General features: G+C 54.4%; 4 protein-coding genes across 10 annotated transcripts in view; 2 read left to right on the top strand and 2 right to left on the bottom strand.

Moving 5' to 3' along the window:
- Positions 1–8428, top strand: part of PPFIA4 (PTPRF interacting protein alpha 4) — a 59817-nt gene extending 51389 nt beyond the window's left edge. Inside the window, 8 exon segments of the mRNA XM_075055002.1 lie at positions 113–175; positions 2316–2491; positions 3277–3374; positions 4050–4225; positions 4449–4517; positions 5366–5543; positions 6687–6778; positions 7266–8428. Coding sequence (XP_074911103.1) covers positions 113–175; positions 2316–2491; positions 3277–3374; positions 4050–4225; positions 4449–4517; positions 5366–5543; positions 6687–6745 — 819 coding nt within the window. The 3' untranslated portion in view covers positions 6746–6778; positions 7266–8428.
- Positions 8429–8666: 238 nt separating this feature from the next.
- On the bottom strand, positions 8667–13163 carry MYOG (myogenin). Of its 4 annotated transcripts, none has more exons than XM_075054998.1 (3): positions 12632–13163; positions 10217–10298; positions 8667–9434 (listed from the first exon to the last, which is right to left on the bottom strand). In XM_075054998.1, the coding sequence occupies exons 1-3, from the start codon at positions 13109–13111 to the stop codon at positions 9313–9315; spliced, it is 684 nt and encodes a 227-aa protein (XP_074911099.1). In that variant the 5' UTR covers positions 13112–13163; the 3' UTR covers positions 8667–9312. The 4 variants fall into 4 exon arrangements, with proteins under 4 accessions (XP_074911099.1, XP_074911101.1, XP_074911100.1 ...); XM_075054999.1 differs by lacking the exon at positions 8667–9434 and adding an exon at positions 9443–9594; XM_075055000.1 differs by lacking the exon at positions 10217–10298.
- Positions 13164–26557: 13394 nt separating this feature from the next.
- ADORA1 (adenosine A1 receptor) lies at positions 26558–52547 on the top strand. 3 transcript variants are annotated; one of them, XM_075054996.1, is made up of 3 exons: positions 26558–26745; positions 27185–27570; positions 51581–52547. In XM_075054996.1, exons 2-3 carry the CDS (start codon positions 27230–27232, stop codon positions 52212–52214), a joined length of 975 nt encoding a protein of 324 aa, XP_074911097.1. In that variant the 5' UTR covers positions 26558–26745; positions 27185–27229; the 3' UTR covers positions 52215–52547. The 3 variants fall into 3 exon arrangements, with proteins under 3 accessions (XP_074911097.1, XP_074911096.1, XP_074911095.1); XM_075054995.1 differs by lacking the exon at positions 26558–26745 and adding an exon at positions 26873–27000; XM_075054994.1 differs by lacking the exon at positions 26558–26745 and having other exon boundaries at positions 27084–27570.
- A 3348-nt stretch (positions 52548–55895) lies between these two features.
- MYBPH (myosin binding protein H) lies at positions 55896–67158 on the bottom strand. 2 transcript variants are annotated; one of them, XM_075056192.1, is made up of 11 exons: positions 66662–67158; positions 66288–66422; positions 64203–64370; positions 61528–61616; positions 60304–60499; positions 59821–59960; positions 59512–59671; positions 58512–58648; positions 57886–58072; positions 56688–56729; positions 55896–56148 (listed from the first exon to the last, which is right to left on the bottom strand). In XM_075056192.1, exons 1-10 carry the CDS (start codon positions 66942–66944, stop codon positions 56719–56721), a joined length of 1506 nt encoding a protein of 501 aa, XP_074912293.1. In that variant the 5' UTR covers positions 66945–67158; the 3' UTR covers positions 55896–56148; positions 56688–56718. The 2 variants fall into 2 exon arrangements, with proteins under 2 accessions (XP_074912293.1, XP_074912292.1); XM_075056191.1 differs by having other exon boundaries at positions 55896–56107.
- Positions 67159–68389: the final 1231 nt, after the last annotated feature.

Below are 68389 nucleotides of genomic sequence, written 5' to 3'. Positions count from 1 at the left end.
GGGTGGCCTGATCCTCCATCAGCCTGAGCCGAGCTTGTTTCCAGCACGGTTGTGAACTGAGGCAACAGCTCCATGGTGGTTTACCCTGACCACTCTGCTCTTTTCCCTGCAGTCCTCTGGAAACGTCTGGGTCACACATGAGGAGATGGAGAACATGGCGACTTCCACCAAGACGGTGAGGCTGACCAGCCCCACTGCTGCTGCACAGCATATCGGTTACCGAGCTGAGCTCCAGGCGTGCATTAATGTGCTAAACCCCAGGAGGGAAGGGGATCTTTGCTGCGTCTCATGTGTCAGCTCTTGGCCAGCACCATGCACCTGTTTAGAAACCATCTTTCAACCTTTAATATCCCAACAATTTCTAAAACTGGCTTAAAAACCATCAGATGTATTTTCCTTTGTCAAGCCCCTGTGGGTTTTGCTGGGTTTCTAGAGTAGTTTGTCAGTTGTGAGTTAGAGGAAAGAAAAGAAAGAAAAAAAACAAGAGTCATCTCAAGATAGATGCATGAGAGCACCCAGAGGAGTCACAGTGTAATCTCCTATTGACCTTAGCACACCCAAATATTGTCCCCACTGTGTCCCTACCACTGGCTGAGAGCGTGGGGTCCCTCGGAGGGATGTGGCTGTGCTCCCAAAAGCTCTGGCTCCTTTGGAGAGGTGCAGTCCTGCAACATCTGCAACTTGATGACCCTATGCCCATGTGTCAGAGCAGGGGCAGCATTTTGGATTTGTTGTGTGAATTAGCCATTTTATTGAAGTTTTTGTCTGCTGGTTGAGTAGCACAGACCTGTAACTGGCAGGTGCCTTTTGGGGAAGGAGAGCTCTGAGTTACAGCAGGGACGTGACACTTTCCCTTGGCAGGTTTTGCAAGGTTGTCAAAACCAGCATGGCTTGACAAGGGAGGAAATAGCTACAAAATTGGCAAATTGGGTTGGGCAGCCCCTCTTGGGGGTGTGACCCAGGAGCTGAAACTTAGGTTTCTCTCTGCATCTGTCTTTGGGGGACCCAAGAACTACCCATATTTCCCAGGAAAGATGTATGAGCCCCAGTGTCTGTGCCATCTCCAGCCCAAGGCCCATGAGAAAAGCCTCACCCTGTATCCTCCTTATTTGTCTGAGAGATGGGGTGAAACCCGAACCCAGCAGGGTCAGGGTGTCCCCAGCACCCTGTCAACAAGGCTGAGCTCCCCAAGCCGTGCAGCCATAAGACCGACCCCCATCCCCTCTGGGTCATGCCATGCCAAGGGAACCCATGCTCAGCACGCCTGGCACATGCTTTCATGGTGCAGGGCCGCCGGGTACTGACTTTACCTGTCCTTTCTATTGACATGCCGCATATGTCACGCTTAGGACACAGAGGAAGGCAGCTGGGCACAGGTGAGGTCCCCGTGTCACCCTTTTCTGCGGGCGGTATGTGGGGTGGTTATGGGAGGGAGAGCAGGACACCCCAGAGATGAGCTTGGGGCATCAGTATTCACCAAGTTCTTGTTGGAGTCTGAACCTGCACCCTGTGGTTGCTCCTCTGAGCCATCTTTCAAGTACAAGGCGATCCTCCTTGGACCTTGTATCAAGCAGCGTCCTCTGCTTCAGGCAGAGTGAATTTTTCTGGGACCTTCTCTGTAAGATACAGATTCTGTGTTAAAAACCCCCACCTAGGAGTGATCAGCCACCCTGCATGGGAGGCAGGTTTCTAGCTGTACAGACATTTAGTTTTCACCTTTTTTTTCCCCCCAAGTTCAGGATATAGACCATTTTCATGAACTGACAAGGTGGGAGGAAGGAGTCCTGCTTGGATCCATCTCTTCTGGTTTTATCACTCTCAAATGTTTTACTTTTCTTTTGGTGGATTTTATTTCATTTTTGGACCTTGAATCAGCTTGCAGTGAAAGTGACTGGATGTTTTTCTGCCCCAAACTGACCTTTTTTTTCCATTTTGAAGTCATGAAGTAGATCTTTTGGTGATTTCTAAGCTTCTTAAAAATCAGTTGGGAATGCACTGAAGTCTGTTTCTTAGTTAGTTGTTTCATCTTTCATGAATGTGTTTTTTCTGGAAGAAGCTTGTCATAAAGTCCAACTATCCCTTATGCTTGCTTTTTGGCTACTGCTTGTCTCCTTGGGAGACGTCAGTAGGACACAGACCATGGCCAACAGGACTGTTCCCTCCAGCGCCTTCAGTACAAACTAGGATTAAACTTCTCTGGCCCAGGTTTGGTCCTCAGGCTGTAGCACTGAACTGGGAGTCTGCAGCTCTCCTGGGAGTCTGCAGCTCCACCAAGCCCTGGTTTCTCCCTAGCTTCTCCATTTGCTTCTCCACAGACACTGGCCTATGGGGACATGAACCATGAGTGGATTGGGAATGAGTGGCTGCCCAGCTTGGGTCTCCCGCAGTATCGCAGCTACTTCATGGAGTGTCTTGTTGATGCACGGATGCTGGACCACCTCACCAAGAAAGATCTCAGAGTGCACTTGAAGATGGTGGACAGCTTCCACCGGTGAGTCCTCTCCTTTGGGAGGTGCCTGGCGTGCAGTGTCTGCACGTGGAGCAAAGGATGGGGCAATTTGAGGGATTCTCCCTGTCTTGGCCAGTCCTGGTACTGAAGGATGGCTCTTTTAGGCTAAACTCAACTATGTGGTCTGGGGCAGCTCATATGGGCAAATGTTCTTCATCACACTCCTTGCAGCAAAACTGCAGAGGACCAAGCCTTCTTCTGGCTGTGGAGCAAACCATGGGAAAAATAAAGACTTGTCCCACCTGGTACCCCACTGGCAGGCAGAACAGTCATCTGCCAGCAGCCCAACTTCGAGAAGGCTTATGCTATCTCAACCACCTTGCTCAAGCACCAGTATCCAGCCCTGTCATGGGGTACCACCATCTACCCTGACCCATGGGGCTGTGTCTCCTTGGGCCTGCCAGGGCCCTCCCTGCTCTGGGGATGAACCCTTCAGCCTGGAGTAGCCCCCATGGGCAGGTTGCCCCTTCCCTCTCCAGCCACCAAGCACAGAGTACTGTTACTTGGATCCATGTGCTCTCAGGCAGGTAGAACAGGGTAAAACTGATGGAGTGGGGAATTACCATGGAAGGGAGGGACATTCCCCATTTTCCAGCTAAGATCTTCTCTTTGGGTCGTGTCTGTCCTGACCCAACCTTGAACTGAAGCGTCCTTTGGGCACATGGAGAGCGAGCAGGGAAGTGGGTCTTTCCGCGGGTCCCTCTAAGCCACATGTCCCACAATGCTGAGCCCTCCTGAGGGGTGGGTGACATCTTGTGTCCTTGCAGCACCAGCCTGCAGTATGGCATCATGTGCCTGAAGAGGCTCAACTACGACCGCAAAGAGCTCGAGAGGAGGCGAGAAGAGACACAACACGAAATCAAAGGTAGCAGCTGCATACACGATCCAGCTCTGGAGAAGGAGATGAGAAACATCCCAAGAGATGCCCAGTGATGGTCTCTCTCCTATCCCTTATTTTTAACACAGCATTTGCTTAGGGAAAAACGTTATTTCTGAGGAACCATGCCCACAGGGCTGTTCTTCCGGGGGGGACCTCTCTGCAGTATTTCCCCAACAGATTGCTCCAAGTGCATTTATGCAGCTTACCCCAGTCAGGCATGAGGAGGGAGGAAGGGTGTCAAGACAGAAAAGATCCAGTCCGAGCATCAGATCATCTTCTCCTGCCCATTTCAGATGCTCAGGACAGCCCCCAGCTTGCTCAGCCTCCCCTTCCTCGTTGGCTGTCCTGAGATTCCCTGCACATCTGGCTGCTGCTTAGATTACATCTCATTATTGATAATGCCCCTAATTACACCAGCAGCCGTGGGTTCTTAGGATTAATTTTCACAGTTGTTTTCTGCCTGTTATTTCAGCGTTTAGTTTGGTAAATTGAAGTGAGCTGTTCTGGCACTTGAGCACCCAGTATTGCTGCTGGCTCAGGAAGGAGAGTCCCAGGATCAGCCTGGGGCAGTGCGAATGGACTTCAGGACGTCATCAGGTCCCTGCAAAACCAAGAGCGTGCTTTGAGCTGGCCCTGAGACATGCCCTTGCTCTTTTGCAGATGTGTTGGTGTGGACCAACGACCAGGTCATTCACTGGATCCAGTCCATCGGGCTTCGCGAGTATGCAAACAACCTTGTTGAGAGCGGGGTGCACGGGGCGCTCCTGGCCCTCGATGAAAACTTTGACCACAACAGTCTGGCGCTCGTGTTGCAAATTCCCACGCAAAACACGCAGGTAAGAGCAGCATCCTTGGGGGATTTTGGAGGAGGGTGGCCAGCATGAGACACAGCCGTGGTGTGACTCCACCAGTCCCACCAACTCAACTCTACCTTTCAAAGCAGAGGACTCAGATGGCACGTGGGCTTTTTCTCTGTTGTTCTCAGTCTTTCCTTGGATGGGAGTTTGTGCTGGAAACTGTTTCCATCAACAAGGAATGCTCATTTTTTGTTAATTTCAGGCTCGACAAGTGCTGGAGAGGGAGTTCAACAACCTGCTCGCCTTGGGCACAGATCGGAGGCTGGACGATGTGAGTACCAAATCTCTCCTGTGTCCAGATCATGCTAAGCGCCTGTTCTTGTGCAAGACACAGGAGAGGCAGGACCTCTGCTCTCTCCCTCCTTGTCCAGTGGTGTCAGATAGTGCATCACAGGCTCTCTAGAGCAGTCACATGAGCAGTATTAGTGGAATAAGCTAAAACTATTAGACAAGGCCCCAAGGAACGTGCTGCCAGGCTGTGGAGGCAGGTGAGGAAGAGTCTTCTGCATCATTTCTAGCCTCATGCTCAGTGGGCTGAATTTCAAGTAGGCTCACCTGGCTTTCTTTGCCAGCTGCTTTAATATTGCCTTTTAGAGTCACAGATGTTCTGGGCATGACACATCTGCGGCAGGTAAAGCTGGTGGGTTAGAGATGCCCCGTTAAGCAGCCAGAAAACTGTTCAGATTGAGTCACTGAAGGTGGGAATTCATCTAGATCTCTCCTATGTATAGCTTTCCTCCATGAGATATGATAGCAGAGCCAGTCAGGGCTCTCTTTAGAGCACAGAGAGAAGCAGGCTCTTCCAGATGCCATTATCTGGCCAAGGTTAGATGCATCCCTTGGGATCTTTACTGGGGCTTGTGTGTTGATGTCTCCAAGGCTTCTTTGGAGGCAGGCTGGAAAGAAGAGATAGGCAAGCTGGAAGGGATAAAGCCTATGTCATGGGATCCCGGAGAGGTCTCCTATGTCCTTGGCCCAATTTGATCACACACTTCTGCACTGAGTTGGTCTCCATGTACAGGCACACCCTTGTTAGGTGGAAGGTTAGCTGGTATCTCACAGGGGCAGAAGGTCCTGCTGCCACTGATGCTGGGCCCATAACCTGCTCTTCCCTCACAGGGTGATGACAAGACTTTCCGTCGAACCCCGTCCTGGCGAAAGCGCTTCCGCCCACGAGACGTTCACAGCATCAACATGCTCAGTGGCTCAGCCGAGACACTGCCCGCCGGCTTCCGCGTCACCAGCCTGGTGCCCCTGCCCCCTCCATCCGCCCCTGCCAAGAAAATGCCCCCAGAAGGTAGGTCACCCCCTTCTCCCAAGGGTCCTCTCCCACCTGTGCTCAGACCTCATGGTGAATATGAGGAACAATGTGCCACCAGGAGAGGAGAGGCAGAGGGGCTTGCTGATAGCCTGCAATGCTGAATCCATGTCATCCTTGAGCCGTCGTCTGCTGTAAATGTTTTTTTCAGGAGGGTTATTTCAGACTCTGGTTTGGTGTGCGATTTCTTTGTTTCAGACCTCCAGGACAAGGGATAGGGCTGGATTGGAGCATGACATAGGGATATGTGTTATTCACCCTGGGTTTGGCATCCAGGTCAGAGCCTGTTGGGGTAGCACTGGGGGCTGTCAGGAAGCAGCAGCCCAGTCTGGGCCAGTCTTGTTCATCCCCAAAGGGACTTAATTAACCAGCTCGATTCAGTCTGAGTGCTGCTGAGCAGCCACTCTCCCAGGGCTGGTAGGCACCTGCTTTGACACACTTGCTGCCCATGCTGCTGGCTGTCGTGTGTTTTAGCTGAGCACAAATATCCTGGGCTCTGCCCCACCACCACATGACATGACTCCTTTCTACAAGGTATCTTGGTCCCTTGTGTATGGAGGCAAAAGCTCCAGCCAGGTCACCCCAGTTTGTCCCCTGGACCAGGCACCCTGGTCCCACTGTCCCAAGTCACCTGCCATATCCGCAGTGGTGCAGAGCTGGCTTCAGCAGGCTTAGAAATGAATGTGTGAATGAGAATTAGAAAGTTAGGCTTTCACCTTCTGGCTTCAAGCCCCAGGCCCAGCTCTCCTTCTGTCTCCAGATTTGCTCAAATTTCAAAGCTTTCCATCCAGCAGTTTGGGCCAAACTTCTGTTTGACCTTTTCTACCCTGAGCCTTTCTGACTGAGGACAATGAAACCTGGGACAAAATCCCTAGGTCTGATAGCACCCAGATGCTGGTAGTAGGGTGCTCACTGCCCAAGAGTAGGGATGGCAAACGGCAACTTTCCAAATACCCTGGAGTCTTGGGAGCATCAGAGCTGGCCAAACATGCCTCTTTCTTTGACCCTCATCTTCATGTGGCTTCAGTGCACAGATGCTGCCTAATAAATGTTTTGGTGGGAAGCCGAGGGCTGATTGGAGCAGTCACTAATTGCATGCTCTGCTCTTTGACTGACTTCCAGTTGGTGCCTCTGGGTCGCCAAGGCTGGAGACCTCTACAGTCCGGACATACTCCTGCTGAGGGTCAGTGTGACGGGAACCAGCCCAGCCCTGGGTAAGTGCAAGGAGGACTGAGGCCTCAGAGCTGGATGGGGACTGAGAGGAGATCACGAGGCCCAGCGTCCTCTGCCCAGCATCACCCAGGCAGGGTGTGTGCCTTCACCAAGGTTTGCCTTGCCATGGAGGACCATGGAGATCTCAGTGGTGGGGGAGCAGCCCACTGCTGCCTGAGGCTTACAGGACCCTGAGATAACGCAGAAGGGATGCTCAGCATCCCAACCACATGTGGTTTGTCCAGTCCCTGGACAGACAGCTCCACTGGGGACCCCAGAATGCCATCCTAGATAGGGGGGTCCCATTGGGGTGAGGGAAGGATAGTCAAGCACTTCAGAGAGGCTCCTGGGATCCTCCTGTACCCTGGGGCATGGTTCCCCCGTGCCAGGAGTATTCATTACCAACTCTATCTGGGTTTGTTGGCCTGTGGGTGCACGGGTGGAGATGAACCGCCATCCTCACTGGGCCTTTCCCACTTCGTTTCTCAGCACATCCCCACTATCCGTACGGCCATGTGCTGGCTGCCTTTCAGGACAAGAGCCCAGCCTGCGCCTGCTCCTCGGCCCAAACCAACAGACGCTGCAGTCTTGCTGCTGTGGACCGAAAAGGATGCTCTCCCTTCTGCTTGTGCACCCCACTGCTTCCCCTGGCTCCCCGTGGCTCCCACCTGTGGCTTGTCTCCCACCTCTCCCCACGCTGGCCGGGCTACAGATGCACTCACTGGGTGCCCACTCTGTCGCTGGCAGAAGTGTGGTGCAATCCGGCAGAGCAGCAGAGGCACCCCAAAAGGGCTGCGATATTTGGAAACCTTTCTCCTGCCTGGTTCATGTTGCCAATACGCCATGGGCTGCTACACTGACTTGCCCAAGTTCTGGGCATCAGGGATGCTGCTGCCCACAGGACTCGAAGCCAAGGAAGATTCAGGCTCGTGAAAATCCTCATGCTGGGGTGGCCGGGCAAGGAGCTGCTGGCAGGGAGGGCTGGGGCCACTGCCAGGGTTGGTGCTGCATGGCATGGAGCAGGGACTGGCCATCATGGGGGCTAGGAGGGTGGCTGTCTGCCAAGGGGTGGGCAGGTGGGGTGCTGCATTTTAGGGTGCTGCCAGATGCTACGTAGGGGGGAGGCTGCGCCTGCACGGCGGGTCTATGAAGAGCTGCGTGGGGAAGGGCTGGAACCGCCCCATACGGCTTGCTGCCAGCTGGGACGGTACCCAGCACCCACAGGAGAGGGGGCCCTCCTTAGGTGCCTGGGGAGACATGACGGGGGCACCCACCACCCTGAGACGTGCCCATCCCTTCCCCTCCGGGTGCAGAGGAGATGCTCTCCCCTCCTGCCTCCAAGTTATGGGCAGGGATCAATCCAGGAGGCTCTTAACTCGTCCCATTTCTTCCCTGTAGCGTAGGATCTCTTCGTCTCCTCATGCCACGTTTGCCTTGTGTGGCCCCTATTTCTGATGTGATATTTATTGATGGCTGGAATGACCTTATACTTATCATGTGCTGTCTGGAAGTGCAATATCTGAGAGGCTATACAGTCACGATGTCTTTTCGGTGTATTATTTGCCTAATACAGTATTAAATATTTTTTTAATTTGAAGAGTCAGTGAGCCCTTTATATCGATGCCCTATTTCTTTCATCATATTATTGGTACTGCATGGACTCCAAACCCTGGATCGGGTCAGGAAAGGATGTATGTGTGTTCCAATAAACAGGATTTTAAAACAGTGCTGGCTTGAGCCTTCTTTCTACAGTCCAAATTAAAAATATAATTAATCTTTAGCTCCCCTGAAAGTTTTTGGGGTACAAGGCTGAGCCCCAGTTGCAAACCATTGACATCACTAGTCTCTGCAGGGCTGATTTAAGCATGGGACATCCAGTTCCCACTGCTAAGCGACTGCACTGAGGTCCAGCTGGATTTTCTGATACAGAGGAATCCCCAACCTGGGAATTGGAAGAGACCCGCGCAGAGGGGGACAGCAGTAAAGGAAGCCCTGAGGAGTTCAAACAAGAATGCCTTTATTTAAAAAAAAAATCCAAATAAGTTAGCAAAAATAATAATTAAAAAAAAAACAAACACAAATGGCAACTCCACACAGCGTTCAGTAGAAAAGACGGCACGGACAGCCTCTGCGGGGCTCAGCGCCCACAGGACACCAGCCAGAGAGAGACATTGGTCGAAGAGCATCTTGGAAAGAAATCAGCAAGCGAACCCAGCACACACATTGGCCCCCAAAAACCGATCGCCCCTGGATGGGGAGCGAAGCAGAGCCCGACACCAGGCAGCCGCCCTTGCGGGAACCAGGGCCGCCGCCAGCATGGGGCTGTGGCGCTGCTGACATCCCACCTCTCCCCCCCTTTTTTTTTTCAGCTGGCCAAGCGGGAGCATTTCGTGAGGAGTGGGAAAGGAGGCGAGTGATTCCAACGGTGCAGTCCACGACGCCAGAGGGGTAAATATGATTTTCAGCGGCTGGACCCTTCTGGCATCTTATTCCCACCCTGTTACCAGCTCAAAGAGCCATGGGGGTTTGCACTGGCTCAGTTTTGAACCCGCTCCTCCTGGAACGTCACAGCCATGTCCTCCACGGCGATGCTCTCCACGATGGAGGAGAGTGAGTGGAGGTTGCGGTCCTCCGTCGCGTCGTCAGCCAGGAGGTGATCTGCAGAGAGCAAGGGGATGATGACTCTGCTGGGGATGGGGTCCATGTGCTGGGGACGACTCCTGGCTCTGCATGGGGAGACCCTGTGATCCCCTGCATGGCCAGAGTGACCTGGGGACCTGCTTTCAGCTCCCACCCTGGCAGGAGATGAGACCTTCCCCTGGAAAGGACAACGGGGAGTGAAACTTTTGGACACATTTTAGGTTTTATTCCCCGTTGGAAAATGAGATTTAAGTTTCTGCCTTCTGGGGAAAAAAACAGGTGGATTTAGCGGGGGCGGGGGGGTGATAAATGCAGTAATGGAAAAAAAATCAGCAGCTGCAGAGAGGCATGGGGAGAGAAAGGGAGCCTGGGGCACCAATGTTCAGCGATGCTCAGCACCACAGCAGGCCAAGCCAAGGGATGGCGATGGACGAACCCTTGATGGGGCCCCAGCCGCCAGGACCCCAGGCTGCTGCAGTCCGGTTTCTCAGCTCCTAAGAGCAGGCATCTTGGTGAAATCAGGTGAAATCTGGGAGAAGCCTGAACTTGCAGAGCATTGAGCCAAGGAGGTGCTGGAGGATTTATGAGCCTGGGGGGAGCTCATCTCTGCAGCAGCAGTGGGGAGAGAAGGACAAGGCTCCTTTTGTCCTCTGCTCCGAGCACCTCCTGCTTGGAGGGGGGGCGGGGGGTTGGCTCAGCGATACTCTGCTCCAAGTGCTGCAGTGTCCCCCACTGCTGTCCCCCCACGCTAGAGCCCAGTGAGGCTGCGGGACACCGGGATGAGGCAGGGAGGACCTTACCCGCAGGGTTGGTGCCAAACTCCAGCTGGCTGCTCCACTCAGGGCTGCAGGAAGAGCTGCCGGACCCGCACTCGCTGGCTGCCTGCAAGGAGCCGAGATGCTGACCATGGGTCTCACCTCCTCCAGCCCAGCCAAACCCCACCAGCCACCCCAAAAACACCCCGGGGTGCCCAATCACTGCAGCACAATGCCCCCATGGAGACGGGCATGTCCCTTCCCACCTGCAAAGCAGCTGGAAGAGCTGACAGCATTCAGGGTCCCCAGGACCCATCAGGGCCAGATGCTTCGTTAACCATAAAGGCTGATAAAACTCCTTTGGGGGCTCTGGAGAAATGGGGCCATGCACTCACTGCAGGTAAAAAAAGTGTCTCTTTACCCAGTGACTGTGAGAAAGGGCTAGAGATAGACGAACATCGTTGGGCAAAACAGCTTTTTGCTGAAAATCACCTGATCAGGCTCATAAAAAATGACACAGGGGTTGGACACCCTCAGGCCATCCCAAGGGGATTCCTGGGGAAGACCTTTTGGCAGTTTGATTTGTGGATTTGGGGCTGAATGACTATTTCAGAGAAAAGAGCTGACAGCCTGAAAAATGAGAGCATTACTTAGCAAAGCTCTGAATTAACTTTTTGTGTATGTCTGTCTTTATCTGGAAGTGGATGCCAGCTCAGGTTAAACCCAAAATGTGATTTACAGGAGCAACCCCAAGGACCCAACTATTTGTAGCAGCCTAGAACTGGTGCTTTGGGTCTACAAGTTCACAGAAGGACAGGCTAATTAATTAACTTGGATTTATTTCCCACTGAAGTAGGAAATTCTTACAGATATGATTTTTTTTCCCCAAAAAATATTGGATTTTGCACTCAATATGTGAATCCCTGGCTATGCCTGGGAGAACGGATGGCTCAGAACAGCAGTGACACGGGAACAGCTCTGCGGAGTTTTGGGCACATTTGCAGGGGCAGCCAACAAATCCACCCAAATCAAACCCAAGTGGATACATTGGATTTACACTGGGAAATCCCAAGAATATATAGGATGGAGCCTAAAAGATTTTTCAGTCCTTTATTCAGCTCTAAATGTTGGGCTACCCAGGTACCTGCTGTTTTGGTCCTTAAATCCCTTAGTCTTAAAGGAGATGAATCTCTGTGAATCCCTCTTTTCTGCGCCTCTTATGAATTTCTTTATCTATATCTATATCTATCTAGGTCTCTATATCTATTTCTATCTATATAGCTATATCCATATCCATATCTATACCATCTATATCCACTTCTACATCTACATCTATCTATAGCATCTATATCTGTATCATCTCTACCTCTACCTATATCGATAGCTATAGCTATCTATACATTTCCATATACAAAGCCTCAGAGCAGCGGGGAAGTGCATGCCCAGACACGCCCCAAGAAATCAGAGGGCAGATAAAAATATCTCTCAAAAACTTGGTTGAACAACCAAAGCCTTGCGGTGTGATGGGGCCTGGCTTGCAGCATCTCTTTTTGGGGCTGTGGCAAGACACAACCGCTGCGAACATCTTCACCTGGCTCTCAAATCGGCACCTTCAGTCTGAGAAACCAGAGGTGGCCCCACGCCGACCCGCTCGTCCCCTGCCCAGGTGTGCTGTGCCACACCAATCATCAGAAAAAGTCACCATGCCCCAGCGTGTTGTTGCACCGGCAATCACATGGCGGTGGGGGAGAGGGGAGGGAGGCTGCAGGTTTGGCGCCCGGGAGCACTGATACCTGCGGGGTGTCACGGGAGGCAGCGGGTGGTGACCCCCCCGATGGTGTTTGGTCAGAGGCTTTGTGGTTTGTGCCATGCCGAGACTTTACAGGGAGAAAAAAGGAGCGTGTGCGTGTATCTGTGAGCAGGGGAATTTAACTTTATTTTGTATTTTATTTATTTTAATTTATTTAATGTAATGTAATGTAATGTAATTTTGTTATTTAATTTTATTCTATTTTTATCTTGTCTTATCTTATTTTGTCTTATTTTATTTTATTTATTTTAGTTTTATGTTATTTATTTCATTTTTGCCTTTATTATCCCTCCCAAGCCCAGGCACACATGCCACACTCAATGCAGTGTCCAGCACCAGACCACGCAGCCCCCACTACGTGCATACACAGGGGAAGGCTGCTGTCAGCCCCTTTGCCCGGGGATCTGAGCACACAGCTGGGGCTGGATCACTGCTGCCCTGGATCATTTCTGCTGGACGCATTCACCAGCCCACAACAGCAGCAGCTGCCTTGCCCCCAGGGCTGGGGGTCCCACTCCCCCCAGCAGGACCCAGTGCCCCAGAGCTGCTCGCAATGCCTCTGCTTGGGATCGCCCCCAGACAGAGCGTCACCCCCATGGTGGTCCCCAGCCCGGGTTTGGGGACCCCGGGGGATGCACAGAGACACTTACCCCAGGCTGGGGAGCGACGGGGCGGAAGCGCAGGTCCCTCTGCTCCCGCTCCTGCTGGTTGAGGGTGCTGAGCAAGCTCTGCAGGCGCTCAATGTACTGGATGGCGCTGCGCAGGATTTCCACCTTGGGCAGCCGCTGGTTGGGGTTGAGCAGGGTGCTGCGTTTCAACGCCTCGAAGGCTTCGTTCACCTTCTTCAACCTGCGTTTCTCCCGCAGGGTGGCTGCCCGACGCCGGTCGATGGAGACCGTCTTCCGCTTGCAAACCTTGCAGGCCCAGGGCAGGCATTGCCCGGGACAATGCTCAGGCAGGGCTGAGTCCTTCTCCTCCAAAGCCACCCTGCCCTCAGGACACAGGGCCACCTCGGGCCGCTCCGGGAACGCCGCTGGCTCGTAGCCCTGCAAGCGGGAGCCCAGGAAATTTTCCCCATCGTAAAACCTCTGGTCCGGGAAAAAATAAGGGTTGGTCTCAAAGAGTTCCATGAGTGCACGGGTGGCTTGGGGATGTGTGCACGGCTCAGGGTTGGCTGCTCCCTCTCCCCACGCCAACTGTTTGGTGCCATTTAAACCCTGGCGCTGGCATTAAATCACGGAGATAAATATAGAAAACCTAAAGGAAACCTGAGCCCGCCCTAAGCTGCTGCCTCACATCAAAACTTGTCCATCTGATTTCATGTGCTCTCCCCGCAGGGATTACACTGCCCGGACCGCGGCCACGCTGGGGGGGTTCTGGGGGAGCTGGCACGGCTCGGAGGGCAGCTCGGCCACCCCACGAACAAGGGCTTTGTTTGAGCCCAAGGGTGTCACCGGGGACGGCGGGTGGATGCCAGCTCCCCCCCGGCATTCCTGCATCATCTGGTCCCTTCAGTTATGGCTGGGATGGGGGGAGTTTACAGTGGCCTCGTGGCCAGCCTGCCCGGCCAGGGCACCCTCATCCCTTCATGGCTGCCCCCCTCGATCCCACGGCACCCTGGATCCACGCCTTCCCTGCGGTTGGACCCGACGGTGGCACAGCATCCTCCACCGCTTGGCCTTTCCCACCTCCCTGCCCTGCTCTGCCCCACACTGCTCCTGCTCACCCCCCATATTTCCCATGGCCCCATCCTGCCCGTCCGTGTTGCAGCGTAAAGGCCTGATCCTGCTTCTGCTGAAGCCATGTAGGAGTGGAAGAATCCAGCCCCAGGAGGGACGTCCCGAGGCAGGAAGCACGCCGGGGTCCAGCCCTTTCCCAGTGGGCACCCCTTGCCATGCAGCACCCACCCCGATGCCAGTCCCTGCGCTCTGCTGCCCATCCCTCCTGCCTGTCCCACAGGAACAGAGTAGGCAGGCAGGCAGGCAGGAGCAGGCAGGACAGCACCAGGCCCAGCCTTTCCCCCACCATGGGCTTCCTGAAGGTCCCTGGCCAAGTCCCTTATCCCAGAGCAGCATTTTTGGGATAAAAATCCATGTTCATGGCTTCTCCCATGCACCAAACCCAAAGGACACCTTCTCCCACCTGTCTCCATGTCCTGGCAGAGGAGCCCAGCTGGGCTGCATCCCCTCCCACCCTGGCACTGGCTTATCCAAGCTGGTCTCTGGCACTGGCCTCTGTACACGTGGATAACCAAAGCCCCAACGCCATCCTGCCACACCCTTCTCCCAGCAAAGACACATTGCTCCCACCTTCCCAATGGGGAAACTGAGGCACAACCATGGACACTGCATGAGCAGCAGCATGGGTGGGATTTTAACCCACCCCCGCCCTTCCCTACCGACTCCAACCATTTGACCGTGTCTCTCCAGCTTTGTCTTTAATTCAGAAGGGATTTTTTTTTCCATCGGGAACATCAGAAACCATCTCCCATCTCCTCCCATTCCTGCTCCGGGCCAGATTCCAGCCAAGGGATCGGTCAGTGGAAAGAATGTCAGCAAAGAGCAGGGCCAACCCTGCCGGGATTTTCCTTCCCCAAATCTCCCTCCCCAGAGAGGCCATGCCACGATGCATTCCCTGCACTCACTGCAGGCACCCTTGCTCACTTTGGGTTGATTTCTAGCCTTTTCGGAACCTGCCACAATGATCTTCTCTCTTTGCAGTGATTTCTTTGGGGCCAGGAGCTTTATAATTCATCCTCGCCTTGATTTCAGCAATCCTGGGGTCTCAGCCCTGGGGATTTGCTCTCCCCATGGTTTTAGCATCTATAAAAAAATCTGCAGCCTCAAGGTTTGCCCTTGGCACAGCCCCTGTTCTCCCCAGGGTCACTCAAACTCCCAAAATACTCAAGAAGGAAGGAATCAGAGTGCCAGCTTGGCCCCTGCGTTAAGGCAAAGCATGGAAACAGTCAGGAAGAGGCAGGATTCACCCCTGAGAATGTGCAGAGGAGCCAGTGGCAGGTGTGAAACCGTTAGAAGGGGATAACCCGAGCCCAAGGGCTTCACATCAACTTCACATCACCATGTCAAGCAGTTTGACTTGCTCGTGGGGACCTTTCTCGGTGGCACTTGCTGGTGGACATGACCCTGGCGAGCCCGGCAAGCTGCAGCCTGGACAAGAGATGCCTGCAGGACTACCCTGGCTGTACCATGTAAATGTTTTGTTGTTTTTTTTTTTAATTGCAAGAGTGTGTTTGGAAGGTGAGGAACCCAGCAGTGACATAACCAGCTCTGCGGGGCACGTGGCAGATCCGTACAAGAGCGCGGCAAAGCATTTAGCACTTCATAAAAGAGGGGCAGCATCGGCAGAGCAGGCGCTGGCCGCCGCAGTGGCCTTTCCCTGGCCAGGAGAGGAGTAAGGAGGGATATGGGTCGAGCCAGCCCCCATGGGCCACCAAGGCCATCATGTCACTGCGACCAAGCAGGCAATGGAGGCAGGAGGCAGCCCGTGGAGATGGGGACAAAAGGGCAGCCAGTGCTAGCGTGGGATGGGGGCTTGGGAAGAGGGACCCTGAACTGGGGTGGTGGCCCCAGCTCCTTTTGGGGGGCTTTAACCAGGCTGTCCACGCTGCCACCAATACAGGGAATCGGGATAACGCTGTGCTCCCCCCGGCCACAGCTCTGGTCCTCCATCAGACCTCTATGCCAAGGATTACCCTAATCCCAGGCGCGGTGCAGGGACACAACGGGGTCTGGGGTCCATGAGTCCAGCCGACTCATCCCAGTGGATTTTGAATCAGGGATAACGATAACTGCCACGCAAGTAGCTATCACCGAGGGACCCCGGTGTCTGGATTACTGGGGGGCTCCTGTTGTAGCCCACACCACCCTGAGCTCCCCACAAAGACAATTGCCGGGGGATGGACAAGCAGGGCAGCTTTTCCCAGGTCCCATGGGTGCCCACGGCGGCTGCAGGCTGCACCCCGGGTAATTTGGAGCTGGCGGGGGATTAGGGCTCTGCTGCCGGCTGTCAGGTTAACCTGTGATGGATGGTGGCGGCTGGGAGGCACACAAAGGCGATGCTGTGTGAGCCCCAGGCAGAACGTGCTGCAATCCGTCATGGGGTGACCTTCCCCCGGCTGGTGGAGGCCTCGCGGGGACGGCTCACCCCGTCACAGCCGGCGGGGACGGGCAGCCACGAGGCCCGAGCTAAAAATACCCAACCATTGAGAAAATCTCAGCGAGGAAGGTTTGTCCTTGCTCCTCTGGGGCAGCTTCCCAAGCTGGTGGCCAGGTCCACGGCACAGGGTCATGGAGAGACACCTGAGGGCTGCTCTGTCTGTTTTGCTTTTCCACTGTGGCCAATGGTCTTGATTTGCTGAGTTTTGGGGAAGCGCATAAGCATGTTGCAGCCTGGTGCATGTCCCTGCCTGGTGCACGGAGCTGCACACACACAGTGCATGTCCCTGCTCGGTGCACGGACCTGCAGGGTCCCTGCATTGGAGCAGCAATGGCAGAGATGGTGCCTGCTGGCTCCTTCCATTGGAATTGGCAGAAAAAGCAGCAGGATTTAGGGACTGGTGAAGTGAGCCGGGTGGTCAAGGCAGCATCTACACCCACAGGGTGCGGGCACCATCCCGCTGACGGGGAGAAAAGCTGGGGCTGGCCAGGACCCAGCAAAGAGATCATCCCACTGGGATTTCAGCACAGGAAAGGGGTCCTGCTAAAATGCTATTTCCAACGGGACCCACCTTCCCGTCCCCCCAGGCACCCCGCTGCCCCATGTCCCCTCTCGCTTTCCAGGCTTGCCGACATCCCTTCCTGCCATGGTGACAAGTCGTAACATATTTGGGAGCAGCTGCAGGCGGCGGGGAGATGCTTGGCCCTCTCCCCGCTCCCGGCTGAGGAATGCAGAGCAAACCTCTCCTCCGACACCCGGCATTTCCGACATGCCTGCTCACCAGAGATTTGGGACGGCGACAGCTGCTCGGCTGAGATGGGGCCGTGGCAGAGCGTGTTCCTTCAACCCCATCCGCGCCAGACAGTAGCTTTGCACAGCCACCTCTCAGCCTGCTGGGGATTCAGGATTGGTTTTAGGTCTAGCCTGTGGGGAGTGATGGGGGACGGTGTCCTGCTGTCTGTCCCCGGCTGGGATGGGAGCAGTGGTAGCAGGATGGGCCAACAGCATCTTCCTCACCTCTATGTGCCAGCTCGCCCACTTTGGGTTCACTGGTGGGTTGGGAGGATGGTGGGATGGGGCTGCTTATGGCCCTGCAGCACCATGTCCCCACAGGGCTCAGCGTCCTTGGCCCCCACTTCAACTCTCTACCCCCAAGCACCAGCCCCCATGCCTCAGTTTCCCCATCAGGAAATCAGGGATAATGATGGAGGTATAAAGTCTGGCTGGATAACAGTTTTATTCTGGCTATTAACTGTCTTTACAGGTTTGACCTGGGATGGGGCGGGGGGGGGCAGGGTATCAGCAGAAAGGTGCTGGTGGTTGAGTAGTCCCCATTCCACTGGATCCCAGTCCGGGGACAATACTGGGTGCTCCAACATACCAATCCACTGGATCCTGGTCTGGGGATATTAGTGGGTGCCCTGACCCACCAGTCTGCTAAGATCCAGTCCAGGGACCATACTGGGTGCCTTGAAACCCCTGCTTGCCTCCACTTATCAGCTGATGCTCTGCCCCACTGTCAGCACTAAACCTCCTGTATTTCTACCCCACCATGGCCTCCCTTGCTCCATGACCCCATGGCCTGGACATGGCCCTTCCCCTTCCCAGCCCCCAGCCCCAAATTGCAGCTGGAGGAGGGACTCATCTGGCAGGTCACCCATTAGCGAACCCCACCATGGGCTCTCCCATCCGGAGTGCCCCCATGCCAGGGGGATTCCAGGCATGTGAGATGCTGCTCCTCCATCCCCTGCATGGTGGCACTGGCCAGGCTGTCCCCACATCTGTCACAGAGGGACCAGGGCAGGGGGGGGACTCGGGTTGTCAACAAGGGGCTGTTTTCCCTGGGGTGGGAGAGTCAGGCTGGGGCGAGCTGGAGGACAGGTGGGTGTTTGGAGGAAGACCCATAAATGCGAGGGATTCAGCAGCGACATGTGGTGGCTATTCGACCCCCCGAGAGGGACAGCTGTCTGGGCCAGGGGGATGGCGCAAGGCCCAGGGATGGGACCTGGGGACAGCAGAGTTCCTCTGCAGGGGACAGCCCTGAGATGGGATGCCTGGAGCCACGCAGGGACCATGCAGGGGGCTGAGAAAGAACTGGGTGGCTGCAAGCCAGGTCTCCTGGGTGGGTGACCATCATCTTGTCCCCATGGTGGGCATGTTCCCACTAGGGCTCATCCACCCCCCACGGCCCGGCCAGGGGCTGATGCTGAAGGATCAGGGTCCAGTGAACAGGGAGAAAAAGGAGTTGGTGATGCTGATGTGGGGCTTTCAGGACATAAACCGGTGACTCGTGCATTTTTCTGCCCCCACCCCACAGGACAGCAAATGTTGGCACAAGGAGGGATGACCCCATGTAGCACACTCCGAGGTAACTCAGAGAGCTGGGGGAGGGAGGGTTGTGGGGATTTCGTGGCTTCAGGGTAGGATGCCCAAGGGGAGAAATGATGGCAGACCCTCCCCGTGACATGCCAGAGGTGATGCCACACAAGCTGGTCCCCAGGGAGGGGCACCCAGCCCTTCCGGAGGGGCCTCACCCTGCAAATTCCCATAGTGGGGAGAGGCTGCCGGCTCAGCCTGTCCCGTGAGCACCCAGACTCGGTAACCCCCCCACCCCAGGCTGGTTTATCCCCTTACCAGAGTGTTCAGCCCCATCGGGTGGCTGTGCCTCAGCAACACCCCAGCTCCCACTGGCATGCTCAGCTGTCGGCCGCTCCAGCACATGCTGTCAGGACCAGTCAAGCTGCTGGAGGGTAATCTCGACCCTGCAGCGGTGAGAGCCGTGGCCAGGCAGGCTGTGCTGCACCCCACGGGGCTCCCCAGGCCACCCCCTGTGGGGGTGTCCTGCACGCAACGAGCTGGTGGAGCTGGACTGCAGCCAGGGGAGATGAGAGCTGGGAGGATGAGGAAGGGCTGGGAGGGGTGAGGAAGGCTGGTGGGGTTTGGTGTAGGGAGCAGAAATGGGGTAGATGTTTTTGGGGTGCTCCCCACACCCCATCACAAGGGGTTGAGCTCCTTCCAGCCCGTCCCAACCACCGAGCAAACGCAACACCTGGCTGCCTGCGAGGAAAAATGCCTCGAAATGCAAATTCTCAGAGCCCTGAGGTTGTGACCGAGGATAAACCCCCGCTTCCTTAGCCGGGTCACCCAAGGGTCCCATGGGACCGGGGGGCCGGAGGTCACCCTCTCCTTGCCAGGAGGGATGGAGAAACCCTCAGCCGCCGCGGCCGTGCGGGCGGCCGACGGGAGAGGGCACCAGCAGCCCGGTGATCTGCACACCGCGTCCGGATTTAGGGCTGCACACCCCAAATCAAAGCCGAAAGCAACTCAGACCCCTTTGAACCCCTTTTTTTGGGGGGGGGGCGAGTAGGAAGAAAACCCCACCACCTCCCTGTGCAGGATCCACGGTGCCGACCCAGCCCTTTGCCCGGGGGCTGAGAGGGGGGATCAGGACCTGGAACCCTCGGGGTGACCCCTTCGTAACCGGCACTGATTCCCCATCAGGGATGAGCCCAGCTATTCCTTTCCCACCCCCTGGGGAGAAAATCTCGAGGTTTGTTTTTTCCCGCGGCGTAATGACCCCAGCAGGTGCTTTTCCTGCCCGAGGGCTGAAAATAGCTCCCAGGGTTTGGCTTCCTCCAGTTCCTGCCCCCCCTCCCCGTCCCCTCGTTCATCTTTTTGGCCAAAACATCCCAATCCGGGGAGGGGAGGCTCCGGGGAAGCGGGGGGACTTCCCGGAAACCCTTTCCTTTGCATTTTTGTGCTCAGCTGGAGGTGAAATTGTCCCGGGGAAGAAATTTTCGGCCTCAACCATGCTTGCCCTCAAGTCTTTCTTGGGGTGCAGCTCAGCTTTCACCCCATCGGGAGGGACAGGAATGTGCTTTGAGGGTTCCCCCCCTTTTATTTCTCCTGCAGGAGCTGTGTCCTCTGTCCCTCTTGCCCAGTGCCTGTGTCACATCTGGTCCCTTTGGCCCCATGGATTTAACTGCTTTTGGGGAGTGAAATGGCTGGGGGGGGAGCTGAAACTTGTGGCCACCAGTGTTCATGTTGGTCTCTGCCTTATCAAGAGCATGTATTTAGAGGCAGTTGAAACTGGGAGACCCAGTTGCCCCTGGGGCTGGGCAGGTCCCTTGTCCTCAGGAGGGGACCCTGGGGTACACCTGGGGCCGTATCTGGATTTTTCCTTCCCAGTGCCTCTTTGGTGGCTATGCTGGGTCCTGGGTCCCCTTTAAACCCAGGGTATATGCGGAGGCACAGCAACTCAGCTCCTGGCCCCCTGTGATACTTTGGGAAGGCCAAGTAGGTGTGGGATGGGGTTTCACCCTCTTTCATCCCTGCAGGAAAACACAAGGGGCGGGGACATGGTGGGGAGGTTCCTTCCCCTGCTCCATCCCCATGTCTCCATCCTGGATGGAGGAGATGGACATGGACGGCAAACACTGCTTCAGCCAGGGCTTTTCATGGGAAAGGGCTGCTTCCAGGGTAGAGGAGAGGAATTTGGGGGTTACATACCCAGCTGCCTTCACAATGCCTGTCTGAGGTCTCTGCCCTTCAGCCCGGTGCTCTCCTGGCCCATACCTCCTCTCAGCCTTTCCCAGCAAGGTGATGTCTGCATCCTCCCTTGCCCCTCTCTGCTCCCCCAGAGCTAGGAAAGCATCTTGGGGCTCTCAGCACCCCAAAAGCTGCAGCCACCCGGCTGACACCCCTTGGCCTCTGCAGCACTGAACCACCACTGATGGGTCCCCACTTCTCCATCACCTCCAAGCCCCGGAGCCATGAAGCACCCCACTGCAGCAGCAGGTCAATGGGGCATCGCTGCACCAAGTCACCTCCTCCCAGGGCACACATTCATCCGGGGGCTTCCAACTGTGAGGCTGGGTGAGCCCCAAGCTAGGTCCTGCACCCCAAATCCTCCCCGTTCATGGGAGCAAGGGGAGGAAAGGCAGGAGAAGCAGTCTCCATGTCCGTCAAAGCTGATACACTCCAAGCTCGTGGCAGGGGACTTCTGGTTGTGCGTCCCCGAGGAAGGCAGCCAGCTGTGGGAATGTCTTGGTCTACCATCTCGGGGTTGCTCTGTGCAATGCAAAATGTCACATGTCCTGCTGCAGCGTCACCGTCCCAGAGAAGCCACCCCCCAGGGATCAGGGCTGGGAGGCTGTTTTCGCCGGTGCTCAGACGGTTTGGGTAATGTTTGTGCTGCTCTGGGGCCATGGGGGAAAGGATCCCAGCTGGGAGAGGAGAAGGGGAACAGGGAAGGAGGCGGATCCCCTCTGCTGATAAGGAATTTTCCATGTCTTCAATAGGAATCTGTAGGTTTAGGCACATGGGAAGGGTTTAAACAGCTTTTCCTATGACATAGAGGACCTGCCCAGTGTATTTCTGTCCTGACAATTTCTGGAAAGAAACCACTTCAGTTTAGATTGGTTGGAAGGAAATAATTTGGGCAGCAGCAGAGCCCAGGGCTCAGAGGCTGCAGGAGTCAGATGGAAGAAGAGCTTTTGTGTTGGAGGGTGGCAATGTGGTTACGGTCTGTATGTGTCTGAGTGGGGAAAAAAACCCTGTTACCAAAATTGAGAGCTGCCTAGCCAGCTGAGAAAGATGCAGTAAGTGACAGCTGGAAGCTAAAAGCAGAGAATTTTAAAATAGAAATATGGGACATGTTTCTAAAGCGAGAAATACAAACTTCTGGAGCAGCAGCCGTGGGGACATGGCTTTCCTTTACACCCCACGTGAGGGGGCACATCTCCATCCTCACCCCGGAGGCACCAAACCAGCCAAGCCCAGTCCTCCTCGGCCGCTTCCCTCTGTTGCTGTCACTCCTTCACCCCCTGCTTTTTTCTTCACCCCAAATCCTCATCTTCCACCGCCCCTATGGAGCATGGGGGGGTAGGAGCAGGTGTCCCCCGGCCACCACAGCCCCAGGTCTGGGGCTGGCCCTGGTGTCTTCCAGGCACAGCACCCGCTTGGCTCTTCATCCTCTCCCCAATATTTTCCCCAAAATCAATCAGAAAATGATTATACCATCTTGGAGATCTATCAAGGGAAGAAGTTCCCCTCATTCATCTCTTATAGCAAACCAGGACTCGCAGAAGCCACTTTTTTCCTTTTACATTCCCCCGCCCCCCCCTCTTTTTTCCCCTTTCCTGGGAAGTCGCTGTTTCACAGGAGTCTTTGCCCCAGAAAGATCTGTCATCACTGCTGCATGCTTCAGAGCACTTACACCACCAGCCTCCCTCCTCCCTCTCCATAGGCACGGCTCAGTGCCCGCAGGGCTGGAGGTAGCAAGCACCGTCCTGTCTTTCCACGGGCTACTTCAAATAAAAAGAGAGGCTAAACAAGTACTGCGTTTGTTTAAGGGGTGGCTGTGGAGTGGGGGCAAAGGGTTTTAACCGTCCTCTAAACTGATTTGCAGCCGTAGAAAGGTTTAACCCCCTACTGCGCTGCAGAGCCTGCTGGAAGCGGTGGGCAGGAATAGCTCTTGGCCAGCAGCCTGCCTCGATAACACTCCCGGGGCTCCCTTGGGATTAAAATAAACCTAGTGCGTGGTGAGGAAGATGCAGTGGTGAAGAGGCAAAGGGCCTGGATTGGGGCACGGGGGCGGATGCCAGCACCCCGCTGCAGTCCCAGGCGTGCTGCAGAGCTGGAGATTGGGGCAGACCTCTGCTCTACCCCGCTGCTGTGCCAAGGACAGCACTGGCGGAGAGCTCGCTGGGTCTTGAACATGTTTTCTCTTCCATCAAGTGATCTCTCAGCAGTTCCTCCCTGCCAGGGAAGCGCAAAAGCCCGTTAGCATCCTGCTGTGCCAAGGCACCCGGCTTGGCTGCAACCCAGCTGCCTGTGGGCAACATCTGGCTGGCATCTGGCAGGGCACCAGGTGGGGCTTGACCCCTTTGGCCACTGAGTGGGAGCCCACAGCTTCATAAACATGGCATTTTCCCAGGGCAGAGAGGAGCCGAGGCACGTCCTCACACTGGCACCCGCTTGCAGAGTGACCACAGACATGATCTGTGACTCAGTTTCCCCCTCGGTGCGTGGGCAGCACTGCCAACCTGCTTTAAAACCTGCTCTGGGTGGCAGGGCTGAGATACGCTTGGTGGAAAGGGTCAGTCCATGGGGAAGCAGCCATTCCTTAGTCCACTGTCCGGGATTTGCTGGTTTAAATTATCTCCCAGGAATTTTTTCTATGCTGTGTCATTGCTGCTGAGGATCTGCTGCAAAGCCCAGATGGAGATGCATCACCCTGCAAAAGCACGGTGCTCCTTGCTCCCCAAATGACTTCCCAAGGGCCATGTATTCTGTTAAATGGGAGAGAAACAGAGCACAAGTCATGGAGCAGCCCTGTATCCCAAGGGAAGTCCTGCCAAGGCTGTGTGTCACCCGGTGCGCACAGACTGGTGGCCCCAGGGCTGGTGCTATGGGGCAGCATCTCAGCACAGCAGAGGCAGCCTTAGAAAAGCTCCGGGTTTCCCCTTTGTTTGCTCCTTCTTTTTTTGCCTTGTGCCATCTTGTCCAGACCCACCGGACTGTAGCGTTCAGGGAGTCACTCGTCCTAATTAATAACTCGCAGAGATTTCAGCCCTCCAAACACACAGCCCTGTGCTGCTGGCACCAGCTGCACTCCTAATTAACTTTCCTAATTAAGAGGCCCCTTTCCGTGACCAGAAGGTCTGTGTGATGGTCCCCATGATGGAGGAGGTGGAGAAACCTTCAGCATCTCCTGCATCTCTGAGCAGGTGGGATGGCAGCATGGGGCTGCTTTTCACGTAGGTAAACTGAGGCAGGAGGGGGAAGGCTCAAACCCCCAAGAAAGGCTGAAGAAAAATGGGTGGAAATGAGCTACCCACGTCCTGACTTGCCTCCTTGGAAAAGCATTTCTTGGCTGCTGCCGAGCCCTGGGGCTGTTCAGTTGGGGTTTGGTCTCGTCAGCCGGGCAGGCTGGCTCAGCCGGCCCTGACACGCCAAACCCTCCGCTGCATCACGCTGGCACGGAGCTGGCCACCAAGCATGCCCTCCTGCCATGGACAAAGTTTGGTCCTCTGGTGCAGGAATATTGAAGTCATCCCATCTCTCCCACTGTGCTGGGGATGGCAGCAGGTATTTGCCTGTAGCAGCATCATCCAACACTTTGGGATCATCATGACCCATCGCAGCTCTCAGGCCATTTTCCCCTTCCAAAGCCTAGCAAGGACCTGGAAGAACTGAATAACATTTGCAGTGCTTGATGTTCACCAGAAAATTACCTTTCATGGGTTTTTAAGGAATTCCCAACACTCACCTGGCACAAGCCCTAGCCTAGTGTCCAGGAGGACAAGCGGATGATGCCATATCCATCAGGAACAGGCTCTGCACAACCACTTGCAACGACCAGCAGCAACATTTGCTCATTCAATCTTTGCAGCCTTTGCCAAAGCCCTGAGACAGTTTGCTTGGGCTAGTGGGAGAGCTCATACCCTGCTTTGGCAGACTCCCAGCCGGGCAGCTCATTTTTGCTATAACATGGGGTTTTTTAGGGGTGCTGCTAAAATTAAGTATGCTGGGGCATGAGTCCAGGGAGGGGGAACAAACTGCAAATCCACTAAGGAAAAGGAGTGGTTTTTAATCTCTGTGTTTGGGAGATTTGCATACAATTAGGCCGGGACCTGCCCGCATTTGCTTCCGCATTGCACTCCTGTGATGAACCTGCCGGTTTTCCTGCTCTGCTCCCAGCCAGAGGCTGATTGCAAGGACACTCACCCTGGGAAGCTGGTGGGCTCGGGGCTCTCTGGGGATGCTCTTTCCACTTCCAGTACCCTGTCCTGCATGCCCCCACCACACGCGTTGCCTGTGGCTTTAGGGTTTCAGCCCTTATAGCTGGGTAACAGCTTCCTCCCTGCAGTGTAGGATGTGTGAGGAGGTGCACTGTGAGATGCTCCAGTGAACGCCTCCTGTAAATAGCACGGTGTTTACTTGAGCCTGCCATCCTTGGTTTATTTTTCTCTCAGCAGAGCAGATCATTCAAATCCAAATAAGCTCTCCTTGCCCTGCTGCTGGCAAAGCCCAATGGTCGGAGGTGGCACATTGCCACAGTGCCCAGATGGCCCTCAGCTGCTCAAACCCCCCAGCCCTATGCTGGCCACTTGGCCAAGGAGGTGAGGGGAAAGCCCACAGGCCACCAGCTGATAGAGAAGTCCAGCACTGGGTTTGTGATGGTCCCACAGCTCTTCCCATCCCTGTCTTGGGGTGTGCAGGCTCTGATGGAGGAGAGGGTTGAGGGTCAGCCCCAAAGGGCAGATCTAGGTGTTGGGACATCTCTCACAGAGGCAGAGCAGAGCAGGAAGGGACAACTCCAGCCCCAGGTCTCACCAGAGGAGGGAAAAAGGATGGGGAGAGGTGCAGATGGGGTTTGGGAGAGTCCCCTTGCCCCAAATCTGAGGTCATAGACAGTCCTTGTCCCAGCAGCACTCAGATAAACCAGCCCTGCTCCTGGGGAGCAACTTACACGGGATAAGCCTTGCAGGTGCCGAGTCCACCCCTGCGCGGGGGGTGTCGCTGGAGGGCTTGGCTGGTTCAGCTCCATCAGTCAGATAGAGCCCCATTGCCTCTGCGCTACCCAGCACAGGGGGGGAAATTTTGAGGGTGGCTGGTTTTCCCCAAACTTCTCCTAGGACCTTAAATAGTGTCAGGTCCGGCTTTACCACTAGTTTGGGGCCACTATTGCTCCACATGCCTTATCTAGCAAGACCCTCCACCTGCCCCAGCAGCTCCATTTTCCACTGACACAGCCCCCCATGTGAGGGATGCTGCCAGCCCTGTGCCTTCCCCCCTCCCTAGCACGGGGTGCAGGCCCACCGCAGCACCCAGAGGTGCCATTCAGAGGATGAAGGGTGCTTTGGGGCTCGCTCCCAATGCACCCCAGCAGTGATTTTGGGCAACGCATTGTCAGCCAGAGCCCAGGTGAACACCCCAGCTCTTTGGGCCGGTTTGGGTCTGACTTGAGGTGCCGGCCCCATCCTGGGGCTGAACCCGGAGCAGCGACCGCTCCGTGCCCGGGTGATGCGCTGGGTCCTCCCTCACCCCGAGCTCGGGTTCTGCCTCGGGGCTCCCCTCCCCGGATCCTCTGTCTCACACCCGACCTCAAAAACCTGTTCTGGTAATAAAACCAGCACCCGACCTGCGTCGGGAACTTGGGGCTGGTACTGGCTCTGCTGCTCCCCCCCCGCTGCCGGCTCCCACCCCGCTCACCCTCCCGATCCCGCCACCCGCCCCCCACCCCCTAGCCCCCTCCCCCGGTTACTTCCCCGTAACCCAGATTACGGGTCCCAAAATCGGCGAGCCCCAAATCGGGTCGGTCGCTCTTTAAACGGCTGGAAGGCTGCACCATGTGATGCTCCAGCTCCGGCTGGGAGCTGGCAGAGCCTGCGGGAGCCGAACGGTGCCGGGGACCGGGGACCGAGCACGGCTCCGTCCGCCGGTGGCAAGCCCGGTACCCAGCGCCCCGAGCATCCCTCCGGCCACCCCCTCAGCATGCCTGCCGCGTTCCCCTGCGGGTGAAGAGCTCCTGCTATTTTAGGGTGAGGACACCCCGAAACAAGCCCTCGGCTTGCAGGACAAGGTGAGGTGGGTTGGGGCCGGGCAGGGTCGGGCGGCTGCCGCCGGGGAGCGGTGCGAGGTCGGCGGGAGGAAGCAGCCCGGGGAGCGGGGGGGAGGGAACGGCGGCTCCTCTCCGGTTGCGTCGGCCCCGAGGGGCTCCGGCAGACGGCCCCGGGGCGGTCCCGAGGGGCGGTGGGGCTCCGCCGCTCTCCCCGGGGCTGGCCGGCGGCTCCCGCTCCCCCCGGAGCACCGGGAGCGGTTGCGAAGTGGGATGGAGGTGGGTGCAGGATGTGTCCCGGGGGGGGGGGGGGGGAGCGGGCCAGAGCCCCAGGGGACGGCACAGACGGGAGTGGGGTTGTTTTGTTGGTTTCTTTTTTTCCCACCTCCCCGCACAGGCTCCATCCCGGCTCACAGCGCAGTTAACGATGCCAGTTGCTGATCGCCTCCCTGTGCCTTTGCAGGTGACCGAGGGACCCCAGCGTGAGGCGGGGGGGGACCGGAGCATCATGGCACACCCCGTCTCAGCCTTCCAGGCTGCCTACATCTCTATTGAAGTCCTCATCGCTTTGGTGTCCGTGCCGGGGAATATCCTGGTCATTTGGGCTGTGAAGATGAACCAGGCGCTGCGGGATGCCACTTTCTGCTTCATCGTCTCACTGGCGGTGGCCGACGTGGCCGTGGGGGCTCTGGTCATCCCCCTGGCCATCATCATCAACATCGGACCGCAGACGGAGTTTTACAGTTGCCTCATGGTGGCCTGTCCCGTCCTCATCCTCACCGAGAGCTCCATCCTGGCACTCCTGGCCATCGCCGTGGATCGATACTTGCGGGTCAAGATCCCCGTCAGGTAGGAAAATGTGTCAGGACCAGATCTGCAGTGGCTGCTGCGGGGGTTCAAAGGGAGCAAGGATGCCCCAAACTTGGAGAAGCACTGAGAGAAAGGTCTTCCTCCACGCTGCCTGCCCGGGCACATCTGGCCACAGCAGCAATCGGGACAGGCTGGGTCAGGGTGGGTTCCTGCAGCCTCCGGTAGCTTTGCCTGGGGGTTCAGGGGATGCTGGGTGTGCAGGCAGAGATCACATTGTGGCAGCCAGCAGGCAGGACAGGGCAGCCCCTCGCAGGGTCCTTGTGGCCAGGACAAAGTGTGTCCCACCCACACATGGGACAGCACCGGCAGGGTGCTTCAGGGAATGGAAAGGGGATGATAGATTTTTCTTCAGCCCAGGTTTTCCCTTGCCATGGGGAGCCCAGAAGCCCGGGGGTGATAACCTGCTTGCTCCTGGACACGTGAGACACAGCTTTGGGGTTTTGAGGGACCAGAGGTGAGAGCCCAGCACATCTCATGGGGCAGGCTCACCCAGGAGAGACCCCTGGCTATGGGGCTGCCCCACAAATGACTCCTCTTCCTGTTTTTCCCCTTCTCATCATCTGTATCTGTTGTCAAAGCCAAGCCAATAGTAAATACCATGGGGCATAAATGAGGGGGATGCACTGTATTTGAACGCTGCTGCTCCGGGAGGAGCTATTTAACTGCTTTGTGGCCAGATCACTCCCCTCCAGCATGGTGCTGCAGCCCTTGGGGCTGGGGGGAGGCAGCTGTGGGGCCCGGGTGCTGCAGTGGGACTGGGGGGTGTCAGCGGGGCTTGAAGGGGATGTGACACCAAGCTCGAGTGCAGCCCCTGTCTCCCGGCTCAGCCTCTCGCTTTGCAGTCACTGTGATTAGTCCCCCTTGCTCTGTCCGAGGACATGCCCAGGCTGCAGGGACACCTTTGCTGGGCTTGTCGGCTCTGGGAAGGCTCCCATGTCTGAGAGCATTGCTGGAAAAGTCAGCTCAGCCCGGATGGCTGAGCACACACCCAGCTCATGTCACCCCACTGACCCCTTTGCAGTTCAGACATGGGCTCCAGCCCCTTTGCTGGCGGGGTCCACAACGCTTCATGAGCACAAAGACCCCCAAAAAGGGACCCAACCCCCTTGTGTTAAGTGCTGCCCAAACCCCAATGGGTGTAGGACCCTTCCCGGGGCAGGAATCACCTTCCCGTACAGGGACACAGGGACAGGAGGCACCTGCATCTGGGTCAACTGGCCGTTCTGGAGTGCTTGGTGTCCCCAGATCCACTGGATCAGGCCAGAGATCTGTTGTTTTGGGAGTTTTCCTGCAGCCATGGCCAGCAGAGGCTGCTTAGTGAAGGAGTGTAAGGCAGAGGGGGGGGCCACAGGATAAAACCACAGTCCCTGCCCACCCCTTCCCAGCCACACACGATTTCGCAGGCTGTTCCTGACTTCCTCCCTAAGTGTGATTTTCCCAGCCTGAAAAAATCCTCGTCTTCCAGCCTGTCAGTGTAACTGAAGTGATTCTCACCCTGTCATTGCTCTTGGTGCTTTTTTGGTCCTCCTGCATCCCCAGCGCAGTGGGGATAGGTTCAGGTGTGGGAGTACTGCGGCTTTATACATAGCAACACTGCCTAGCTCTCATCAGTCATTTTTCTAACAAACACAGTCTTTTTTCCTCCCTTGCTGCCTCTGAGAATCAAATGGGCTTTTTCAGGGAGATTTTTGCCCTGAGCCCAGGACCTTTACTGGGAGCAACATTAAGTTAGAGCCTTCTGTGCTGTGTATAATTTGGGTGGGTTTTTCTCATGCAATATCAACCCTGAATTTTGTCATCCCATCATGTGCCTGAGCACCCAGCATTATGAGAGTTTTCCTCTGACTTTTTGTAGCCTACTTTAATATTGAAAGGGTTCATAGCCTCAACAAGAAAGGTTTGGCTTCACCAGCTCTCCTGTTCACTTATCCCTGGATGTTTCCTTCTTTCCCCAGCATGAATTCCCAGCAGTTGGCAAATGCAGTGATTTTAGGTGATTTTGTGCCCTGGACACAGCAGCAGCAAAAGTATCACAAACAGGAGAGAAAATGCCACTAAAGAAAATTCCCTGAATCTGAAATGCCTCAAGTTTCTCCCAACCTGTTGCTAGATGCTAAAAGATGATACTGAAAACATTTTTACAGTGCTGACAGTTCAAATCGCAGCTTCGTGGTGATGTTCCTCATTGCAACGCCAAACCCACTGGCATGAAAATTGATGCTGGGTGCTAAGAGCCTGCGACACCTCGGTGGGACTTGGGTCCCCAGCGAGACATGTGTGGCCACTCATACCTGGGAGACCTCGGGCAGAGCTGCTAAGGTCCCTGGAGGTCCACAGGCAGCAATGGCATCCAGTCCTGGGCAGCGATGGCATCCCACAGAGATTTGCAGGCAGGTGGGGAGCAATGTGGGGGGATCTCTGCCTCAGCTACATCCCTAGGGCAGGCAGGACACAGAGCAGGGACGTCCCCTCCAGTACGTGGCTGGGCAGCATCAGGTACGGAGGGGACAGGGTCAGCAGGCAGCGTGCACGCTACAGCCTGCTTATGTGCCAAGTCCCCAGATAAGCCTGGCACAGGGTGGGTGCTTGCCAGTGTGACCCACATGTGGTCTGGTGTGGCCAAGGGGATCTCGTGGGCTGTCGTGCATGGGGTTCCCCCACATCGCTGGCCCCGCTATCCGCTCGCAGGCAGCCCTGGCTCTGCCGAGGCTTGGGGAGAGGCAACAGTGGGGAAGGGAAATGCATTTCATAGAGGCAGCTGACTGGGACTGGGAGCAGCAAGGAGAGAGGCTCCATGCATCCCTGCTCCGTCCTCATGCCAACCACCCCACAAATGCCATCTCTGCTCTGGTGATCCCCAGTGAGTCAGCACTTGCATTTCGGGTTCCATGAAGGGGTGTGCAAAGGTTTCCACATCCTGGCCAATTGGGGTGAGAAGCCAATGGGACTATTGTCTGGAAAGAGTTTTCTGAAGGAGAAGCAAAGTCACCGCTGGACTTTCCAGGCTTTCTATTTAATTAGGTAGAGGCAGGACTGGAGGCACAGCTTGGCAGGGAGCGGGTGGAATGTGGTGCATCGCAGCCCGGCTCCGGCTCCTGTCTACACATGCACACCCTGGCCCTGGGGGCTGCGAGCTTGGGGGAACAACCTAGAGGTTTGCTCCTTCTTCCAGCAAACACATGGAGCCGTCCGCTGCCCATGCACCTGGCTGGAAAGTGAGCCCTGGGGGGAGATTGGGAGCTTTGCAGCCCTGGGGCTGGGTGTTTGGTGGCAGTATGTCTTGAGTAAATGATGCCCCAAGACATTTGTAATGTGTCTCTTGATGGCAGTGGGAGATGCCCAAGTGGCATCCGATGTTCCATCTCGGGCATCCTCCTCGCTCCCATGGCTGTGTTTCCCATGGACACAGAAACACAGAGGAACATGGGCCACTCGTGCAAGGTGGAGGCAGATTTTGCAGAGTGAAGAGGGGTCTTGCATGGCTTTGAGTTGGCACCTCCTTCCTCCTGCTCTTGGAGGTAAACTCAGTGCACACCCAGCATGGTTGGGGGACCAGGATATCCCACCAAACCCTCTCCCTCTGCCCCAAACCCCTGGGTAGCATCCTTCCTGGCTGCTGGGGTCTGAAGGATGCTGCCTCCCTTCAGGAGCCTTATCTTGACTATGGAGGGATGCAAGAGCATCACTCGGGTTGAGCAGGCTGGAGCAGAGGGTACCACACTCCCCAGCCTCCACAGGAACCCCTCTAAACAGCTGGAAACCACCTAAAATAGGTTTGCGGCGCTCATGCTGGTGGAAAAGCTCACATCTCCCCTCTCGCATCCTTCCTCTCCGCCCAGCGGCAAGGCAGGACCCCTGTCCTGGCGTCCCCTCCAGCCAGGCACAGCGGGGTCCCCCAGCACAACCCAAACTTCCCTCTTGCAGCTGCGCTGGGGGAAGATGAAACGAGTTCAAAGGGAGGGGAAGCAGCCGGCTAGGGGCGTCCGGCAGGAACCGGCCCCTCGGCATCCCTGTGGCGGCAGTTGGCGGCAGGGGACGGTGCCGGAGGGATGTTTGTGGGGGATGTAGTTCCTTTGTTGCCAGCCTCTACTGACTCAGGGGCCCCGTCTCTGCTCTGAGATGCTGCGTTTGGCTTTTTGGAGAGGGCCATGGCAGAAGAGGCTGCTGTCCTCAGGACATGCTGAACCATAGCCCTTGGCCAGGGATGCTGGATGCAGCCTGGTCCTGTCTTGGCGTGTCCCTGGGGGTCCTCACCTTGTTTACTTCACTTGGACCACCAGCTCTTTCCTCAAACACTTTGAAAGATGTGCCAGGAGGATAAAAGCTGGAGAAATCTGCTGGTAGCAAGAGCCCTTGCACGTGAGGTCTCTCACTGCACAGCAGGGACCTCCACCCTCAGTGCCTGGGCCCCAAAATCGGAATGCCCCTCCCCACCCCTCCCCCAGCCCTGCCCTTCCCATCCTGCAGCACCCTGAGGAGCATCCCACCAGGGCAAGCTGCATTTTGTGCTGTTAAAGTTTTTGAACACACACATAAGGCTGCAAAGTCATGGAAATTAGACCAAACCAGGCTGGAAATTGCTAGGAAATGGGGGGGGGGGGGGCAGGAGGCTGGGGTGCAGCAGGGGGAGAGCCCAGGGTAAAGCAGGGTCTGTGGGTGGTTCTGCAGACAGTGCTGGCATTCTCCCATGGTTCAGGAGTGCCCTGTCCTGAGCTTTTCGAGATAAAACAGCTCAGGGATGGCAGGAGCAACCCTCAGCCCTGGACTGCAGTGCCTGCAAGCCAGGAGGTGAGGAGGACTTGCAGGTAGCCTGCGAGCTCTTGGATGGACCTGGCAGTGGAAGGGGGAAGTTTTCCACCTTGACCCTGCTGGTTTTCAGGCTCCTGCCTGAACTCGGGCTCTTGCTGGGATTGCAGCGCTCTTTCCCCTTCTCTCCAGGCCTGCCAAGGGCTGCAGGCGTGGGGCCAGCTGGGGCTGGGTCACAGGGAAGCCTAGGAAGTCTTGTCACCCTCAGCCAGCTGGGTCGTGGAGCAATGCATGCGTCTGAGATGGTTTTCCCCCTTTTCCTCCACTGAGAGTTCATGGAGGGTCTTGGCAGGAGAGTGATGAGAACCCTGCTGCCATGGGAGGGGGGACGAGTAGGACATCAGGATAAGACCCTGCTTTGGCCAAAATTCCCAGGCACCAAAGCAGCTAAGGTCCCATGGGAAAACTTTCCAGCACTCCCAACACAAATTGCCAGGAAACCTTCCCAGACACTTGGGCTCTGAGACCAAGCAGATGTGTCCAGTATGGAGATGGTGAGGTTTCAGACCAGGCTGGGATGCTTGGTGGCCCCAGTGCCTGTGGGAGCTGGTCCCCTGGGGACGGTACCCACTGAAGAGGGAAGGTATCAAACCACAGAAGCAATTTTTCAGACTGGCACAAGGGTTTCAACCCAGAGCAATGGGATGAAATTAAGAAAAAGAAATGTATGCTCCATCTGAGGGCAATTTGCTGGCCAGATGATGGGTTTCACATGTCCCCAGGGACACAAAGGTGACTGGAGATGTGTCTAGCCAGTGTGGCCAAAACAGCAGATGATAAGTGAGGGCAACTGTAAGTGATCCTGTCCAGCCAGGCAAGTGAATAAGCCAAACCATGGCTCTTCCAAGGCTTATTTTTAAATTTGGAGGAAACATTTCAAAAGCATCCAGGTGACTCAGAGCAGGGACTGTGAGCTCGGAGAGCTGCAGGGGAGCTCTTGTGCCCAGGAGGTCATCTAGGTTTCTTTTGACCTCCATTAGTCAATGAAAAGACACCATCCATCCTTACAGGTTCTGCTCCTGCAAAAGCAGATTGAATTTCCAAGGAAAACTCTCCCATTTATCATAAACCGGAGAAATTTTGGAGACTGGCAGGTCTTTGCAGCCGCCTCTTTTGTTTCTTCCTTTGCTGCCCTCTGCCAGGTATATTTTTAGCCAACAAGGGTGATCTATGGAGACCTTAATTCCTAAGGAACAGGCAGATCTGAACCAAGGATGAAGAATAAAAGGCAGAAATCAGTCCAGAGAGGTTTGCTGGAGACTTTGGGCTATTTCCAAGCTGCAGTTTCCAGCACCCTGCACCAGCTCAGCAAGTGGGTGCTAAATCAGAACAAGCATTTCACACCAAGCTCTGCTCAAACCAAATTCAGGGTGCACAGACAAGCTGTGTTGGTCTGGGACCAGGAGCTCAATTCTGGTATCACCAAAATACTCAGAGCCTTGGAAATGGGAAGGAATTTACCAGCAGGTTATATTGGTCTTGAGATCCTGGTAAATACCCAGGTGAGCTGGTTTTCAGCATGACTCTCTGATCCCCAGAGTAATTTTCAGCCAAGAGCATGCTAAGTCAGAGATCAAAGCCACGAGGGCTCTGCCCTCGGTGAGGGGACGTCTGGATTTGGCTCGGCGGGAGCGAGCACAGCTGCTGCAGCGGCACCACGAGGTATTTGCCAACAGACGCAAAATCAGGTCACTCGAAAAAGATACAGACGCTGCCATGCCAGCCAGAGGGAAGTGACTTGGGCTGTAAGCAGTGTCCCCAGCTCCTGGGTTCTTAGGGAAAATGCTGGGGTTTGTAGGTGTCCCCCTCCTTGGATTGCAGCAAGGGTCTGACTGTGGGATGCTCTGTTCTCAGTAGCACAGAGGGAAGGGGAGAAGAGCACTGAATCCTGTGTAGGGATGTTGTGGACTTGATGTTATTTGGGGTAATTCCCAAATTTTCTGCATTAAAAGGGCAGGGGGAGATGCATGATCTCCAGACACCCTGGACAGGCTTCCTGGGCAGCAGCACCCTGTCTCATCCCAGCCCTTCTCCTGTATCTCTGAGCGGGGCAAGATGTGGTCCCTGTGCGGGTAATCTGCCCAGGGTATCATTGCGCCTTGACCCCTTTAGCTGTGAGTCAACATCTGTCTCCTCAGCAGAGCTTACGTCTGCCTGCATTGCGCTGCAGGGCGATGAACAAAAGCAGCTTCTTCTTGCTGATGTTTGCCTGCTACACCCCAAAATCATGCTCTGGAAATATTTTTTTTTTTTTTCCCATTTCTATTGATTTTCAGGTTAATGCATTAACCCCTGACAATGCATCACCAGTAAATTTGAAGGTATGTTCCCAGCAAAGGCAACAGCACGTTTGCAGACAGGGAAACTGAGGCACAGAGCAGCACCGTGGCTCGCTCAGGGTGACCCCACCAGGCAGGGATAGAGGCTGAGGCACAGCAGGTATGGCAACTGAGATATACTGGGACAACCTGGCCTTTCTGTTCATGCAATGTGCAGTGATCAGATGGTCTCATGTCATGACTGTGCCCAGGGCACCCAGCAGCCAGGCTCCTCCATGATCCCAGCCCATGCCATGGTGATCCATGCAGGAGTAAATCAATGAAATGGGGTTATCCAGGAGGCCAAATAGTCCTCCTGGGCTACAGGTCCCTGATATGCAGAGCCTGGAATCAAGAATGCCAAAAGTCACTCTTGTCAGCAATCAGTTCAAATTAAAAGTGGCAGCATCTCCCTCCACTGGGAGAGTCAAAATGGGCTGAGACACATCTGTAGGGATGATGCCCTCAGTGAGGGGGCTCCTGCCCATTAATTCATCCTACAGGGAACACAGACATCAAACCAGGTGGAGATGGGTAGATGGAATGCAGCAAGGCTCTGTCACCTCCATAGTAGTCATTCAGGTCTGTTGGGTACCATCAACCCAAGAGGACCCACTCTACAAAGCGGGCAGATGGGACACTAGCCAGCTTGTGTTTCTTCCTCCCCGTGGCAATATAAACTGACCATGAGGTCCCCACCAAGCAAAAGATGAGGATCACCAACAGTCAGGGCCACCCGGACATGGTGGGGTGTCCAGCAAGGTGTCTGCAGTGAGTAAGGTGAAGTACCTCACTGCAGGTGAGTGATGGTCCTGTGTCCATGGTATGATAGTCCATCAGACCTGTGGTTGAGCAGCAGAGCCCCAAAAACACCTGGGAACACCCAGACAGACTGTCACACTTCCAACAGCACCACTGAGCACTTCAGAGATGATTTTCCCTTTTCTGGAGTGACTGGGGTGTTTCCAAGGGTGCTAGGTTGGTGGAGGCGATGATGATGCACATTGGAGCTTGGGGTCCAGTGCTTTTGAAGGACCCTGTGCAGCTGCTGGCAATAAGACAAGTGAAACACCCTACAGAAGGAGGCTCTGCCAAAGCAAAAGCTGCTGATTCAGCCTGCCCAGTCCCCACCAGCCCAGCCTGGCCCTGCAGGCAGCGTGTCAGGAGTGAGTCAGGACCAGCTCACCATGGTGTGTGCCGTTACCACAGCCATCCGGTGCTGGAGCTGGCTTGGGGCATGCAGGAGCCCTTTGGTGGGTGGTCCTGGGTCTTCCCCACCCCTGAGATGAAATAATGTGATGCCATCAATGGGAGGTGTCGTCATCACCCAGTCTTTACAGAAATGGTCCCACCTTCGCTCCACACCAGCCAGAGCAGGTGATAGAGCAGAAATAAGTGACTCACAGGGTCAGGGCTGGGTGTGCAGGCAGGCTCGGGCATTCCTCTGCCACAGAGCCAGCACCAACCCCCTCCCCAGTGACCGGCTCTGGAGCCACAGGCTGGTCTCCGTGTCATTGCCCAGCCCTTGGCATGTGCATGTGGCATCTGTCTTGCTCTGGTGGGGAATGTGCCATGTGGCCACCAACAGCCAAGCCACCCTCAGCTCCTTTTACACCCCAGGGTGCATCACAGCATGGTTTTTATAGCCCATTCACAGTGTTAGAATAAGCTTAACTGTGTCTTAAATGTGCCAGGTTGACTCTGTTGACCAGAAAGGGGATTTTGGCCATGAGTTTGGATGGGAGACAGTTGGGACAAAGCCCACCAGACTCCATTTTCAAAATCTGATCTGGAGGAACCTCCAGACCCACAGCTGCAATGTGCAGCCAGTGAGGCCAGACCCAACAAGATCTCCTGTCCAGGACATCTCAAAGCAGCTTGTACCCAAACACAAGGGACTATTGGACATGGGGATGTGCTCTGAGGGGACATGGCAGCCACCTGGCTTGGTGGCCTGGGATCTGCAAGTCCTTAGGCCTCCAAGGCAGAGCAGGCAGGGCTGGGCAAAGGCTCAGGGATGGGGGCCATGGAGCAACTCCATTCAAATGGCCATGTTCAAAATCAACCTGACAAAGGGGAGGAATGATTTATCCCGAGGGGTCACAGTGCAAGCCTCAGCATGGAGAGGGGCTTTGGTGGGACTAGTCAGAGCAGACATGAGGGAGTCGAGAGGGGTCTGAAATTCAGAAAGTCAGCGTATTTGCAGGTCTATATTCTGGTGTGGAGGCAGGGAGGATAGAAAAGTTACTGCAACACAAAGAAGTATGGAAAAAAGGAGGAAAATGTGGAGGAGGCACTGTGGTGAAATGACCTGGGAGATGAGTTTCTTTATGACACACACAGGAGTCATTTCAGAATGGAAGGAAACTGATGGGCTGGAAGAAAACCTCTGGCTGGAGGAAGGACAGGAAAAAAACCTGCAGGGTCCTGCCCACAGGGGTGTGAGGGAAGCCCAGGTGTGAATCATGGGAGGGTTGTGGTCCCTGCAGACAGCAGGACATGGAACATGGAAGAGACCATGCAGGCGAGAGACTCTTGGAGGGACGGGGTCAGCTTGAAAGACTCGTCCCCCTGGGGACAACAGTACCATCTCAGAGCCTGGGGAAACAACAGCCAGCACAACTGAGCTAATATGAACAGCATTGGTTTATCCCGGAGATAAATTAATGATTTTTCAAAGTGATCCCACTAGATGCAGCAGGGATGGGCGCAGGAGCTGAGAGAAGGGGAGAACCCAGCATGCGGGCTGTCGATGGGCTGGGAAAAGTGGTCCCAGGGAGCTGGTCCTTTTGGAACACATCTCATCGAAGGTGACCTGAACTTTCAAGCCCATCAAATGGGAAACCAGCCATCCCAGAGGCTGTCCGGGCTCCTGGCAGGGAGATGCCTTCTCTGGCAGCACGGCTGCCCAGCTGCTGAGGCAGGCATGTGGCTCTTGCACAGGATGCCCAGTTGCAAGAAAGAGCGATTGATGCTCTCCAAGGTGGCCACAAAAAAGCCCCACAGCTAGTGGGGTGTCCTGCAGAATAGCAATGAGCTGAGCACCCCCTGCTCTGCCAGCACCCAGCCCCACTGCTGCTGGGCACATAGCCTGCTGCTGGGCACATAGCCGCCTTTCCAACTGGAGGGGGGCTCAATGGGCAGGTCTGGGTACTCAGGAGACATCAGTGGTGATGTCATCAGCAAGAGAGTATAAACTAACCCCAAGGGGTTGAGATGCTCCTTCCTATAGAGCACAGGCAGCAATTGCCTATGGGCTAAGGGCCAGATGGGCGATGGGGGGCAAATAGGGGAGGAAGGACTATTTTTGGTGATGTAGGGCAGTGCAGAGCAGGATCAGCCACTGGAAAGTTTTGCAGCATCTGGGTTTGCCCTTCACTGCACTGAGCCCAGTGGGACCCAGCAGTTCCCCCTTACACCCTTGCCCCATCTCTCGTTGCCTTTTCCATCCTTCCCCCATCCCTTCTTTGCCTGGGCTTTGCCCCACAGCACTGAGCAGGGGACCACTTTCAGCAGCCACTGCAGTCTTGAGTGGTCTGGTTGGATTTTTGTTAAGAACAAAAGTCTCTGTTCACAAAAAGGAGCTGGAGGAGGAAAGGCGATTTGTTCCCCAGCCCCATTCCCTTGTCTTCTTTGCCAGCCTCCAACCGTGCTGTCCCTGAGACCAGCCATGGTGTTCTTGCACACAGACCTCCGGGTACAGTGATGCCCAAGCAGGACTGCAGGGACACAGAGGCAGGGAGGTGACATCGTCCCATTTCCACACCCTGCCTGTGGTGACAATAACACCTTTCTATTGCTCCTCAAAGGAGGGCCAGAGCACAGAAAGCCAGGACATCACTGGCATGGCTGTCTATCTGCCTTCTCTGGGCCATTTCTGTCACTGCATCCAGAGACCAGGATGATTTTTCTTCTCCTTCAAATAAGGGAAATGCCAGCTCCTGGCACCAGGGATGTTTTCTCATTCAACTCAGTTCATCTTGCTTCACTTGGCATGTCATAGTCCCCCTCTGCGACTCAGTTTCCCCATCTGTTCACAGAGGGAATGATGCTACAAACTCTCTGCAAGCACCGAGAGGCTTACAGACTAAATTATTTCTCTTTCTTTTCTGCACTGGTAACAACACTCAGTGACTTAAACCGTGTAACACGCAAAACCAAAACACTCATTTTTCTCAGTGCAAATAGCTCTGTTCGCCAGTGGTCAAGGCTAGGAGAGAGCTTAGAGCACAGCCTGCGTCCAGATGGATATGGCATAGCCTGCACAGAGCCAGGGGGACGCCCGCATGGGTGCAAGCAGGAGGGCTTTATTTTAAGGGGGATCAATCCCCACATTCAGCGCTGCTGGGACACAGGTGCTTTATGGGCTCAGAGGGGTCAGTTTGCTCAAAGGGAGCTCAGGGTGCTCTGATACCAGCAGCCATCCCTGTCTTGCTTTCACACCCACTCCCATGATGCTCACAGCACCAGTGATGCAGACGGCCACCGTCTGTAAGGCCATCCCCTGCCCTAAGTGCCACAGGTCCAGCCACAGCAAAGCACCTCCATTTCCAGCAGCCTGGGGACCTCCTTGCAGTGCTGCATGTCGCTTTTGCACCAGGGAAGGGGGATGCCGGGTCCCTCGCAGGCTCCACAGGGACCGGCACAGTCCTTGTGCTTGGGGAGGACTTGATCCTGCCCGGCCCATGCATCCTTCACCTCCATGCCCTGTGCTAGCTAGGCTGCCTGGGCAGGCTCAGGCTATGTCTGCCCATTGCTCCTTGCCTGGATTTAACTGCCAGAGTAATTAGGAAGATGCACAGGGTGTAATTTATGCCCAGCTGATACATTTTGCTGCAATTCCTGGTCTTGGGTCTCAGCTCTTTGTCTCCACCATCCTGATGGAAATACTGAGCTGCTTTCTTCCAGGCAACAAGGTCAATCAGTTTTACTCCAAGGGAATAAATAATCTTTTAACTATGAAAGAGGAATCAGAGTTTAAATAATAAACTTCAGGTTTGCTTTGCATTTGCACTTTTTATTTGTTTTCCTGGCAAAAGATTGTTTCTTTGCAGTGAGGGAACATTTGATTGAGGTGTTAACTGGAGCCTTCACTTTCAATTTGGCATTTCATTTGAATATAGCTATATAGACCTGCACTGGACAGATTCATCCCAATGTAAATAACTTAATGGCTTGACACATATGTGCTCTGATCCTCACCTCCCATTTTTATGGTGTTGTGGAGGGGCGAATAACAGAGGTTTTACTCAAGCTTTGCGGCAAGTTGTGTTTGGACAGAAGCTAAAAGTCAACTATAGCATGAAATGGTGTCTCTGAAACTATTTTCATTAATTGAAAGTACATATAGCCAGCTCACTAGCAAAAAAAAATTAAATTAATCCAACTGCTTTTTGCATTTGAAATTCATCTTTTAATGAGGGGGGGAACATGCGTTGGACAGAAGATGCTGAACTCATTGTTTTGGGTTACCGTGTCCTCTGAGGTTTAGAAACAGTAGATCTCGTTGGCACTCCTAATTCTCATTTAGACATTGGGTGGAGAAAACAGCCTCCCTCATTTTGTCAGCTTCCAGCCAATTTTTCAGTCTTGAATGTATTAAACATTGAACTGGGCTAAGTGCAAGAAGGGAAATGTTCCCTTTGCAGCGACAAATCGTGCTGTGAGGATCCTCTACAGCAATAACAAGTTGTAGCCTAAGAAACTGAGGACTTCAGTTGTTGATTGCAAAATCAGGGGTCAGGTTAGCAAGCAGAAGTGTAAAAAAAGAAGAAATTAAAAGGCAGTTGATACTAATCTCTTGTTCCAACTGTAATTTAGGATATGTCTTTTTCTGAAGAGTCTTTCTGCATTGGAGAGATAAAGTCCCACCTCAGCCCTGCTTCATGGCTGGGTTAATGCCTCTTAATGGGAGATGCTATCTCCAGTTTCCTGCCTCCCATTTAACCAGGGAGCAGAGCTTAATGTCCTGTCAAATGCAGATGAAAGTCCAACAGCAGGTCTCAAGACCCCTCTTATTTCCCTTCTAGTTGGGATCTCTGATCTGCTCCTGCCTTTTAATGGCTCTCAGTGCTTTTCAGACACACCTGGTTGGAGGTCTCCTCTGAGTACTGACTTGCCCTTTGATTTAGCAGCATTCACAGAGCATGGTGGTGACATGCAGGGAAGGATGATGGCACTGGGCAACCTGCCTTGGTGCTGTATAGATAGCACCAGACGCTTCCTTAGCTGGCATCTTCCTCTTAGCACGGCTGGCTTTCTGCAAGCCACAGCATTTTGTGGGATGGGGTATGAGCCATAGAGGCTCTCAGAGCCCAATCTCACCAGGCATTTTATATCTGCCGTCTCATTTCAATTTCTCATAGAGCCCACATTTGACAGGTTTGGCATTTTAAGTGGTTTTTAGAGCTGCCTTCTTTCTTCATCCTCCCCTCTTCCCCCTCCCTTCTCCATTTTGGGGGGCTGACTTTCAGAGTCCTCATTTCAAAGAGGTTCTTTTGCATAGGGAACAAAAATATGCAATGCATAGAAAAATTCAAGTACAATACAAACAGTAATTGAAAAAACACTGCTTTTATCCAGCAAAGTCCTGGATTTACACTGAAGATAGCCAAAGCTGCCTTTTATCCCTTCTTCTTTGTACTACATGAGTACATCGCCCTGACTTCTCTAATCACACAGTGACACACAGAGACACGCGGGATCAGCTGCTGAGCCAGGCCTGGGCAATCAGCTCCCAGCGAATCACCACGGCAGGGACAGGGCTGATGTGTGAGAGATCTCTGAGGTGGCCAGATCCACAGGGTGATGGTCTGGCATGGCGAGGGCAGATGACTTGATCTCCCCACCACGATGCTGGGTGAGAAGCACCTCCAGCACACTGTCCAGAGAGGGATGCATGTGGGGTTTGAGCAGCTTCTCCTGAAACATTCTTGCTCTGCAGAAATTGTCTTCTGCTGGAGGTGGGGTTGCTCTCAGCATTAGAAAGGGCTCAGCCATGTGATGGGGGTGTGCAGGACCCACCCTTAGACTCAGACCCCTACTCCTCTCCAAGGAGATGTTCGCACACCAAATTTCTAATTTTGACAGAAAAACTGTAAACAGACACTAAAAATGTCCAGTTAATCTATTGCACAGGGGTAACACTGAAAACAAGTCCATGGGCACACTGTGCTGTCCATCAGTGGTGTAGCCAGCTTTCATAATATCACCCCCATCTCTTAGGGACTGGGCTGTTCCTCTCTATGTGCCCTAATTCCCAAAGTCCTGGTGCTACAGAAGAATCTTAATTTCTGTTTCTTTTCTCTTTTAAAGCAGCACTTCTCATGCTTTGCATTGCAGAGAAATGCTCAAAAATGCTGCTGCCTGAAACCAGGAGCCAAAAGACAAGAACATCTCATTTTTTCCCCCAGTTCTGAGATTCTGCAGCTCATTTCATGATTTTACAGCCGTTGCCAATAGTGTTAAATCATTTCCCTCCCACCTACCCGGGGGTCCTGGAGGGAGAAGCCAGTGATCCAGGAAAATCCTGGAGGGCCGTGACCACACATGTTGGAGCTGGGAGGGAGCTCTGGAGCTGCCTGGGCACAAATCTATGGCTCAGGGCAACTTGTACCCCATTGAGCAGGGACACTGGGTGCACCCTCAGGACTGTCACATGGTGGCAGGAGGGTGACACATCCAGAGCATGGCTACCCCCGTGCAGGCGCTCAGCACCCTTGGATGCAGTCGGTGCTGCCCACAGCATCAGGTGATCTCACGGCTCCCTTTGGGACATGAAGGGTCTGCCTGGGTTTAGAGGGCAGCACTCCCCAATAGGCACAAATTAAATGATCATTTCCATCAGACATCAGATGCCCTGGGCATCCCCAGCCCCCTGCTTAACCCCCACTCATCCATATTTGGGATAAGGGGGCTGAGCACTGGGTGAGTGGTCCTTGCCAAGAATTGCTGCTTATGCAGTGACAGAGCACTTGAATATGTCAAGATCCAGCCACAGGCTGTAAACCAAGCCCAGTTTGAAAACAAGATTAACTTTATGTGCACAAAGGATTTACATTTGCTGCTGGGGTGAAGGATGCTGCTTGAAGGATGTGAGAAAAATTGCCTTTCTCATTGAGCAGCGGTGCACGACATGTGCTCCTTTGCCTTCTTTGGACAACAGCAGCATCTCCTCCACACCCAAGGCAGAGCCTGAAGGGGAAGGATGTGTGCAAGGTCCCCATGCTTTCCATCCTCCCTGCTCACAATGTCCAGCCCTCCCGTACTCGCCCTTCCCCCTGCAGCATCCTGTCACAGTGGGAGCCGCTGGGATGCCCAAGGGGAAGCTGTTGGCACCGGTCCCCAGTGGAGCCGCTGTGGAGGTTACTCGCATCCCACCTCTGAGATGAGAACAACTGGGCAAGTGATCTGAAAGAAGCTCTGCAGTTACTGGAAGCCTGTGGTTTGTTCCCAAAGATGGGTTGTGATTCATCGCCAGAGCCTGGGAAGTCCAGTGGCACAGACATCCCAAATAAAGCAGGCTGCAGAGATCCAGCCAGCAGCTACTTCTCCATCGAGGCCAGGAGCAGCCCCAGGAGGGGTGTGCAACTGCTTGGCAATGAATTCATCCAGGCTGGTGTGATGTTGTGGCTGCTGCTAACATACCAGGGACCAGAGATGTGATAAGACAAGTCTCTTTGGCTCAGAGAGCCAAGGCAAAGCAGGCAAAGACTTAACTCAATCCTCTAGCTGGAACCCAAAATATGGCAGGTTTAGACTCAAAAAACAGGTGGCCAGTGTGGGCATGTGTATGGGCATTGAGGTGGAGGGAAACAAGCCCTTAAACAGCTTCATGAGGCTGTGGGTGATGCTGCCCCATGGGAGATGCCAAATTCAAGGTGGGCTGAGCTGTGATGTGTGCTTTGAGGCTTGGTCCCACCAGGGCTGATAGCATCAAGAGAGCAGCAGAGGTGGGGGGATGTGTCTGGCCTCTGGGTCCACGCTGTGGACCGCTGGAGTCAGGGGAGGACACCTCTTTCCACACTTGTAGTCAGCCACTGGATGGACACCCCTGATGGACTTTCATGTTTTGTACTGCCGGTCTAGGGTGAAGATACCCTGACACAGCCTGGCTGCCCTGTAGAAGCATCATTCCCCATTTCTAAGTATTTTAGCCCACAAAGCCCTTTTCTACCTTATTTCCCCTGCTTCTTGTGGGGATGTTTGTCTCCCTAGGGCTGCTTTTGGATGTGCCCACATCCCTCTGCAGTCCTCAGGGATCCCAGGGTGCCTCCAAGGTCCTGGGAGATGTGTCAGGACAGGCTGAACCCACGCCAAGGCAGCAGCATCTCCCCTGACCCTGTGTGGGGTCCAGGAGGGCTGCAAATGGTCCAGGTCCCTGCACAATCTGCTCTGACAAAGCTTGAAGCACAAAACACCCTTTTTCTGTCACTTTCTTGCCGTTTGCTGGAGCTGTGGCCAGCTCCAGCTTCACCCACCACCAAACAAAGCACTCACCAAAGCCCTGGGGACGCCGTGCCTCAGTGTGTGGGGACCAGTCAATTTTGACAGGATGGATTTGTTCTCATAAGCCTCATAATCAGCCTTGCCTTTATCCATTACAGAATTACTGGCTATTAAAAGTGGTTAGAAATGTTCGATGGACTTGCCAGCTGCTTCACCCGGTCGTAGCTGCTTGCGCTTTGCAGTCATTTGTTGCAGAATAATTCCTACACAGACAGCTGCCATTTTAGGATGGTAAAGCCAAACCCTGGACACAGACTGGACCAGGAAGAACTTCAGTGTGATGCACACAACCCAGCGCACTTATGGATCTATACACACCCATGCACATGCTTTCAGCCTCTCATGGTGGCTTTGGGCAAGGTTTGCATTAAACAGCCTCGTGATGTGGTGCCATCTCCTCTTGCTGCAGTGGAGACCCAAGGTGTTTTGGGAGCAGAGGTTCTCAAGGAAGAAGGCTGGGCATGCCCAGCTCCTCTCTCTGCTGAGCCTGGGGTGTTGAGCTGCTGTAACTCCAGGTCACCACCTGTGGGCTGAGCTCTAGGGATTAGAAAGGTGCCAGCTGCTTGTAGAGCTGATGCCAAGCAGAAAGGACATCAAATGGTGAGAAAAATCCTTCTCTGACTCTGGGTGGGGTGGTCCCAGCCCTGCTCTGCACCTCTGCAGGGCACTGCTCCAGCTGCAATAGCAGCCGTGACCTCTGAAATCATGGCTCAGTGCACACAGGGAGATTAGCAGCAGTGTGGCAGGGAGGACCTGGCACCCATCAGGGACATCTATTGCTGGACGCCCTCACAGACTCCCAGCTTTGGACCACCTGCTCCTACCTCTTGCAGCACACAGCTCAGGGAGTGCCAAGCACCCTTCTCCTGCAGTCCTCTGGGCTGTCCCAGTGCGTGCTCCAGACTGGGGCAGCTGGTGATGATGGGAGCAGGACAGCCCTGACCCAGACTGTCTCAGTGGGTGCCAGAGAGGTTCTAGGTGGAGATTTGGGATGCAGCCCCATCCACGTGAGTGGTGGGTAAAAGGTGTCTGTTCCCATCGGTGCCTCTCCTGCCATGGGAATCTGTTGCAGCCCCCCTGAAAGAGTGACCTGTAGAAAACCCAAACATCGCCCTCACCCGCCTGTCCCCTCCAGCCGAGCTCTTGCTTACCCTGAGCAAACAGACATGGGTACAGTGCGAGGCAGAGATTTTCCTCCTCATCTCCTTTGAAATCAGTTCTTCAAAGTCACACGAGGAGTCTGAGATCAGGATGGTGGAAACCGCCTTGTCATAGCCACCTGGCTTGTCCTCTCCCACCATGTGCCCCCGTCACCTCTTGTCCCAGGGGCCTGCTGGCACTTCTCAGGTTTCTCCCACAGCTCAAATTTCTTGCAGACCAACCAACCAGAGGTGCTGGAATGGGACATTGCACAGGGCACTTTGGGTCCTCCTGGTCCCTTTGGAGCACTAGGAAGTGTCTCTGTGGTAGGACATCCATGTTAGGCTGGAAATACTGTGCCAATAGAGGCTGCTGGGCTATTTTGGTGCAGGACAGGGGCTCCATCACCAACCAAAACCAATGTCCTTGCTGCAGAAGGACGTATTCTTCTGACTCACCTGAAAGACTCTCCATGGGTTTTGGACCAGTTTTTTACATCTTTTCTTGCCAGCTGGCATCTGACAAGCAACAAGTCTGGGATTTTGGGATCAGGACAATCCCCCATGCATCCCAGAGGAGATGCTGATAGGACCAGTCTCTTCTTTTTCGAGAATTTGTAGGAACAGGCTGTCATGGAGAGCTCCATCCAGGTACCAGCTTTGGCTGTTGTTGGTTGACATCTGTCCCTCCCAAGGCCACCACTCACATGGCGACGCACCCACCAGCGTCACAAACTCACATTTCTTCCAAGGTGGAAAACCAGAAGTGATGTGACCATTAGAGCAACATGCTGAAACAGTGTTGGCACCCCTCTGCCCAGGAGATGTTTTCTCACATCATCTCCACAGTGTGTCATTGCCACCTGTCACCCCTATTCTGGCTGTGAGAGTTGCCAGGATGATGCAGGATGGTGTGAAATGCCTTCATGGTGGGAGTCATCCAACAGCTCAAGCCATGTTTGCAAACAACTTGGGCCAATCACTAGCGTTGACTTGGGGCAGTAGTTGGATGGATGCTGTCAGGAGTGTGAAGGGCTGAGCGGCTAGTGTTTGACCCCAAAGAGCTGCAAAGCTCCCAACTGTCACATAGGAGGGATGTGAACAAATAAGAGATGCACTCAAATGATGAAGGGGGAAGCTGGTGCTAAGGGACATCTACGCCAATGCTAACAGACCTTTTTAGACATTTTAATACACCTTCAAATCCTTAATAACCTCCAAAATTTTGAACTTAGAGTTTTCACCTAAATGAAGCCCAAAAGAGATCTGAAGGGAAGGAGCTGAACAGCCAAAGCAAGAGACTGAAGGAATAAACTTTTCACATCCAGGGTTAGAGGTGACAAAGGAGCCATAATCAGGGTTCCTCTGTCACGCAGTGTCCCTTCTGCAGCACTTCCCACCTTGTGCAGGTGTCCAGGGGCCTCTTTGTCCCAACCCTGAGCCGCAGCTGAGATTGCCCCTCACAGAACCTGGAAGCCACTTCACATTTCTCAGCTTCGCGTTTATGAGCAGGTCTGAACACCAACATCTGAGTTTTCTCACCCAGTGGCCTCCAGGACACTGAAAGATCTGAAGCAAAGATGAAGCCAGGAAAAAGGAGCAGAAACCAAAATCCTCTGAGATCAAAGCACTTTTGTCTAGAGATTTTCAATTAGATCAGAACATGCTCTGGCTGCTTTTCCTTGCTGCGTTCATAATGCAGATGAGCTTCATGTCAGCTTGGCCTCCTTTCCTCCTACCACGTTGGCTCCAGCTTCATTTCATTAGCGATGGCCTGCCTTCATTAGTGAATTAATTCCCCAGGAATTGTACTGCAATAAACTCTACCAGAGCAAGGACCAGCAGAGCTGCATCTTGGGGCTGGCTGGACAACTGCAAGTATTTTCTGGACCGAAAGGATATTCACAGAAATACTAAAACCAAATTTTATTCAAACCAGACCTGGAATCTTTGAAGCTTTTTCAACCAAAACAAGAGGAGATGTTTTGTATGTTAGATTTGGATTGACCTGTGGGTTGGAAATCTAGGAAATGAGCCCTCTTCTCTCCTGGGGGACAGATCCCAAGACAAAAGTCAAATCAATATAAATGCAATGAATACATTGCTCTCCATTTGTTTTCAGATGTGTCTTGATATGTTAGATGGCCATGGGGGCTTTGCCCACCCAGTGCCAGACACCTAAAGAGCAGGTCCTGGGCTGAGCTGGGCTCCCTTGGCTGCCACAGAGAGGGATGCAGAGGTCTGGCCACACCAAAATGTGGCAGAAGAACTTGAATCTAGTCTGGGAATGATGAGTGATGGATCAGTGACTCCATCCTCAGCCCAAGAAACTTTGACTGCAGCATCTCCTGAAGCATCCTGTCACGAGGCAGCACCTCTCCCTTGAGGAGCCTGCTCCATGTCTCCCTGTTAGCTCTGCGCAGCCCCTGGGGACAATTTGTCTGCCTCCGCCTCCAACCATCACTTCTTGCACTTCCTCTGGGGACGCAAACAGCACTCTATCAATAATTGATATTTTGCCTCTTTGCGTTATTTTCCAAACCCTCAAAGACATTTTTGTTCCACACCAAACCAAAGCTCCTGCCCACCCCATTTCCCTGGGATATCAATGAGGTTGGACAGTTGCTGTCCTCCCTCCAGGCTCCTTTCTCCTGGCCTTGGCAGGGCATCCAGGAGGACTTGGGGTGATGCCCATCTCTGTGGGGAAGGGATGGTGCAAAAACCACCAGTGAGGGAGGACAGGAGGAAAAACTAGCAATTATGGTCAGGCTCAAAACCCCACAGACAAAGGAAACAAACCCAAATTGTATGATGATGGTGACTATTACCATGGATGTTTTAGTCGCAGCTGTTAATAAAAAAATTATAGTAGTAATAAAATTGCAATGATGCTAGCAATTGTTCTAATGCTGATGATAATAAGATTATTTATGAATTGTGAGCCATTATCAGCATTTTCTAGTGCTTCTGCCTCCCAGACCCATCCCAAACTCCAGCCCTGTCATATTAATGCAAAATGAGGTAAATGAGAAAGGCTTTTTCCTTATGACATAACCAAGGAAGAAACACGGGAACAGCAAAGTCTGTCCCTGGCCCCTCTGCTAATTAATCCCCACCAAACGCCCTGTGCCATGGGGTTGAGCTTTAGGGTTTGCAGCCTTCAGAGCAGCTGAGCCCCATGAGAGCTGCATGGTCAGACCCTGTGGGGTGGACAGAGGAGTCATTTTATGGCTTTTGTCATTCTCCATGTAGGACTGACAGGGGACAGTGGGCACCCATGGGCACCCATGGGCCCCCAGGGAGCATGTTTCCCCGCAGGCTGCTGCAGCTGGCTCTGCCCTTGGCTTGTTGCTTGAAGGAGCAAAAGGAACAAAAGCCCCAGCTCCAAGTGTTGCTGTTTCCTATGGATATTTCAGGTTCAGCCATGATTCCTGTGACCCTGGTGCACACGTGCAAGGGGATGCACAGACAGGCTTTGCTCTCAGCTGCTGGCTGCTTCTTCAGTGCCATGCTTAAACCTCATGGTGTGAAGTGAAGCGAGGAGCAGGGAGAGCCAGGTCCTGATGCTTGAACTGGTGTGTGTCAGGCCAGGCATGTGCAGCAAGGTGGCAGAGATGGATGTGCAGCAAGGAGGGATGGATATGGACCATGGCAGAGAGATGGATGTGCAGCAAGGAGGAGGGATGGATGCGCAGTGGGGTGGGGGCATCCATGTGAAGTAGAGGGATGGATGTGCAGTGAAGAGGAGAGATGGATGTGCATTAACAAGGGGTGGATGTGTATTGAGAAAGGATAGATGTGCAGCGAGGAGGAATGGATGTGAAGTGAGGAGGGATGGATGTGCAGCGAGGAGGAATGGATGTGAAGTGAGGAGGGATGAATGTGCAGCGAGGACAGATGTGCAGTGAGGAGGAGGGAGGGACATGCACCGAAGTGTGGAGGTGGATGAGCAGTGTGTGGGACGATTGTTCTGCTATGTGTGTGTTATACACTCTGGACCATGTGAGCTTGCATGCACCCAGGGACCTGAGGTCTGCTCGACCTCCGCAGCTGTCCTGATAGCCATCTGCAACAACACGCAATGTTCTGGAGCTGCAGGGGGCCAGGACCGTCTGGGCTGGGCCCCCTGCAGCCGTTCCCCATCCCTTCTGCTTTGGCTGCAAGAGTGAACACTGTGTCCTCTGATCCAACCCTGGTTCATGACTAACAACAAGGTCTCAGTGCTCTGAGACTCAGGAGACTCTGCCCTGTATGCTACCCCAACCCAGGCATGAGGACAGGGGAAGAAGGGGTGGGTGCTCTGGGAGCTGCTCCATGCCTGGGTGCTGGCTGCAAGCCCTGGGAGGGTGTCTGGGGACCATGGTGGCACCTCTGCTGCTCAGCAGCCTTGTCTCTCCGGCAATGGCTGTCACACAGCTCTGCAGGGCAGGGAGCACCCAAGACAGCAGCACGTTCAGCAAAATCAGTAGAAGACCCTAGAAACCCGGGAGAGTGGGGAGGTGGGACACAGCTTGCAGGGATTGCAAAGAGAGAAGGAGCTGGGGGGCGGGAGTGCTGTTATTTCTAGTGTCACCCCACCGAGCTGCTGGAGCCTGAGGAGGGGGCAGTGGAGTGTCACAGCTGGAAGGGCACATCAGCCTTCCCCAGGGACCTGTTATTCATGACGTGGGGTGCACAGGCCAGCACACAACTCCCCGGGAGCCTCTGGTATCCTTCTGCCACCCACTGCTCCCATTACCCCCCCTTCCCTTGACTTGGTCCACGGCACTGGTGCTCTCCCACCACTCCTCGCCCTCCCCGTGCCCCAGCTCTCCCTGCCCTGTGCCTTTCTCAGGGTCTTCTGCCCTCTCTCCTCCCCACAAGGAATAAATCAATCTCCAGCTCCAGCCTTGGCTCTCAGAGGAAACAGCAGCCCGTGTTGCTACCTCCTTCCCACGGGACCTGGCTGCCTCCAGGATGCTGGGAATCTTTTCCCAGACCAGAGGGGGTTCATTCAGGAAAGCTGTTGGTGACCAGTGGCTCTGGACCCTCTGGACTCATGGGGACCAGTGTCTCCTCCTCCACTCTGTGCCCCTCTATGCTCCCAGCCTGACACCTTGCCCTTTAGATTGGTCTTGAGAAGGGACCTTCAAGGGGGAGGGAGAGTGGGTTTGGGTTCTTAGCTTTGTTAAAAAGCCCCAAAATGCTCCATTTTTCCACCACAGGTAAAGGTTGCAGGCATGCAGCAGGGAGATCTGAGCATCAGGATGGAGATCCAGGTTTGCCAGCCACCTCCATGTGGTCCCCATGGCCAGGTTAACACCAGCATCACTGAAAAACCCAGTAAACAGTCAGAAAAACTTTCTTTGTTCAATCCCCTCTGGTGGAAAGCAATTACACTTGGGCTGCGAGTCTTCTCCGCCTCCAAGGAGAAGATTTCCTTTGAGGGCCAGGGGGAAAAAAAATCAATCTATCAGGCTCCACTTCCCGCTTGGAGAGCTCTGGAGAGACAAGCCCAGCCCCAGTGTGCTCTCTGGTAGCATCAGGGAGGGAGCAGAGCCCAGCCGCAGCACGGCTCTCCTCCTCCTCCTCCATCCCTTGGCACCAGCCCATCAGGAAAGAGGGTTTTGTCGATTGGCCCAGCACATTAGGAAATGAAACAGGCTGTGCCCAGAAGCTTTCCCAGGAGGTCCATTAGCACCGGTGGATCCTTCCTCCAGCCTGGTAGGTCCCAGAGGATGCTTTTGCTGGTGATTTCCTCCCCCGGCAAACGGGGAATTGTCTGGGACAAGGTGCCAGCAGGGCTGGTGCATGGGGGGAGAAAAGAGTGACCTGCTGCTCTGGGTGTAGGGAGCTCAGGTGTAAGGTGGGCTGCCAGAGCTACATGAAACCCCCCTAGATATGAGGATTGACCACACGGGCACAGTCCAGGTCGCTAACGCATTTCCTGGCTTGGCATCAAGCCCCAGAGCTCCAGGATCATGTCTGAGGTCTCTGCCCATCCCTGGGGCTGGGGGAGATGGTGGGAGACAGGGTGAGGTTCCCCAGGGCACATGCAGAGAAACCAGTCTGTTAACATATCTATCGGGACAAGCTGTTACCGATTGCCAAGGAAGGGAGTGAGGAGCATTGTGCCATCTCAGCAGGGGCACTGCCATCCCATGTGGAGCAGTCTTAACCCCCAGGCAGAGCATTCTTCTTGTGTTTAATTCTTTCCTGCGGTTGTTGTCTCTTCCACAGGTATAAGAGCGTGGTGACACCCCGGCGGGCAGCAGTGGCCATCGCTTGCTGTTGGATCGTCTCCTTTCTGGTGGGACTCACCCCTATGTTTGGCTGGAACAACCTCAACAAGATGCGGAGGACTCAGGAGCTCAACGCCAGCCACACAGAGTTTGTCATCAAGTGTCAGTTTGAGACAGTCATCAGCATGGAGTATATGGTGTACTTCAACTTCTTCGTTTGGGTCCTGCCTCCTCTGTTGCTGATGCTGCTCATCTACCTGGAAGTCTTCAATCTCATCCGCAAGCAACTCAACAAGAAGGTCTCCTCCAGCTCCAATGACCCCCAGAAGTATTATGGGAAGGAGCTGAAGATCGCCAAGTCATTAGCACTGGTCCTCTTCCTCTTTGCGCTCAGCTGGCTCCCTCTGCACGTCCTCAACTGCATCACCTTGTTCTGCCCATCCTGCGAGACACCACACATCCTCACTTATATCGCCATCTTCCTCACCCATGGCAACTCGGCCATGAACCCCATCGTCTATGCCTTCAGGATCAAGAAGTTCCGGACAGCCTTCCTGCAGATCTGGAACCAGTACTTCTGCTGCAAAACCAACAAAAATGCCAGCACCACCACTGCTGAGCTGGGCAACTAGGAGCTGGAGAGAGCAGAGAGGGGTTCTCCAACCCAGTCCCCATCTGGCCACTGTTCCTGCTGTTAGGAGAAGGGGTAGTGAGGACCCGGGAGGGCTGGGTTCACCAGCCCTGTGCAATCTGAACAGTCATGTCCCCCAGCTGTCGCAGGCGGTTATTTATTCACAAGCATCGTACTGTTTTGATATTGTAGCCTGCAGTGTTCCTTTCCTTTTTTTTTTGCCTGTTTGTTTTTGTTTTTCATTTTTTTAAGGGTTGCCAAGTATTTAAGGAGAAATTGTACAGACAAAGGCGCAGTTTATCTTCATGCAAATAAAGTAAAATAATAAAAACTACCCAGGAGGTCCTCTGCTGTTGATGGAGACCTCTGGCTCCTTGGAGCGCAGCAGTCGATGATGCTGGGAGTACATCGTGCTCTGGCCCCTGCGTTCATGGACCCATGGGGGGTACCTGGGCACTGGGGCAAAGGGATGCTCTGGTGGGAGTGAAGCTGGTGACAACCAGGAGAGCCCAGGGCAATGAGATTTCTGCAGCTCTGAAGCTGGCAGCTTTCAAGCCCTTTGTTTCTCCTCTATAATCCAAGGAGAGGTGAGCTGGGCTGAGACATGGGAAGAGATAGGAAAAGGCATACCATGGCAATGCCAGCACCCACAGGGTGATGAACCCACCATCCCCACAGAGCAAAGGGTCAGTCTCCAACTCTCAACACTACCAGAGAGGTAGGTAGAGGGGACAGGAAACCCTTAAGCATAACCCCAGAGTACTCTGGAAGAAGTAACCTTTGCTGCCCCAATGGCTCTCCATGGACCCCAGCAACACCACCATCCCTGCAAGCTACAACCAGGGAGCTGTGTCCCCTCCATGTGTCTTCTCTCTCCTCTTACTTTGGCTTTGAGTCATTTTTCCCTCTTTTCTCCTGCCTGTCTTCTGTGCAAGGCAGTAGCAAGCCTCTCCCAGCCCCTGTTTGTCTTATCTCTCCCACATCGCTCCCTACCACCCTCCCTGTGCAGCCAAACCCTTTTGACCCAAACTTCGTGGATTAACGCAGCCACCTCCATGGCCCCGGGGAGCAGAGACACCTGCGCTCATTTGAGGGCAAGTGGGGGACAGCTGCAGACCACCGTGTTGGTGTTGATGCTGCCGCAGGGGCATTTTCCCACCCCCATATGTCTGCCTCAGGTTTAGCTGTGAGCAGGGTGTATTGTTAGACAAATTTGAGGAAGGGGTGGCTGGAGATGGACCATCACCCCCACCCAGCTCTGTGGTACCTGTGGATGCTGGCAGCCACACTGCCAGTCCCTGCTCTGCAGCAGGATCTCGTCCAGGGCTGAAGAGGTGGTGGGAAGAGTTAATCTGAGTTAATTGGGATTCTTTTCTTATCAGCATCCCTTGTTCACCAGTCTCCTATTGGAAACACACTTCCTATGACCCTTCCCCTGCCCTAGGAGGGTCGTGTCCCTGGGACGTCACCAACCAGCAAAGTGAGCGCAGCAAGTTCCTGCAGGGGCTGGGAGCGGGTGCAGAGAAGAAAAGGACCTTGGATGGGTGACATTTATGGGTAGTTCATTAGCTGGCTACGGAGAGCAATGCTGTGCACATGTATCATGGGCAATGGGGCTGCTGGGTGTCCCCTTTGCCCACTGCTGCAGCCAGCTCTGTTTAGCCTGAAGGGAGTTCCTCCATTTCTCTGAGAGGAAGAGGAGGGCAGCAAAGAAAAGAGATGAGGGTCTCAGCCTCCCACACTTTGCAAGGCCCTCAATGTATCTTATCCAGGCTCCTGGCTCAGACCACAGTAGGCAAAATGGGAGTGGAGCAGAAAAGCAATGGCAAGGACAGGACCAAATCCTTCCCTTGGGCCTCATTGTGATGGTGGGACCCTGAACACCTTCCCAGCCTCCTCAAGGTGAAGAACCCAAAGTCCTTTATCAGTAGTGCCTGAGGATGCTGCAACCCCAGGCTAGTGCAGAGAGGACCCCCCCTACCCCATGCCCATGGTCCCTTTGCACAGCAGTAGCTTGGCCTCAGATTAGGGCTGCTGTTTACTGAGCACAGGTCTGATTCCCACTTGCATCTTATTTCTGCAAGAGGCTGCTTTCCTGGAACTGATGCCTTTGCCTGATCCTTGCTAAGGTGCCCAGAAACCTGATGACTGGGATGCTCATAAATTAAAAGGCATGTGAAAGATTGCTTTCAGAAAAAAACATCTAGTGGATTTTTCCACTCCATGCTCTCAGGACCTTTCCCGGGGAGAGATCACTAAAAGGGGATGCTGTTACCCACCCTGGTCCCCTGTGGGGTTACAAACACAGTCTTTGCCCTGTAGGACTGCATTAAGAGTCTGGAAAGGGCATGGTGTGCAGCATGACAGTCTTGGAGATGCTGCTGCTTCTTTGTGTTAGCAAACCCCCATCTACTACAGCCCAGTCCCAGCCTCTGTCCCTCAAGGCTCCCACTGGCCAAAGCGACATGCTGAGATGCCAGGGACTTCAAGAAGGCCAGCACATCCCCATGAGTGTCCAAGGCCAGGTGTGAGCATGCCAGGGGAAGGCCTGCTCTCAACTTGCCATCTGGACTGCAACCTCCATGCTGGTGGCATCATCGCTAACCCCAACAACCTCAATAAACCAGCCTGACCATCAGCTGGGATAAAAATTAATCTGACAATGCCCTCTGATGGTGGAAACAATGTCTGGTGTGGACAGTGCTGTGCCAGTGCTGAGCCCCTGGGAACAGCAATACCCCCATGGACTTCAGTTTGGACATGGAGAGTACGTGGCTGGGGGCAGATGTGGACAAAGCAGAGGGGCTGCAGGAGAGATGCTGCAGAGAGGGGTCAGCTATTTTAGCCATAGGCACTGCCTGGCTTTGCTCTCCAGTGGCACCAAGGGCAGGCTGGGCTCAGATCTGTGGATGCTCAGGCTGGATTTGCACCCACATTTGCATTGCCAGGGCCTACAGGGATATGCCTTTCTCAGGACAGGATCTGGGTCTGGCCCCATGACCAGGCTGGCATGGGGCTGGGAAAGCTCCTGCCCTCACCCACGTGCCAGATCTGTCAGCCCAAGAGGGAGGTTGTGCTGGCAGAGGAGGTACACCACACTGCTGACCCCTGGTTAACGATGCACTTAGTCAACTTGATGGATCTGTCTAGGCTCTCTGTTAATAAACAGCATCTGACCTGAGCTGTCTCAGAGCTGTAAGTAACGAGTCATCTTTCTGCACATGAGCTATTGGTAGCAAACAGGGCCAATTCCTCCTTCTCCGGATAACACATCAACATGTCCTGACCCTGCCGTGTCATGCCATGGGGAGGGGATGCTGGTGGCAGTTTGTGGCTGGATCATTGCATCACTGGCATGGATAAAGAAATTGCGCTTTGATGAAGAAGCATCAGCAGGCCACAGTTCTGATGTTGCTATTATTTTTTTCCCCTCCTCAGCCAGAATCATTCTCCAGCTCCAGAAGGAAACTTTTCCCCATCATCCTCCTTGTTGGGCTGCTTCTGGTTTAGTCATCTTTGTATGTGTTTTATAAAGCTGGCCCTTTCTTTCCAAGCTCAAAAACCATCTCCTCCACCCATGGTTTGGTAGGATGCTATATGAACCCGTAGCATCCCTGGCAGCTCTCTCCCCTCTACCTTCCCCCACGCAAGCCAACCCCATAATAAACAGGACAGAGTGGTTTGGGCTTTTTTATTAGGACCAAAGTCTCTCACATGGGCTTGTTTTATTGTCATAGCTAAGGACACATTCAGAGAAGACCATGCCATGGCAGGCTGAGGTGCAGGCCCCCCCCCAGAGCACTGCCAGGGAGGAGGCAGGCCAGCAGGCAGCAGAGGCCATGACCAGGAGCATCGCCATGTGCCATGCTACCACACAGCAGCTGCAACATCCACCTGGGGTAAAGGAATGAGATCTGAGTCCTGTGGGGGCATCACTGCTGAGAGACCAGTGGTCAGGGATGAGATGGGAAACCACATCCCAGCCATGGCTGTAGTGAAAGACAAACCCAGCCCAGCTCTTCCACCCTCTCCTGCCCCACAAAATTCAGGTGCAACTCTTTAACTCTGCTTTTCTACCCTGCAGCCCCATTTCACACCCCTTTATAGCTGCCCCCAGCCCCAGTACCTGACCCTTATATGCATCCAACCCCTGGTGCCCCAGGTCTTTGAGCCCTGCCTACAAACTGGGGTTCTACCCACTGTGCTGCCCATGTGCCAGGTACACCAGTCTCCACATGCATCTTCATCCTCCTGGCCATATTTACAGCCCTCCCTCCACTTTGCAAAGGGGCAGGTTTCTCTCAGGCTCTGCAGCATTCCACCCCACCAGTGCGTCTCCAGCCATGGGATGAAGAAGACCTGAGCTGGGTCTCCATCAGCAGGTGACAAGGGCTGATCCAGGACACTCAACCCACTCCATCCCTGACAAAGTGATCCACCCTCCCTCCATCCCGCAGCCCCAGCCCAAACCTACCTTGCTCTTCGTCTTGCCCTCCAATCTGTCCTCACTGGGGCACTGCAGGAGAGCATGGGAGATATAAACCCCCTGAATTCCCCTCATCTTACCCCCCTTTTGACTTCCAAAAGTGAGCCAGGGCATAACCAACCCGCTCATGTGCGCACACCAACGTGCACCTACCCACACCATCCCTGAACACACACGCTCCAAGCAATCACGAACACCACCATCACTGCCTGCTGCTGGCCGGCTTGCCTCCAGGATCTCAGTCTGGGTCATTCCTACGTGCTTTGTGTCCCCAGCACAACGCCAAGCTCATCCTCCTGGCCGACTTCACCGTGTTGCCTGCATGGCTGCACTGACAGCCCTGCCTGCAGGGCAGCGTGGCCGGGGCTGGCTGGGTCAGTGCTCGCTGCACCAGCTGGGAGCCCTGGCACCAGCTGCCGCAGAGCCAAGCACTGACCCCGTGCCATGCCAGCAGCCCTGTAGCTTCAGCAGGGACCGAGGGTGCCAGGCACCTGCCGGATTGGAGCCCTGCCTGCGTGGGAAGTAGGGCAGAGCATGTCTTGGGGCAAGCATGTGCTGAGAAGCCACAGGAGGAGAAATAATAAAAACTACATATGTCTAAGGACACACTGTCACTTGGGGAACATGCATGTAGTGTGTGGGCATGCATCCTCCTGCATGCCAAGGCAGGTCTACAGCACGCAGGGGAGGCGTCTGCAGGGAGCAAAGCGGGGCATCTCCATGCAAGGGCTGGGCTGGGTGCTCTGCTGAGACATGGAAATGTGAGCTGGAGAGTCTGGGCAGGATCCCGAGACATAAATCAGAACAACCCAGGTGCAAGTGGAAGGGGTTCAGTGCAGCCCCCCCATGCATGGTTTGTGGATAGCTTGGGACACAAGTGCTGGTAGACACAGTGAGGAGCAAGGAACTGTCCCAGCCTCCACCAGCACCTTTGGTCCTTTGGCTCTGCAGTTTCTGGTTTCCTTCCCGTTTTTTGGCCATGAATGAGGGAAGGTGATTTCAAGATGCTTCAAGACCATAAACCCAAGAAGCCCGAAGATCCAGCTCTACAGGGCTGCCCAGCATCCTCAGGCTCCCTCATCACCAGGATCAACACAAAACAGGGATGAACCACACCATTGTGAAAGTGAGAACACGAAAAGGCAGGCAAGGAGACATGCTCCTCTATATCCTCAGCCAATCTTACCTTTCACATCAAGTTTGCAGTCTACTGAGGCTTCTCCCAAAGGGTTCACAGCTTTGCAGGTGTAGATGCCCCCATCGAAAGGGCTGGGCTTGCGGATTTCCAGGGAGCAGACGCCCTGCTCTATCATCGCTATATATTTGGGGTCTTCCCGTATCTCCATCTGATTTTTCATCCAGATAATTTTGGGCTGGAAGGAAGCAGGATTTATTTATTTGTTTAAGGCAGGGAGAGAAATGAGAAATCTAACTGGCCCCAAAATGCAGCCACCTCCCTCTGCCTTTGCCTTGGCCGTGCCTGCAGCTGGTGGCCATGGTGGGATTCACAGTCAGAAGTAGTTTGAAGTGCTAAATCTCCCATTCTTGAGCCCTAACCACTGCTCCACACTTCCTTGCCCAGTGCAGAAGGACACAGGACATGGCTTGAATTAAGACCAATCTCCGATCTCCATGCAGAAACACCCCCAACTTGCCCCATTTTGACTCAGAGGGCAGCTGCAGCCCCCTAACCTCATCCAGCCCTAGCCAAACATGACCAACCATCTCTCAACACCTCCAGCCACCTTGCAAAAACCCCACTGGTGGCTGCCCACATGTGGAGGCAATGCTGTCCATGGAGGAATCACTGACCTGGGGGAAGCCCCGGACGCAGCAGAAGAGATGTGTGCTGTAGCCCCGGGTAGTGGTTCGGTCTGTCAGGGGCTGGGTGAACTTTGGAGGCTCCATCATGTCCCGTTGGGGGATCTTCTCTGGCTGGTAAGCAGTTTCTAAGAAAATAATTAATTCTAGGTTGAGGCAGAGCTCAGGCTCCTGGGCTCACCAGCACATGGTCACAGGGATTCAGCCCAAGGTACCCCAAAATACTTCTGCTCCCTCACATAACAAGCCAGACAGCATCTAGCCTGAGCCGAGGACCTGGCCTTCAGCTCAGACCAGCCCTGTCTATAAATTCCTTCTCATCCAACCATGCCATGTTAGTGCCCAGTCCCTGTGGGGGACAGAGGAGATGCCAGTCTGCAAACCAACACTGTGATTCATGCTATATGCAGCATGTCAGATCCAGTCCAGGCACCTCTCTGGATCTCCTACTCCACCCCCCCTCCCCAAATTCAGTGCACAGAAATAGGAGCTGGAGATAAGCTCTGCAGGTGGCAAAGACCCCAACTCACTGTGTCCTACCAGGGAGCAGGATGGAAATAGATGGAGGAAGAATGGGGCTGAGGGATACTGGTTTGGAGATTTGGCCCTGAGATGGACGACTGCAGCGGTCTCCTCCTCTGCTGGCCCTGAGCTGCAGGGCCAAGGCCAGGGCTGTTCCTCACCCCTCCTGGCTCCTGCTTCAATCTCACCCTGGGGATGTCCATGCCTTGATCCCTCCCGGGGGGCTGACCATGGCACAAGCCTTCTCCAGAGGAGAAAGGAGGGGTAGAAGGAGGGCAGGGGACCTCTGGACCTCTGCCTTGGGAATGCACAGCCTGACCCCTGCAGGTCCCTGTAGGACCCCTGATGTCCTGGGGACCAGCCCAGCAGCATCACCACAACACCAAGGAAGTCCCACTAACCCCAACGGGGACAAAACACTTCTTGCCCACCACCACCCCCAACCCCTTAGCCAGGGCCTTGTCCCCACTTGTCTTTTCGATGTGGGCCACTCCAGAGGTGACGGCTGCTTTCTCGCTCAGCCCACAGGCGTTTTCCGCAAACACCCGAAAGGAGTAGGTATTGCCAATGATGAGGTCAGAGATGGTGCAGCTGGTGCGGGTGCAGCGCTCCAGCACCGTGAACCATTTCTGGGAGAGAAAAAAAAGAGTGGTGAGGAAAGGCAGGTTGTCCAAAGGATGGAGAAGGTGTGGGGGGAGACAGGGGTGTGCAGCTCCCCCTTTCCCATCAGGGCATCCTCAGCATCAGGGCATGGGGGCCCAGGAGTGTGCAGACTCACCCCACTCTTCTTGTCTGACTTCTGCACCACATAGCCCTTGATCTCAGAGTTCCCATTGTCCACTGGCGGGGTCCACTCCAGGGCCACATTAAAGCCCCACACATCCACCAGCTTCAGGTTCTGGGGAGCACCTGGTGGCTCTGCAAATACAAACCCTCACAGGGTGGCATCCTAATTTGCTCCCCCCACAACATTCTGTGCCTTGACCATCCCTTGCGCCTCACTTTTAATCTCGTCTTACCCTGTTGCAGCACACAAGGGATGAGAAGCTGCGGTGGGCACAGGCTGGCAGAAACCCTGCATCCCCAACCAGAGTTGTTCACCTCCATGATCCTGGAGAAAATCCCACTGGAAGAGGGACCCCAGAGTCCCTTGCCTTGTTGCTGGCCCTGTCCCATCCCACCCAGAACAAGAGCTATCCCCCAACCCAGGGGCAGAAATGAGCCCCAGAGTGATCCTGCAGGATCCCATCCCCAGCCTTACCAATCACTCGGATGTCCAGAGTAGCCTTGTCCTCCGCTCCATTTATCCGCACAGTGAGCTCGTACTTGCCCGAATCGCTGCGCTGCGCCTCACGGATGTAGAAGATGGTGTCCTTCTGCGTGTTGCGGATGTTGATCCGGCTGGTGTCCAGGGGCTGGTTCCCCTTGGTCCAGATCACCTCAGGCTGTGGCTTTCCCTGGAGCAACCCCCACAGGAAGGTTAGGAGCCGCTTGAGCACATGGTCCCAATGGGTCCTGCTGGGAAGGACGGGTGGGCAGAGCCACCCTGCTTTGTCCAGGCAGCAGTGGCCTGGATACAGCCTCTCCCATCCAGCAGTCCCCAGGGAAGAAACTACAGCTGATCCCTGCCAGCCCCACTGATGGGAAGCCATCAGACTCCAGGGATGATGCTTGAACTTGCTGGTCCCCCAAAGTCCTCATGGAGCAAGCCCAGCTTTACCTGCCCAGGGCATTGCAGGCAGAGCTGTGCTCCTGTTACCCAGGCACTGAGCCCAGGTTCAAGCCCAGCAGCAGGGGCCTGAATTCATCATCCAGCGCCAATTCATGCCTGGAGCATGGCCAGCACAGGCTCCCAACTGCCTATGAGACATGGCATGGACATATCCCTCATCTCAGGGACAGCTTTCTGCCTCTCATTTCCCCCTGCTTGGTCAGCATGTTTCAAGGCTGGTTTTCTCCATCCCAGATGCCGTGGTAGAGATGCTTTAGCGATGCCCCAGACAGTATGCAATAAATCAGTTGAGGAGAGGACCTCCAGCTTGGCCCACCAGTGTCAGCATCACTCCCCTCATCACATAGCTCTGGGGCTGCCCTGCTCCAAAGACAGCTTCTGTCCCCAAGGGGACCCCCACTGTTGTGCTGTGGGGTCCTGTGGTATGTGGCCAGATCCCTGCCAAGCTCGGCCAGGAGCACGAGCTGAACAGGGCTCGTGGGCCGAGTCAGCAGCAATAGCTAGCCTATGCTCTAGTGTGTTTGGGGTTGTCCCACTGCCAACTCCATCAATAAAGACAAAGCAGAAGAAAAATGGGAGCACAGCAGGAATGGGAGAGAGGGTCCCATCCCATCTCCCACCCTTAGCCCGTGAGACCAGGACAAGCCAGCCCACAGTTGGCCCCAGGCATGTCATGGTGGCTAGAAAAGTCACTGCAGAAGCTAATCTGCAATGAAGAAGCCTGGGGGATTAAAACCCAAATCATCCACCTACCTGGAAAGGGATCATCACGTTCACGGCATCCCCAACATGCCTGACATAAGTCTGCCGCAGATGACGGGGCATGCGGATCCTCGGGAGCTCTGGGGACCAGAAAGTCATGCCTTGGGGGCAAGGAAATCACAGCTCCCAACTGACTGACCCACCCCACACATCCACTTGCTTGGCCATCAAGAAATCCCACCCAGAAACATGGCCACCTCTTCCCTCTCATCTCCTGGACAGTGCTTGCTTCCCTGCAGGGCCATGGCAGCCTACCACACTGCCTGCACCCCAAAATTATACCCATCCTTGAGATACCAGGTCACCAACCCAATGGCACCACCCTGATGGACCATTCACCCCCCTTCATTATAGCCAGGACATGGAGACCAACAGGCGCTTAACCAGAAGAAGCACAGCACAGCCTATGTGGTAGCAAGGCAGAGGACAGCATCTCCCAGTTAGAAAATAGTCTCCCCCAGCTCAGAAAGCAGACCTTCCAGAGGCACACAACCAAATTTCCAGCAAGGACAAGGCTCGCCAGACCTCCACCTTCGCTGTGTGCTCAAGGCTATTGAGAGACCAAGGTGGTGCATAGTTACTCACAGCAGAGCTGTGAAAACCCCAGGCTTAAAACGAAGGCTAACGTCCCCAAGGGAACATAACAAAGATAAGCAAAAAACCACTGGAGTGTGTGTCTCCTTCCTGGGGTGAAAATAGCAGCCATGTAACCCTACCGGCTCAGTGCCTCTCGGTGATCCTTTTGGAGAGGCATTGGGTTTACGTGAGCCCCTCATAAAAGAGCTGTGTGTCTCTGTCTGGATTAAACGTGCTGGAGCTTAGCTCTGGGGAGGGGGCACAGACAGAATTAAACCAGGACTGAGCGATGGCTAAACAGCTGTGAGCATGAAACGACAGTGGTGGGCTGGGGAGGGCAGGGACATGCCCGGGGGGTCCCAGATGGCCCCACCGACAGCTGAGACGGTCCCTCCTCTGCTCATGCTGCTATTCGCTCCAGGGATCCATGCATCGATGCTGCCACTTGGGCTCATCAGTCTCAGCAGGGCAGAGAAACCTGACCTCGATGGAGGAATGTTAATTCATGGGTGTTTTCCCCAGTTCACGCCTGTCTTGCTTAGCTGGAGAGGGCTGGCCGAGGTCATCGGTGGCCCAGGTGACATGCTGTCATGGGTGGGAAGACATTTTTTCTGCCCCAGCTCCCTGCAAAACATGACTCCCACACCAAATCTTCATCTGATTTCTCCTTGTCTCTCTCTGCTTCCCAAACCCACTCATCCCACCTGTTTTTAAACTCTCTGCTGTCTGTATTGCTGCTATTTAAAATCCCTTGTGATGCTATAAATGAACTGGTGAGAGGTACAAAATGCAGTCCCAAGTAAAATGTGAAGACCAGAAGGTAGAAGATGGGGCAGAGATGAGTGGACTCGTGCACCCAACACACACCAGCACCACTGGGGGGGACATGGGGAGGCAGAGGGACACTGAGGGCTAATTTGCTCTTCAGCAAAGCCAGGCAGTGTGCATAGGGCTGTATTTCAAATGAAATGCAAAAGTAGGCAAGTGCTGTTTGTTGATGAAGAGTTTCAATTAGCAAAGAGAAAAGAGAGAAGAAAAAACACCCACTGGTGTGGAACAGGAGCAACTTGTGCGTGGGTCTTTCAGCTCTTTGGGTTTTACACGTCTCAGCCGGTACAAGAGGCTGGGACAAAGCTCAGGCAGCAGGGACAGGGGGTTTGAATTGGTGGGTGCAGCATGGGACTAAAGTGGGAAACACGAGCTGTGTATTTGGCATATCATGCCAGCCCTCTATGCCTCAGTTTCCCCAGTCCCACAAGGTATGGTGGAATGCCTTTGAGATCTGGAGGTGAACATGGCAGCAGACACCAACAACTAAGACATGTTCACCTCCTCCGAGCAGACTGAGAGAATGGACCCTGCAGGACCCTTTCCAGATGCTGATAGCCTTCTCCAAGCCTTTTCCTATGAAAAGCTGATGGTTCCTGGAATAACTTTTGTTATTATTATTACTGTTTTTAAGCAGCTGAAAAATCCAACGTGTTCTTTGAGTAATAGGAAAACTTGTGCATTAATAATTCCTTGTAAAGGGAAAATAAGTCTATATTTGCTGTTTGATAAGTGAAAACCAGCCTTGCAATCATACAGCAGCCTCAGCACATTCACAGCACCCCAGGAGGAATGCAAGTCTTGCTAAGCATGGGAGCAAGTCCATTCATTAGCGAGTTCAGCATGATTAAAGTTCCCATGCTCAACTACCAGCTCTTGACTTTCCTTAGCTAAATAAACAAAGCTGTCCAATGTGTATGTGATGGCATATTAGAGATGTAAGCACAGCCAAGAAGAGGAGATGTGCTGAAAGTGAGACTGTTCCTAACCTCTTGCAATGAAATGGGAAAATGTGGCTCTGCGTTTTGAGTCCTTCACCACCAAAGCTTCACCATTTGCAAGATCAGTGTCTTGAGGCTGGGAAGCTACTCCATCCCACCCCAAGGGAATTGGACACAGTTATTGAGAATAACAGCTCGGTCAAAGGCTGGACTGTGATGTGTGAGCGGGCAGAGGCTGCTCAGGCTGCAGTGATGGACTGTGATTTCTTTGTACTGCTGACAAAGCACATGGGAATTATGCATGGCAGGAGCAGTACTTACGGAGGATCTCTCTGATAAGGACTGGTTGCTCCAAAGTAGCTGGGACACTGGCACCGCTGGTGCTGAGAGCCTTTACCCGTACGTGGATCTTGTCACCGGAGCTGAGGTCCTGGATTGTGTACCGGGTGGAAAGAAAAGGCTCCTTGTTTGCAGCTGTCCAGTCTGTACCTACAATGAACCCAGCAGAACATTGCAGGTGTGCAAAGGACAGACAGACACACACCCCAAACAGCAGGATCAAGCCATAGGGGATGAAACCCAGAAGCAAAGAACCCCTTCCTTGCAAAGGCTGAATGATTTGGGGCAGCAGCAGAAAAAGTATTTTAGGGAGGTTGGCCACCCCACCCTGCCAAGGAGAGTGGGGTATGAAATGCTGGCAGAAGCTCAACTGTTAAGCAGGAGGCTATTTGCAAGTAAGAAAAGGCATTAGGCCAGCAAACATGGTCCCTGCTGACCTTCCAGGTGCTTTTCTAGAAGTAGTTAAGATCCTTTGACCACCCTGCCAGACAGTCTGCTCCTCTTACCGCCCCAGGATAACTCACTGGGGCTCACCATGTTCCTCAGCACATCCTCCACATCGGGCAAGGTCTGCTTATCACCTGCCACCAGCCAGCTAGACCTCTCCAACTGTTCTTCCTGCCTGGAAGGGGTATCTCAAACTCACTCCACAGCCAAGAGGTAGATCTCCCACATCAGGCAGCTAACACAGCCTTGCAATGTGCCGAACATCTTAAGAGGGTTCTCAGAAAACAGACTGCCCCAGTCACCAAAGAACTGGGTGTCCCAGGCGGGCAACTAGAGCAACCCACAATGTGCTAGTTTGCTAAGCCACCATGTGCAGCTTCAAACCAAGAAGGTTTTCCCATCAATGCCATCAGACCAGCCAAATCCCACCAGCTTCTCTTCCCTTCACCACTGACAGCACTCAAACCAGCCCTCACTCAATTGTCACCGTATTTCAGCCAGCCAGGGTCTTGCACCAGCCCAATTACAGCAGTCACAAAGCCCATGTGGTTATCACTGAATGACTAGAGATCTGTCACTCAGCCAAGCCCAAAGCAAGCTAGGAGAGCATCCAAAACTGTGACCTTTGGGTAGCTGTCAGCCAGCATCCTCCAGGAATGGCTGCATCTTTCCTTGTCCCATGCAAGGGCTTCCTCGTGCATCCCATCCAGCCATGGATACCTCCCCAATCCCCAGTCCAATGATGAAAGACTCCCACAGCCAAACGTGTTGATTGTGCCTGGCACAAGCTAAACAGCCAAGGGTCATAGATCAAGTTCCCCAAGGACCACCTGGGTCTCCAAAACCACTCCAACCTCATGCAGCACCCAGCCCACCAGCCCCAGCCTCCCCTTGCAGATCACCCCAGCCACACAGGTCATTCACTTTCACCCCAAAGCCAAGCAGGGCTTCAAGACAGTGCCCAAAACACAAGTCTTATCCATCTACCCCATTCTACCAACCAGCAATGCAACTGGAGAACGACACATAATTGTTGCCACCCAGAAGCCAACTTCCATCGACCACGGCCATCCTCCTTCCAGGCATCTCAAGCCCCATCTTGCTTGGGCAGGGCTTGCCTGCTGATGCATGTCAGCCCCTCTTGTGCTGCCCAGGATGCTTTCCTCCCTCAGCCTCCCACTTTACCCCCATTCCTTCTGCACTTCATTTTGGTCAAACATGGGAGAATTGCATCTTCTTCCTCCCGAGGTCTTGTATCACCATCCCAACCCCAAGTCTCTGCAGAGCTGGAGTTCATCAGAGACCATCTTCAATAGGTATGCTGGTCTCTCCTCCACCCTATAGCTGGACATGGTAGGGACATTAAACCCAGTTCAGCCCCACGCTAAAGACATCACTACTATCTGAAGCCAATGGGAAGCCCCTCTCCCCCACAGAAAAAAAAAAAAACAAAAAACAAAAAACAAAAACAAACGACCATTTAAAATGAACTCATTTGGGCAAGGAAAGGGAAATGGTGCCCAGGGAAACACGCTGCCAGGTTCTGCCCAGCTCTGTCACACGCCTCCGCAGCAACACACCAGCTCTCCATGCTTACAAGGCAGGAAAGCCCAAGCCTACTTCCATCTTTGCAGATCTCCACCACGTATCCATCCAGGCCCGAATGGCCTGTCTGCTCCGGAGCTTTCCAGGTCAGCGTAACTGAGTTTTCACTCACTTCTTCAACAGCCAAGGACAAGGGGGAGCTGGGCGGCTCTGTAACAAACCCGCAGTGGTGAGGACAGGCTCTCGAGTACAGGGGCTGTTGGAGGGCAATCACTCAACCTCCATCTTGGTCTTCAGCCCCCCCATCCTCTTAATCCCCCACCCCTATGCCACTGCAAAAATATCCTTGATGACTTCATCCATCTGTCCCTTCACCCCGGCACCCCCACATGCCCCCTCCCAGCCTCGCATATCTCCCGCCCTACTTCAGTGCCCAGTCCTGTCCTCACCTGCCTTCGGTTTCTCAGGCTTAGGTTCAGGGGCCGGGGCTTGGGGTTCAGCTGGAGGAGCCGGGGGACCTTCTTCGGGGGCTGGAGTCACCTCTGCCGCGGGGACAGGAGCAGGCTTGTCTGCGGGGACTGTGGGCTGCTCTGTGGCAGGGGGATGCTCAGGGGCCGGGGGCTCTTCAGCAGCTGGGGCTGGTGCTGATTCTTCCTTTGGGGTTGGCACTGGCTCTTTCTTCGGAGTTGCCGGAGCTGGCTCTGTGGCTGGAGGTGCAGTTTTGCCAGTCATTGTTGCAAAGCCTGGAGGCTGGGGAAGAAGATGTTTCGCGGTCTCTACTCTGGGATCTCTGCTCTGTTTCAGGGTCCCTGCTCCAGACCAAAGGTCTCTCCTTCAGATCTGGGATCTCAACTCCAAAGTTGGGGTCCCTGCTCTGGACCAGGCGTCTCCACTCTGGACGGACGGTATGTGCTGCAGGACGGCTGTGCTGGGAGGGGGGAACCAGGTCACTGAGCCAGAACAGGGGTTGGGAGATTTTTATAGGCTTCGGCTGGCACTTGTCACCTCCCTGCAAACCAATATGCCTGCGCAGGCGGAGACCGCCAGGAATAGCCACCCGGGACCTGCACATTCAGCAGCACACCCCTACCCCCTCCTATGGGACTGTAGCACATGGTCCTGCCCCCCCCCCCCCATCCCCCCAGGCTCACACAGGACTGGGAAAGCCAGGGCCAGGTCACCTTTCTTCGGTGACATGGCTCCTGTCCCCAGCACCAACACCCCTCTAGCTAAGGGCTTCCCAACCCCTCCACTGCAACCTCCTCAGCCACCCACTGCCACCCCAAGTCCTCCCCCTAGCCTCCCCATTGACCCTGTGCCCCACATGCCTTCCCCCAGCTGCTGCATTAACATCAGACCCCCTACCCCAATCCTCCCTGTTAATCCTGCATTAACCCCCCAAACCCACCTGCTCCCTACCATGTCCTGCCATAGTCCCTGCTGTAACCCTAGACCCCTCTGCTCCCTCCATGTCCTCCCTCAGCCTCCACCTCAATCCCCAAACTGTTGAGGTTGGAAGGCAACTCGGGATCATCTGGACCAACCCAGCTGCTCACACCACTGATCCACATTCCTGGAGAAGATTAATCACTAGCCAGCCCTATGCCATGTCCTCCAGCCTCTGCCCTGCCCATTCAACCAGGACCTTGTCCATGGAGTCTGGTCACCCCAGGACTTGTGACCGACCACCCTTCTGTTAGCCCTCAAACTCAGATTTGCCCCAAAGCCCCTCACTGACCCAGGAAAGTCGCATTAGTCCTATAGGATATAACCCCGCTCACGCTCTGCCTGTCCTTTTTTTCCTCACTTGCCATGCTATATGCATGAGATGCTACTAAAAATGTCTCTGTAACCTAGGGTTTAATTCCTCAACCTTCCTCAAATTTGAGTTGACAGAGCATTTTCTCCTGTTCCTCAGCTACTTGCCTGCCTCCAGGGATGCTGCTACGGAGGAGCCAAGCAAGACCGGCTCTCTTGAGCATTGGTCCAAAGGCTCGCGGTTTCGTGCTCCCTGGGAAACACCTCCAAACATGGACATCAGGGTCAAGAGGTATCTCTGAGACAGCCAGAGCATGAAGCTGTTTACTCTGACAGGGCCAGATGATCTGAGCTTTGTTAACAAGGGGGTGGTTTTCCAGGTGGGAGGAGCTGTGGTCACCCAGGAAGGGGAGGGAGAG

This window comes from Buteo buteo, chromosome 23 (genome assembly GCF_964188355.1).
Source record: "Buteo buteo chromosome 23, bButBut1.hap1.1, whole genome shotgun sequence".
Taxonomy (NCBI): domain Eukaryota; kingdom Metazoa; phylum Chordata; class Aves; order Accipitriformes; family Accipitridae; genus Buteo; species Buteo buteo.
Note: the sequence above shows the minus strand (reverse complement) of the source record. Positions and strands in the feature narration are given on the sequence as shown.

Excerpts from the sequence above, each read along its gene's own strand:
- MYOG (XM_075054997.1), bottom strand. The coding sequence starts at position 13,111 with ATGGAACTCTTTGAGACCAACCCTTATTTTTTCCCGGACCAGAGGTTT. Across the intron at positions 10,299-12,631 it reads CCGTCGCTCCCCAGCCTGGG|GCAGCCAGCGAGTGCGGGTC; the intron begins GTAAGTGTCTCT and ends GGCTCCTTGCAG.
- ADORA1 (XM_075054994.1), top strand. The coding sequence starts at position 27,149 with ATGCCAGTTGCTGATCGCCTCCCTGTGCCTTTGCAGGTGACCGAGGGA. Across the intron at positions 27,571-51,580 it reads CGGGTCAAGATCCCCGTCAG|GTATAAGAGCGTGGTGACAC; the intron begins GTAGGAAAATGT and ends TCTCTTCCACAG.
- MYBPH (XM_075056192.1), bottom strand. The coding sequence starts at position 66,944 with ATGACTGGCAAAACTGCACCTCCAGCCACAGAGCCAGCTCCGGCAACT. Across the intron at positions 64,371-66,287 it reads GGAGATCTGCAAAGATGGAA|GTACAGACTGGACAGCTGCA; the intron begins GTAGGCTTGGGC and ends GGTTCATTGTAG. Across the intron at positions 60,500-61,527 it reads ACGTGATGATCCCTTTCCAG|GGAAAGCCACAGCCTGAGGT; the intron begins GTAGGTGGATGA and ends GGGTTGCTCCAG.